We start from the raw sequence: 70,093 nt of genomic DNA, 5'->3' as shown, positions 1-70,093 counted from the left end.
CATCACATGCAATCAATATAAGTGATATGATATGGTCATCATCATCTTGTGCCTTTGATCTCCATCTCCAAAGCACCGTCATGATCACCATTGTCACCGGCGCGACACCTTGATCTCCATCGTAGCATCGTTGTCGTCTCGTCAACTATTGCTTCTATGACTATCGCTACCGCTTAGTGATAAAGTAAAGCAATTACAGGGCGATTGCATTGCATACAATAAAGCGACAACCATATGGCTCATGCCAGTTGCCGATAACTCCGTTACAAAACATGATCATCTCATACAATAAATATAGCATCATGTCTTGACCATATCACATCACAACATGCCCTGCAAAAACAAGTTAGACGTCCTCTACTTTGTTGTTGCATATTTTACGTGGCTGATACGGGCTGGGAAAGAACAGTTCTTACCTACGCATCAAAACCACAATGATAGTTCGTCAAGTTAGTGTTTTTTTAATCTTCTCAAGGACCGGGCGTAGTCACACTCGGTTCAACTAAAGTTGGAGAAACTGACACCCGCCAGCCACCTGTGTGCTAAGCACGTCGGTAGAACCAGTCTCGCGTAAGCGTACGCGTAATGTCGGTCCGGGCCGCTTCATCCAATAATACCGCCGAACCAAAGTATGACATGCTGGTAAGCAGTATGACTTGTATCGCCCACAACTCACTTGTGTTCTACTCGTGCATATAACATCTACGCATAAACCTGGCTCAGATGCCACTGTTGGGGAACGTGGTAATTTCAAAAATTTCCCACGCACACGCAAGATCATGGTGATGCGTAGCAACGAGAGGGGAGAGTGTCGTCCACATACCCTTGTAGACCGTTAAGCGGAAGCGTTATGACAACGCGGTTGATGTAGTCGTACGTCTTCACGATCGACCGATCCTCAGTACCGAACGTACGGCACCTCCGCGTTCAGCACATGTTCAGCTGGTGACGTCCCACGAACTCACGATCCAGTAGAGCTCGAGGGAGAGTTTCGTCAGCACGACGGCGTGGTGACGATTTTGATGAAGCTACCGTCGCAGGGCTTCGCCTAAGCACCACTACGATATGACCGAGGTGGATTATGGTGGAGGGGGCACCGCACACGTACGGTTGGGAGAGATCAATGATCAACTTGTGTGTCCTAGGGTGCCCCCTGCTCCTGTATATAAAGGAGTAGGGGGGAGGCCGGCCGGCCCTGTAGGGCGTGCCAGGAGGAGGAGTCCTCCTCCTAGTAGGAGTAGGACTCCCCTCTTTCCTACTCCTACTAGGAGGGGGGAAGGAAGGTGGAGAAGGAGAAGCAAAGGGGGGCGCCCCCCCCCCTTCCTAGTCCAATTCGGACCAGAGGGGGAGGGGAACGCGGCCTGCCCTGGCCGGCCCCTCTCTCTCGCTCCACTAGGGCCCAACAAGGCCCACTAACCCCCGGGGGGTTCCGGTAACCCCTCCGGCACTCCAGTAAAATCCCGATTTCACCCGGAACTCTTTCGATGTCCAAATGTAGGCTTCCAATATACCAATCTTTATGTCTCAACCATTTCGAGACTCCTCGTCATGTCTGTGATCATATCCGGGACTCCGAACTACCTTCGGTACATCAAAACATGTAAACTCATAATACCGATCGTCACAGAACTTTAAGCGTGCGGACCCTACGGGTTCGAGAACTATGTACACATGACCGAGACATGTCTCCGGTCAATAACCAATAGCGGAACCTGGATGATCATATTGGTTCCTACATATTCTACGAAGATCTATATCGGTCAAACCGCATAACAACATACGTTGTTCCCTTTGTCATCGGTATGTTACTTGCTCGAGATTCGATCGTCGGTATCTCAATACCTCGATCAATCTCGTTACCGGTAAGTCTCTTTACTCGTTCCGTAATGCATCATCCCGCAACTAACTCATTAGTCACATTTCTTGCAAGGCTTATAGTGATGTGCATTACCGAGAGGGCCCAGAGATACCTCTTCGATAATCGGAGTGACAAATCATATTCTTGATCTATGCCAACTCCACGAACACCATCGGAGACACCTGTAGAACACCTTTATAATCACCCAGTTACGTTGTGATGTTTGGTAGCACACAAAGTGTTCCTCCGGTATTTGGGAGTTGCATAATCTCATAGTCATAGGAACATGTATAAGTCATGAAGAAAGCAATAGAAGTAAACTAAACGATCAAGTGCTAAGCTAACGGAATGGGTCAAGTCAATCACATCATTCTCCTAATGATGTGATCCCGTTAATCAAATGACAACTCATGTCTATGGTTAGGAAACTCAACCATCTTTAATCAATGAGCCAGTCAAGTGGAGGCATACTAGTGACACTATGTTTGTTTATGTATTCACACATATATTATGTTTCCGGTTAATACAATTCTAACATCAATAATAAACATTTATCATGATATGAGGAAATAAATAATAACTTTATTATTGCCTCTAGGGCATATTTCCTTCAGATTGTGCAGGTAGGGTGGGGCGATGGGTTGACGCTGACCCGGCCTACCCAGCGAAGGTGAAGGTGAGGGAGCCAAAGGTAAGGCTATCCTCCGACGGGAGGCCGCTGGAGGCTGGGGAAGATCCGATCTGAGATCAGTCTCCAACTGACACGCCATGTGCCTGGCGCACCACCTTACGGTGAAGAAAAACGTCAGATCCATCAGTATGGGTCCTTGCATAGTTGGAAGTCACATATCGAAGATAGCACCATGAATTTACCCAAGTTCAGGCCTCCAAAGAGTAATACGCTATATCCTGCTCATGTTTGTTATTCATGGTATAGGGATAGATCGTGCGAGTGATATACAATTGCGTAGATGAGATAAATATTGACAATTGTCTATCTGATAAATAGATGGGAGTAGGGTGGCTCCGGCCGCGGTTGTATGCGGGGTGCAAGACCCGATCTGGTCTCTGCAGGCCCGTCGATGAGGAGGTTTGCGGGTGGCCCTACACAGCACTGGCGTGCTCGTTGTGTGGGGGTGCGCGGTCCAATGGAGGTACGAGTCGACCTCGGTCTGCTGTGTGGGAGTGGTTGCACCTGGTGAAAGCCTGGCCGATGCTGACCGGCTGGCGGCGACGGCGCCTGTGGGCGTCGCTATCCTTCTTGGAGGTGTCGTCGGGAATCTTCACAGCCTCTACTCCTGGATCAAGTCCTTCGGGTGAAAGCCTAGATCCTGCTTCGGGATCGGGCGGTGGCGTCGTCTTCAACGTCGTTCCCCTTTTTAGGGTGCCGTCTTGAAGAATTTGATCCATGTGTTGCTTCCTACGACTGGGCGTACACCGTGGCTTCTGTGGCAACGATGACGGTGGTGAGCAACGTCGGAGGCGCGGCTTTGGTCGTGGTAGTCGGCTCTTCTTCTTCGGCGTGTCCGTGGGAATGCCTCGACTGCCTGGCGGTGTGAAGTCGAAGCTGCGGTGGGGGCCCGCTGGTATACGATGACGCGTGTTAGGTGGCTCGTTCAGTGATCCCCCGTGATACCAACCTTGCCTCGTTTCTTTGTGGTTCATCGTCAGAGTCGGAGTTGCGTTGTCTAATGTGGATTGTATAGAGTGTTCTGTTGCAGCCATTAAGGCTGTTTTTTTTTCTTTTGATCTTCGGATCTTCTGGTCATAGAACCTTCACCACCTTGTTGTTTTCCGTTGCTTTCTGCTATTATCAATGAATGTCAGCGACGCTGGATCTTTTAAAAAAAAAGATGCTACTATCAATGAATGTCAGCGACGCTGGATCTTTCAAGAAAAAAGATAAATAGATGGGAATGAGAGCCCTTTAGCCTCCCTTTATATACAGATGGAGATTAGGGTTTTATCTAGATGACAGCTTGGAGGTCAAGATGATTGCGTCGCTGGGCCTTGTGAGCCCTCTGGCAGGTGTTCTACCGGGCTCCCCTCGGTGAGACACCCTGGGTATATGACATCGTCAACAAAGGCCACCAGCATGGATAGCAATTGATTTTGTGTTTTCCATCCAAACAAGGAAGTTGAACAGAAAAATAAAAGTGTGTTTGGACACCGAATCTAAGAGCCTAGACATATTCCCTCTCTATTGGCCGCCATTTGACTTGGAGTAACTCATGACCTTATAAAAATCAAACGTCGCTGTTTATCAATAAAGCTCAGCGAAGTTCTCCACAGAAAAGTTAGTCGGCGAGCTGACTTGCCAGGTTCAGGTACTCCAGATAAACTTGGACAGAAAATATGATGGTACCAAACAACTTGCACCAATGAAAACTATCCAGAGGGAATCACAACCACCACAGGTCTGTAGTTACGAACACAAAAAAAAAGTGCAAACTAGGCACCGAGCAGTGACAACACCATCTAAGTCAGTAAGCAAAGTGTATTCACAGTAAGACTCTGTTCCCCCATTTCATTTTCTTTTTGGGTAGATGGATGTAACAACCTACCAGAATTGCCACATTGCCAGGAAAATTAGCACAGCAAGCAATTTTTGTGCCCCCTAATACGACACGAGTACATGACCTTTTTGAATTAAACAACTATCAGTGTGGGATAAACCGACCGACCAACCACATCGCTGCATCTGGAGCAGACTGGGTAGCAGCTCCGATGACCGACCTAACGAGTGACTCGAAGCTAAATTACTGTACAACGCGACAAAGTTGCCAGGATACAAGGCCCGGTTTCCTCTTCTTCGCACCGGGAGAATTATTGGAGGGGCTCCCAGGGGCTTCAGCGTTCCCCGCAGCACCGTTATCTACAGAGGCTGATGGATCACTCGATCACAGGAGGACCAACCTCGAGTGACTCTGGAGGACCAACCTCAAGTGATTCCGGTGCTTCAGGTGGCGCTTCGGGAGTTTTCCCACGGCCCAGCCTCTGCAGGAGCTTGAGGTGCTTCTCTGCAGCCGCCTTGTCAGCAGCCTCTCGCTTCTGAGCCCTTCTTGCCCGCCGTCCTGCGACATCCTTGGACACTGAACCTGATCCTGAACCTGATGCTGATCCCTCTTTCTTCTTGGGAGTCCTGGATGGAACAGCATCAACAACAGGAGGGATCACTACTGGCCTGGCCTCCCTCCTGCCCCCTCTGACGTACCCATTGTCACCCCACCTCCTGTTGCCAATTCGAATGCTCGGTGACCTGCTTATGTATTCCTCATAAAGGTCATCCTCATCGCCATCATCATATTGGTAACTGCGGTAAATGTCTTCTTCCTCCTGAGCCTCCTCGTGAGCCTCTACAACCAGAGGCTTAAACCAAGTGGCTCTCAGAAGAAGACAAACGCTCTCATCGAACATGTAGTCATGAAGGCTGAAGAAAAGAAACAAACATCAAGCCAGAAGTATAAAGGAAATAAATGAGCCCACCACATACTAAAGAAACAATAAAGGGGTTACCAGCCATCAAGAGAGCGGTGCACACTGAGGAACTCAAACGGGTGCTTGCATTGCGGGCATACTGGTGTCTGCTTGTAGGATGCCCACCTCAGAATGCAAGTGACGCTGCATGCACATAACGGAAAAATAAGTGAGCATCGTTCACAAACAAAACAATTATCATAAAAGAGCAAAATTTAGTTGTGAAATATGTATCAACATCAATGTCTATTGCCAAAAAAAAGTGATTTACTAACTAATGAAATTCCCACATAAAGTGCTTAGCAAATAACAATAACATAAGTGGTTCTTCAGGTCAATGTCGATGCATACATATAGAATCTCCGTATCTCACAAGAGAATCATTTTAGCATACAAGTATCAGATAAATCCTCGACCCCATCAGGGATGTTGACAACTAAACAACTCTTGAATATGGAACGTGGTTGGTTGGAAGGAAATAGACAGCCAACTGCACATGCAAACCAAGATAAGGAACATATTATACTCCATCACCAATTACCAGAAGAATACACATTAGAACCGGTTCATCACTGATCACAACCATAAATAGTGTCAACAACCCTGGAATACGAAACATGGTTATCGGAAGACAAATAAGGAGCTGCACATGGAAACCAAGATGGGTAACGTGCTAGAATTCACCCGCAAAAAAAAAGTGTACACATGCTAGAATCCATATGGAAACCAAGATGGGTAACATGCTAGAATCCATAGCGAACACCCAAAGCCTACAAATTAGGCTCAGTTCATAAATAATGAGAAGACCTTTAATAGGGTGGGTGGGCTGGCAATGCTAAATACAGCTACTAGCAGCAAAAATAAAATAGCACCCTCCCCAAATTTTAGCGGATAAGGGCAAAAGTGTACTGGAGTGCATAAATTAGTACTTGTAATTCACGGGCATGGCCTCGGTTCATACAGCTAAGTACGAATCTAATGGGGAATATTCGATCGAAATTAGCAATTTCTATCCATCAGACCGCTACGGCGACAAAATCATCTACGAGAAAGAGACAGGGCACGTCAATCTACCACATGAATCGATTATCAAGTGTGAAATCAGGGGCGGGGAAGGGGATCGGGGGGAGAGAGGGGGGGCTCACCAGTAGGCGTGGTCGCAGCCCTTGACGAGCGCCGTCTCCTGGAGCGGGATCCTGTCGAGGCAGATCGCGCACACCCCGCAGCCCCCCGCCGCCCGGTCGCCGCCGACCCCGCCGCCCACGGCCGCCGCCTGGCACGAACAAACAAGCCAAACCAAAGCAGATCAGATCGCCGAACACCCACCGACGGAGGAGCAGATTCGATCCGGGAGACCTAGCGAGCGGGCAACCACCTTGTCGTTGAGGGAGATTGGGGCCGGGAGGGATGCGGCGGAGGAACCGGCGGCGGCGGCCATGTCGGTCGGCGGTCGGGGACCCGGCGAGGTAGGGTTCCTTTCCCCTGTGTGGATGGTTTGATTTGGTTTGGTGGGGTGGGGAGGGGAAAGGGGGGCCGTCACGAGGACGCGGGGTGGGGGGAGAATAGATGCCCTCCGTTTATTCGCTCGGCATGACAGCTGCTTGGGCGCCACGCTTGCTGGCTTCCGCGGTGGTCAATGAACGCGCGGACGGGAGCGAATGGGCGGAGCCCATGAGACCGGGCTGAGAAGAGGTGGCCATGTGTCGTTGGGCTGACAAGAGCTGGCCATGCAAGGGTTCTCGTTCCGCCACGCAGACGAGCAAGTCCCGCTTGTGTTCTTCCAGGGCTCTAGGCCTACACGAGTTTCGGCCCGGCACGCTTTCTTCTTCTTTTTTTTTTTTTTGCATCGCACGCTTTCTTCTTCGCATGCCATGACGTACGTGCCGGCACCGTATTGCGCTCACGTATTGCGTACTTTGGTTGTACCTGATGTCAGCTTTGAGATCCATAAGGAAGCCGAGCTTCAGGGTCGTTTCTCCCCTTGTGCTAGAGCCTGTTTGCCGATGTCAATCTATAAGGGACTAGACATTGATGTAGTTGTGATATTGGTGCTACAGATCATGCCTGAGCTGCAGGAGCGGTGTGGGGCTTCGTTCGGCCTTTATTCGTCGAACAACTGAAGACGCCAGCTAGCCTACCTCTCGCTGTCATGGTGCGCGGAGTTCTAGATGTTGATGTCCTTCCCTCGTCTGCAATCATCGAGCAGGTGATACCTGCGAGTAGCATGACTATTGAGCCAAGTATGGTTGCACCTACTCCAAATCGAGATCCTCTCTTTGCGAAAGAATTTCATGACTTGCTCGCTAGTGTGAAGGTTGCTAGATCTGATTTGGGCAGGTCCACTGACGAAGACATGTGGGTGCCAGCCAGGGCCCTGGCCCCCCTAACATTGCTGATTCAAGCCTAATATGAATAGTAATAGTGATAAATTCTGTTAAAATGGTGTTTTTTATGGATTGGCCCTCCCCAACAAAGTTTATCAATACCCGACCCTCCTCGTGATTTTTCCGGCTTCTCACTGGGCAGGTCAATTGCTTGCCTCCTGGCAGGACACCAATAAAAGGCAAACAAAAGAAGGTGGGTAAAGGCAAGAGTACCGACATAGGCAAGGCGTTTCTTGCTGCTTGATGGATGATCTTCAGTCTCTTGGCCCGTCCTTTTGAATTGGGTTGTCGTTGTGGGTTGGTATGTGTCTCTTCTGTCAAGGTGTTCTTATTGGGGTTCACATGGCGTAGTAGTAACGCCGAGGTTTGTGAATGTTGTGTCATCAGAGAGTTTGTAGAGGTCGTCTGTGCGGGTGTGGTTTTCTTGTCAAGTGAGTAGTTAGTCTGTGCTTCGTTTGTATTGGTTTTCGCCTGATTTTTCGTTAATTAATTGGGCAATTCTTTTCTTCTTAATTAATCAATGAAGCAAAACTTTTGCCTCCGTTTCAAATAATAAATCTGGCCCCACCGCGGACGCGTCCGTAAATAGTGGTAGGTCATCTTTTAAATTTTCATGTTCATAGCGACGTCCCTACTTTTTCCCCATACAACATCTGGTCACATGCATATTATCGATGAAGATGAAATTAGAGAAAGAAAAGAAAGAATAAATAAAGAGAAAAGGTGGTCCATATTCGGAAATCCAACTCGGTGCCCAGGCTCATTTGTTTCCGGTTAAAAAAATCAAAACAAATACTAGAAAAATTCAAAAAATCCAATTTTTTGTGTAGTAGATAATTTGATGCGTGAGATCCGCTTCAAATTTTAACTCATTTGGACACCTGAGCAGCTCTCCGCAAAAAAGACCAAGAAATACCTTGGAAAATACACTAGTAGAAAAAGGGTCTAATGTGAAGCGCATTAGTCCCGGTTTATAACTGAACCGGCACTAATGTTACCATTAGTACCGGTTCCAACGGCTAGGCGGGCGGCGCTCATTAATACCGGTTCGTTGTGAACGTTTAGTACCGGTTCATGCCACGAACCGGTAGTAAAGAGGTGATGACATGCTATTGTTAGGCTGGGGCCCCACCAGCACCTTTAGTACCGGTTCATGCCACAAACCGGTACTAGAGTTTTTAGTTGATTCTTTTTGCAGCGGTTTTTTAGTCCCTCTTGCTTGTCCCACCTCGCCAAGCGAGAGGGACTCACATCGGTTTATAAGCCCTTAGTGCAGAGACGAGGAACGATGATGAAGGAGAGGCGCAATGCTCACCTGCACGTTGCTTAACTTCAGGCCTTGAGGAAATTGTGTAGACTGCACGGAGCTATGTGTCCATTTTCAAGGCCTGAAGCTAAGCAACGTGCAGGTGAACATTGCGGCTCTCCTTCATACCCCCACTAGTGCACGTGTCACTCTTTTTCTCTGCTCCATCTCACCTACACTGGCCTATAATTTTGTGCGTTCATTATGCACCATTCAAAACCACGTCATCAACTTTCAACCCTTTCTGCCTTTATTTACTATTTTTCATGCATTTAATGATTTGTTTTGAGCTAAATGACCTTGAAATTAAAAAGCACTACAAATGAACTCTGAAAAAGTTGAAACTTGGCATGGTATCATCATTTAACCCACATAGCATGTGCTAAAAAGTTGAGAGGGTTACGGCAAAAACTGGATGCACTTCGTGTACAAAATTGGACAATCTCTTTCGAAGTATCAAGGTTTCAGACAAAAACTCATCTGTTACAAAGGCATTTTATTTTTTAAAACTTATTACAACTCCAGACTTTTTTTGCGTTCATTATGCATCATTCAAAGCCACGTCATCAACTTTCAACCCTTTCTGCCTTAATTTGCTATTTTTCATGCATTTAATAATTTGTTTTGAGCTAAATGACCCTAAAATTGAAAAGCACTACAAATGAACTCTGAAAAGGTTGAAACTTGACATGGTATCATCATTTCACCCACATAGCATGTGCAAAAAAGTAGAGAGGGTTATGGCAAAAACTGGATGCACTTCGTGTACAAACTGAACAATCTCTTTCGAAATATCAGGGTTTCGGACAAAAACTCATTTATTACAAAGGCATTCCATTTTTTTAAACTTATTACAACTTCAGACTTTTTGTGAGTTTATTATGCACCATTTGACATGGGCCTGTTTGGAGTTTATCATGATTGGTAAGTATGCAAGCCTTAATTTTTTTATGGAATTACGCATAACATCAGTGCCTTGCTTGCTCACGTGCACTCTTTTCCATTGGTGATTATGGACTACTAGGGGTAATTTCGCAACGCTCCTGTCCAACTAGGGGTTTGCTATCTTCTAAATTACATAATTGTTCAAAATAATATTCAATGTCTATCTTACTGTCTTGTGGTGATATTGCAAAAAACTAGAAAAATTCAAATTTATAGGCTGTTCATCCACCTTTCCAAGCTATTTACATATGTGTTAGCAAATTCGCATATGATGCTAGGAAATTGCTTGGGTTTGCTGCCTGCTCAAAGCATTTGTGCAAATATTTTCTTACTCTTGAGTTCATTTGAGAATTGAGATTGATGCATGCCTTTCAGCTGTAAACATGACCATATTTATATGTGATTTTGTTTTGATGAAAATAGCATGTCAGCTTGATGTTGCCTGGTCAATAGGACAAATTCGTTGTCAAATTGTGTCATTAGTTATCTTCAGGCTAGGGCCTAATTTTGATTGGCTCGGGTTTAAAGTTGAATATTGGGCTTTCGTAAGTCTGGATGGGCAGATTTATCTTATCTCCAGTGCACATTACCAAGAAGAGGACCAGGGAGCCGCGGGGATATGGCGACCCAAGTTGCCCGTGGGTGTGTGCAATATGTCGGATGGAGAACGTACCTGCATGTGTGTGTGAAGGGTACTTGAGCCCGAAGCATGTAATATTTTTCTCTCCCGTTGTAACACACGGGCATGACTACTAGTATATACATATGATCGGTTCTATGAGAAATTTTATTTATATATATGCATAACATGTACAATATGTAGTATCGTAAAATACCAGCAAATAAAAAAATTAAATAGAAAACACAAAATTAAAAAAAAAAACCAAACCCCTAAACCTTTTAGTACCGATTGATGTTACCAACCGGTACTAAGGGTCTCCCCGCCCCCGGTGCTGGCTCATGCCATGTGATGGCTCTTTAGTGGCAGTTCATGCTGAACCGGTACTAAGGGGGAGGGGGGACCTTTAGTCCCCATCCTTTTGTGCCGGCTACAGAACCGGCACTAAAGAGCCTTACAAACCGGTGCTATAGCCCGGTTCTGCACTAGTGATAGGTTGTAGTACATCGGTACAATCTGATGGTGCGAGAAGTTTCCAATCTCGCTCGGGGTCCAGGGTGGAAACCTTGTTGCCGCCGAGGTCCGGTGTCTTGAGTTGTGTTAGCTTCGTGAAGGATGGTGGTAGCTTGCCATCGAGTTTGTTTGATCAGCGAACTATTACACATTCTTTGAAGGGTGGTTTCTTCCAGGCAAACCTCCTGCCCCTCTTTACACTCCCCGTCCCCCACGCCGCCTCCTTTATCATCGAGCGGTCATTACCTTAGCTGGTGATCCAGACTATTTCTCACTCGGCGATGGTTTATTGATACGAATTGATCGTTTATTCCCATATGCTTTTTCACCCCTTTCTTAAATTATAGTTATTGCTATGGGAGGGGTAGATTTCTTCATGATATGACAAAAATTTATCTTTTTTAATATTTGTTTAAGTATCAGAAAAAAAAAGATTGGGTTGAACCTCAGAGTCATAAAGAATTTGGTAAACCCCATTTTGGAAAATATAAATTCAACTAGAGAATATTTCTAAGTCCCAGTAGACCCAATGCTAGATCGCCAAGAAACACAAGCCAAAAAACACAATATGCGTTCATGCCACACCTTCGTAACTCCAAATGCCCGGATTTGTTATAGTTCCTCCTGAAATAATCCAACCACCCCACAAATCTGTTATTCCTAAACGAGTCATGAAGAAAATTATGAACATACTTCGTCTCCACATTGAATCCAAAACAGGATCAAAGAGATCAAAAGCTGCTAATTCTTAAAAAGCCATTGAGCCAGCCTAACAAGAAACTAGAAATTTGTGCATTATATGCAGCGCAAGCAATCGACTCATGTGGCTGAAGCTGAGGCATCTACTGTCGAAGTAACAGAAAGTCAAGCAACGACTGGAGCGGGAGAGTCGAAAAGAGGATTCCCCGCGTATTTCTCTCATGCAAAACCGTGAATGCAACGTTGAACTCGCACGACTCTTAAGTGATAAAAAAAAAAGAACTCGGTAGGCCAGGAATATCAGGAGTATGTCAAGATAGTTGATGCAAGAGGGAATTTAGTCTGTGAGGTTGTTGGTGTCGAGGCCAAGCGCCCACATCGCCGAGCAGTTGACGGGGCGGTTTGGGATGCCTTCATTGAGCGTGTTGTTGGAGTGGCCGAGGAGTTGTGGGATCCCGAGGTCGTCAAACTCCGAGAGTCCGAGGGAACACCGCTTGTGAAGTCGTTCTCGCAAAGGATGAGCTACTACTAGAGCTCGCCGAGGCAGCCGAGCTGCGGTGGGGTGACAGTTGCGGTATTTGCCTTCTTTGAGCAGTGAAGTGTGATGAGTGCTTCTACAAGTCACCATTTCACGTGCAATTTTACTCCTTTTGGTCACATGTGTATATGTGATAGAATCGAATTCGCGGGTTCTTTAAGCAGCCTCGGGCCATCCCGTTGACGTCCGGTCAACTCCGCCGGAGCAGTGCTTCAACCACGGTGACAGATACCAGCTTGACCCCAAATCGCAAGCACGACACGGGAAAAAACAAAGGAGAAGTTCAAGGAGGAGCACATCGTCCACGACCACGACATGATTGAGGGCTAGATCTCTTAGGAAAGAAACACAGAGGAAAAAAGGAAGAAGAATATGACATATGGGCCCATCTAGTCAGTGAGAGTAATGTGGGATCCTGCTCGAGATCATCTTTTTTCCAGTGTGCCAAAAAAGAATTTAACAAAAATCAATTAGTATAGATCTGTTGGAAATATCAGCACCTTTTCGATTAGACTAATCCACGAGTAAATAGTAAGCATGGCAAATACGGTATGCAACTCATCCCGATACCTAAGCATGTGAGCACGTACAGTACATAGAAACAAAGCATCTATGGACGCAACGCATACGGCTAGCAGATGAACAAGTAAACGAGGGATGAACAGATCATACCCTTCGATTGGCCGGGCCAATGCTGCTGCGGCGGCAGCAACCTCGGCGTCGTCCAGGGCCTTCTTCTTGGCGGCGGTGTCGTCGACCATGGTGTCAATGCAGAGGAAGTGGTGAAAGCGGAGGAGGACGAAGAGGGGACAGATCGGAAGCAGTCGTGTGACGCTCCCCGAAAACCTTATTGCCGTTCTCCCAAGCTGGATCTTGAACGACAGGGTTCCGAAGGCACCTGCTCTCCTGACGAACCGTGCGCGCGGTCGTGGGGATGGGATCATTGGAAGCAACACCGAGAGAGGAACAGTAAATGCCGGCTAGGGTTGTGCATGAGGGAGTGAGTGAGTTAGGGTTCACTCCACTGGCCCACGCCTCCTTATATGGGCCGTCAGGTAGATGGACCTGGGCTCAGGCCCATGACGGAGTACGCGAGCAACCCACGGTCCAACGTCTTGGACAGTGGCACTACTGTAGCAACTCGTTAATTAATCCGAGATTAATTAAACAATCCTCGGCTCGGCTCATTCCCACAACCCGCGACGCGCGCGAGTCGTTACGAGGTGCGGCGGGCGGCGGCGGAGGAGGAGCACGTGTGTGCAACTCATCTTCCCAATCTTCAAATGACATGTGATAGAGGAGCCCTTATAAGAAGGTCTCACTCTCACTCCACTAGCAATATGGTACTAAACTTTCCACTACTTGCCATGCACCTAAATAGACCTTAAAGATTAACCAGGAATTATTGTCTATATGGGTCTAAGCCCAATTATAATCCAACAAGATCAAGATTAGAGAGTACGTGGTGCCAGTTTCATGGATAGGGCAAAACTCTACGGTGGATTCATCTGCCCATTGCCCGCCGCTCCAGCGGTCGGTGCATGGGAGGGGAATCCCTTTGCTCCGACTAGTAGTTTAGGTCGGGGTCTTTAGTACTCGTAGGCGTGACACTCGTATGACGACGCTTCTTCTTCGAGTTTGGCTTCCGAGCTTCGATTGTCCTCGAATTCATCGATTTGGACGGAATTCCGACGTCTATTCTTGTCATCTATTTGGGGCAGTAGGGTTAGGGTTTTGTTGGAAATATGCCCTAGAGGCAATAATAAATTGGTTATTATTATATTTCCTTGTTCATGATAATCGTTTATTATCCATGCTAGAATTGTATTGATAGGAAACTCAGATACATGTGTGGATACATAGACAACACCATGTCCCTAGTAAGCCTTTAGTTGACTAGCTCGTTGATCAATAGATGGTTACGGTTTCCTGACCATGGACATTGGATGTCGTTGATAACGGGATCACATCATTAGGAGAATGATGTGATGGACAAGACCCAATCCTAAGCCTAGCACAAAGATCGTGTAGTTCGTTCGCTAAAGCTTTTCTAATGTCAAGTATCATTTCCTTAGACCATGAGATTGTGCAACTCCCGGATACCGTAGGAATACTTTGGGTGTGCCAAACGTCACAACGTAACTGGGTGGCTATAAAGGTACACTACAGGTATCTCCGAAAGTGTCTGTTGGGTTGGCACGAATCGAGACTGAGATTTGTCACTCCGTGTGACGGAGAGGTATCTCTGGGCCCACTCGGTAGGACATCATCATAATGTGCACAATATGTGATCAAGGAGTTGATCACGGGATGATGTGTTACGGAACGAGTAAAGAGACTTGCCGGTAACGAGATTGAACAAGGTATCGGGATACCGACGATCGAATCTCGGACAAGTATCGTACCGCTAGACAAAGGGAATTGTATACGGGATTGATCGAATCCTCTACATCGTGGTTCATCCGATGAGATCATCGTGGAACATGTGGGAACCAACATGGGTATCCAGATCCCGTTGTTTGTTATTGACCGGAGAACGTCTCGGTCATGTCTGCATGGTTCCCGAACCCGTAGGGTCTACACACTTAAGGTTCGGTGACGCTACGGTTATAGAGATATTAGTATGCGGTAACCCGAAAGTTGTTCGGAGTCCCGGATGAGATTCCGGACGTCACGAGGAGTTCCGAAATGGTCCGGAGGTAAAGATTTATATATGGGAAGTCTTGTTTTGGTCGCCGGAAAAGTTTCGCGCATTATCGGTATTGTACCGGGAGTGCCGAAAGGGGTCCGGGGGTCCACCAAGGGGGTCCACCTGCCCCAGGGGCCACATGGGCTGTAGGGGTGTGCGCCTTGGCCTATATGGGCCAAGGACACCAGCCCCAAGAGGCCCATGCGCCAAGAGATAAGGAAAGAAAGAGTCCTAAAAGGGGAAGGCACCTCCTAGGTGCCTTGGGGAGGATGGACTCCTCCCTGGCCGCACCCTTCCTTGGAGGAAGGGCCAAGGCTGCGCCCCCCCCCCTCTCCCTTGGCCCTATATATAGTGGGGGGAAGGGAGGGCAGCAACACCTAAGCCCTGGCGCCTCCCTCTCCCTCCCATGACACATCTCCCTCCTCCCACAGTGCTTGGCGAAGCCCTGTTGGAATCCCGCTACTTCCACCACCACACCGTCGTGCTGCTGGATCTCCATCAACCTCTCCTCCCTCCTTGCTGGATCAAGGAGGAGACGTCGCTGCTCCGTACGTGTGTTGAACGCGGAGGTGCCGTCCGTTCGGCGCTAGGATCATCGGTGATTTGGATCACGACGAGTACGACTCCATCAACCCCGTTCTCTTGAACGCTTCCGCGCGCGATCTACAAGGGTATGTAGATCCACTCCTCCCTCGTTGCTAGATGACTCCATAGATAGATCTTGGTGACATGTAGGAAAATTTTGAATTTATGCTACGTTCCCCAACAGTGGCATCATGAGCTAGGTCTATGCGTAGTTTCTATGCACGAGTAGAACACAAAGTAGTTGTGGGCGTTGATTTTGTTCAATATGCTTACCGTTACTAGTCCAATCTTGATTCGGTGGCATTGTGGGATGAAGCGGCCCGGACCGACCTTACACGTACTCTTACGTGAGACTGGTTCCACCGACTGACATGCACTATTTGCATAAGGTGGCTAGCGGGTGTCTGTCTCTCCCACTTTAGTCGGATCGGATTCGATGAAAAGGGTCCTTATGAAGGGTAAATAGCAATTGGCATATCACGTTGTGGTTTTTGCGTAGGTAAGAAACGTTCTTGCTAGAAACCCATAGCAGCCACGTAAAACATGCAAACAACAATTAGAGGACGTCTAACTTGTTTTTGCAGGGTATGCCATGTGATGTGATATGGCCAAAAGGATGTGATGAATGATATATGTGATGTGTGAGATTGATCATGTTCTTGTAATAGGAATCACGACTTGCATGTCGATGAGTATGACAACCGGCAGGAGCCATAGGAGTTGTCTTAACTTATTTATGACCTGCGTGTCAACATAAACGTCATGTAATTACTTTACTTCATTGCTAACCGTTATCTGTAGTAGTAGAAGTAATAGTTGGCGAGACAACTTCATGAAGACACGATGATGGAGATCATGATGATGGAGATCATGGTGTCATGCCGGTGACGATGATGATCATGGAGCCCCGAAGATGGAGATCAAAAGGAGCAAAGTGATGATGGCCATATCATGTCACTATTTGATTGCATGTGATGTTTATCATGTTTTTGCATCTTATTTGCTTAGAACGACGGTAGTAAATAATATGATCCCTCATTAAAATTTCAAGAAAGTGTTCCCCCTAACTGTGCACCGTTGCGAAAGTTCATCGTTTCGAAGCACCACGTGATGATCGGGTGTGATAGATTCTTACGTTCGAATACAACGGGTGTTGACGAGCCTAGCATGTACAGACATGGCCTCGGAACACATGCAAAACACTTAGGTTGACTTGACGAGCCTAGCATGTACAGGCATGGCCTCGGAACACAAGAGACCGAAAGGTCGAGCATGAGTCGTATAGAAGATACGATCAACATGAAGATATTCACCGATGTTGACTAGTCCGTCTCACGTGATGATCGGACACGGCCTAGTTGACTCGGATCATGTAATCACTTAGATGACTAGAGAGATGTCTATCTGAGTGGGAGTTCATAAGATGAACTTAATTATCCTGAACATAGTCAAAAGGTCTTCGCAAATTATGTCGTAGCTCGCGCTTCAGTTCTACTGTTTAGATATGTTCCTAGAGAAAAAATTTAGTTGAAAGATGATAGTAGCAATTATGCGGACTAGGTCCGTAAACTGAGGATTGTCCTCATTGCTTCATAGAAGGCTTATGTCCTTAATGCACCGCTCAGTGTGCTGAACCTTGAATGTCGTCTCTTGATGTTGCGAACATCTGACATACACATTTTGATAACTACATGATAGTTCAGTGCGTAATGCTAAATGGTTTAGAATTGAGGCACCAAAGACGTTTTGAAACGTCACGAAACATATGAGATGTTTCGAGGGCTGAAATTGGGATTTCAGGCTCGTGCCCACGTCAAGAGGTATAAGACCTCCGACGATTTTCTTAGCCTGCAAACTAAGGGAGGAAAGCTCAATTGTTGAGCTTGTGCTCAGATTGTTTGAGTACAATAATCATTTGAATCGAGTGGGAGTTGATCTTCCAGATGAGATAGTGATGTTTCTCCGAAGTCATTACCACCAAGCTGCTAGAGCTTCGTGATGAACTATAATATATCAGGGACATATATGATGATCCTTGAGATATTCGCGATGTTTGACACCACAAAAGTAGAAATCAAGAAGGAGCATCAATTGTTGATGGTTGGTGAAACCACTAGTTTCAAGAAGGGCAAGGGCAAGAAGGGATACTTCATGAAATGGCAAATCAGCTGCTGCTCTAGTGAAGAAACCCAAGGTTGAACCCAAACCCGAGACTAAGTGCTTCTGTAATAAGGGGAACAACCACTAGAGCAGAATTACCCTAGATACTTGGTAGATGAGAAGGCTGGCAAGGTCGATAGAAGTATATTGGATATACATTGTGTTAATGTGTGCTTTACTAGTACTCCTAGTAGCACCATGGTATTAGATACCGGTTCGGTTGCTAAGTGTTAGTAACTCGAAATAAAAGCTACGGAATGAGCGGAGACTAGCTAAAAGGTGAGATGACGATATGTGTTGGAAGTATTTCCAAGGTTGATCAAATATCGTACGATCCCTCTACCATTGAGATTGGTATTAAAACCTAAATAATTGTTATTTGGTGTTTGCGTTGAGCATAGACATGATTGGATTATGTCTATCGCGATACGGTTATTCATTTAAGGAGAATAATGGTTACTCTGTTTATTTGAATAATACCTTCAATGGTCTTACGCCTAAAATGAATGGTTTATTGAATCTCGATCGTAGTGATACACATGTTCATGCCAAAAGATATAGGATAGTAATGATAGTACCACCTACTTGTGGCACTGCCACTTAAGTCATATCGGTATAAAACGCATGAAGAAGCTCCATGTTGATGGATCTTTGGACTCACTCATTTTTGAAAGGATTGAGACATGCGAACCATGTTTGTTGGTAGATATGCATATACAAATGGATCATTTGGACTCACTTGATTTTGAATCACTTGAGACATGCAAATCATACCCCATGGGCAAGATGACTGAAAGCATCATTTTCAGTAAAATGGAACAAGAAAGCAACTTGTTGGAAGTAATACATTTTGATGTGTGCAGTCCAATGAGTGCTGAGGCGTGTAGTGGATATCGTTATGTTCTTACTTCACAGATGATTTGAGTAGATGTTGAGTACATTTACTTGATGAATCACGAGTCTGAATTATTGAAAGGTTCAAGTAATTTCAGGATGAAGTTGAAAGATCGTCGTGACAAGAGGATAAAATATCTATGATATGATCATAGAGATGAATATCTGAATTACGAGTTTGGCACAGAATTAAGACATTGTGGAAATTGTTTCACAACTAATACAGCCTGGAACACCATAGTGTGATGGTGTGTCTGAACATCATAATTGCACCCTATTGGATATGATGCATACCATGATGTCTCTTATTGAATTACCACGATAGTTTATGGGTTAGGCATTAGAGACAACCACATTCACTTTAAATTGGGCACCACGTAATTCCGATGAGATGACACCGTATGAACTATGGTTTAGAGAAACCTAAGCTGTCATTTCTTAAAAGTTTGGGGCTGCGACGCTTATGTGAAAAAGTTTCAGGCTGGTAAGCTCGAACCCAAAGCGGATAAATGCATCTTCACAGGACACCCAAAACAGTTGGGTATACCTCCTGTCTCAGATTCGAAAGCAATAAGGGATTGTTTCTAGAATCGGGTCCTTTCTCGAGGAAAAGTTTCTCTCGAAAGAATTGAGTGGGAGGATGGTGGAGACTTGATGAGGTTATTGAACCGTCTCTTCAACTAGTGTGTGGCAGGGCACAGGAAGTTGTTCCTGTGGCACCTACACCAATTGAAGTGGAAGCTTATGATAGTGATCATGAAACTTCAGATCAAGTCACTACCAAACCTCGTAGGATGACAAGGATGTGTACTACTTCAGAGTGGTACGTAATCCTGTCTTGAAAGTCATGTTGCTAGACAACAATGAACCTACGAGCTATGGAGAAGCGTCGGTGGGCCTGGATTCCAAAATGGCTCGAGGCCATATAATCCGAGAGAGGATCCATATATGAAAACAAAGTGTAGACTTTGGAAGAACTACTTGATGGTCGTAAGGCTGTTAGGTACATATGGATTTTAAAAGGAAGACGGACAATGATGGTAAGTATCACCACTAAGAAAGCTCGACTTATCGTTAAGATGTTTTCCAACAAGTTCAAGGAGTTGACTATGATGAGACTTTCTCACTCGTAGCGATGCTAAGAGTCTGTTGGAATTATATTAGCAATTACTGCATTATTTGTGAAATCTTGCATATAGGATGCCAAAAACCATTGTTTCCTTGATGATTTTTGAGGAAAGGTTGTATGTGATACAACCGGAAGGTTTTGTCAATCCTGAAAGATGCTAACAAGTATGCCAAGCTCCAGCAATCCTTCTGAGGACTGAAGTAAGCATCTCGGAGTTGGAATGTATGCTTTGATAAGATGATCAAAGTTTTGGGTGTATACAAAGTTAGAGAAACTTGTATTTCCAAAGAAGTGAGTGGGAGCACTATAGAATTTCTGATGAGTATATGTTGTTGACATATTGTTGATCAGAAATGACGTAGAATTTCTGGAAAGCATATAGGGTTATTTGGAAAGTGTTTTTCAATGGAAAGCCTGGATTAAGCTACTTGAACATTGAGCATCAAGATCTATAAGGATAGATCAAAACGCTTAATGGTACTTTCAAATGAGCACATACCTTGACATGATCTTGAAGGTGTTCAAGATGGATCAGTCAAAGAAGGAGTTCTTGCCTGAGTTGTAAGGTATGAAGTTAAGACTTAAAGATCGACCACGGCAGAATAGAGAGAAAGGACGAAGGTCGTCCCCTATGCTTAAGACATAGGCCCTACAGTATGCTATGCTGTGTACTGCACCTGAAATGTGCCTTGCCATGAGTCAGTCAAGGGGTACAAGAGTGATCCAAGAATGGATCACAAGACAGCGGTCAAAGTTATCCTTAGTAACTAGTGGACTAAGGAATTTTCTCGATTATGGAGGTGGTAAAAGAGTTCGTCGTAAAGGGTTACGCCGATGCAAACTTTGACACTATCCAGATTATTCTGAGTAGTAAACTGGATTCGTATAGTAGAACAGTTATTTGGAATAGCTCCAAATGTAGCGTAGTAGTTGCATCTACAAGATGACGCAGAAATTTGCGAAGTACATACGGATCTGAAAGATTCAGACCCGTTGACTATAACATCTCTCACAAGCATAACATGATCAAACCCAGAACTCATCGAGTGTTAATCACATGGTAATGTGAACTAGATTATTGACTCTAGTAAACTCTTTGGGTGTTAGTCACATGGGGATGTGACCTTGAGTGTTAGTCACATAGCGATGTGAACTGGATTATTGACTCTAGTGCAAGTGGGAGACTGTTGGAAATATGCCCTAGAGGCAATAATAAATTGGTTATTATTATATTTTCTTGTTCATGATAATCGTTTATTATCCATGCTAGAATTGTATTGATAGGAAACTCAGATACATGTGTGGATACATAGACAACACCATGTCCCTAGTAAGCCTCTAGTTGACTAGCTCGTTGATCAATAGATGATTACAGTTTCCTGACCATGGACATTGGATGTCGTTGATAACGGGATCACATCATTAGGAGAATGATGTGATGGACAAGACCCAATCCTAAGCCTAGCACAAAGATCGTGTAGTTCGTTCACTAAAGCTTTTCTAATGTCAAGTATCATTTCCTTAGACCATGAGATTGTGCAACTCCCGGATACCGTAGGAATACTTTGGGTGTGCCAAACGTCACAACGTAACTGGGTGGCTATAAAGGTACACTACAGGTATCTCCGAAAGTGTCTGTTGGGTTGGCATGAATCGAGACTGGGATTTGTCACTTCGTGTGACGGAGAGGTATCTCTGGGCCCACTCGGTAGGACATCATCATAATGTGCACAATATGTGATCAAGGAGTTGATCACGGGATGATGTGTTATGGAACGAGTAAAGAGACTTGCCGGTAACAAGATTGAACAAGGTATCGGGATACCGACGATCGAATCTCGGGCAAGTATCGTACCGCTAGACAAAGGGAATTGTATACGGGATTGATCGAATCCTCGACATCGTGGTTCATCCGATGAGATCATCGTGGAACATGTGGGAACCAACATGGGTATCCAGATCCCGCTGTTTGTTATTGACCGGAGAACGTCTCGGTCATGTCTGCATGGTTCCCGAACCCGTAGGGCTACACACTTAAGGTTCGGTGACGCTAGGGTTATAGAGATATTAGTATGCGGTAATCCAAAAGTTGTTCGGAGTCCCGGATGAGATCCCGGACGTCACGAGGAGTTCCGGAATGGTCCGGAGGTAAAGATTTATATATGGGAAGTCTTGTTTTGGTCGCCGAAAAAGTTTCGCGCATTATCGGTATTGTACCGGGAGTGCCGAAAGGGGTCCGGGGTCCACCAAGGGGGTCCAGCTGCCCCAGGGGCCACATGGGCTGTAGGGGTGTGTGCCTTGGCCTATATGGGCCAAGGACACCAGCCCCAAGAGGCCCATGCGCCAAGAGATAAGGAAAGGAAGAGTCCTAAAAGGGGAAGGCACCTCCTAGGTGCCTTGAGGAGGATGGACTCCTCCCTGGCCGCACCCTTCCTTGGAGGAAGGACCAAGGCTGCGCCCTCCCTCTCCCTTGGCCCTATATATAGTGGGGGGAAGGGAGGGTAGCAACACCTAAGCCCTGGCGCCTCCCTCTCCCTCCCATGACACATCTCCCTCCTCCCACAGCGCTTGGCGAAGCCCTGTTAGAATCCCGCTACTTTCACCACCACACCGTCGTGCTGCTGGATCTCCATCAACCTCTCCTCCCCCCTTGCTGGATCAAGAAGGAGGAGACGTCGTTGCTCCGTACGTGTGTTGAACGCGGAGGTGCCGTCCGTTCGGCGCTAGGATCATCGGTGATTTGGATCACGACGAGTACGACTCCATCAACCTTGTTCTCTTGAACGCTTCCGCGTGCGATCTACAAGGGTATGTAGATCCACTCCTCCCTCGTTGCTAGATGACTCCATAGATAGATCTTGGTGACACGTAGGAAAATTTTGAATTTATGCTACGTTCTCCAACAGGTTTATCGTCGTGCGAGCACGACGATGAGATTTTTGTCAATTGCTTCAGATTTATATAAGGGTCCTTATGGGCACGTGCACGAAGATCCCCCCCCCCCCCCCCCCCCCCCAATCACAAGGTCAAGCTTGCTCCAGTAGAGAAGCGGTGATAACAATGTGTCGACGGCTTGTTCTAGCTAGCGGTCTTTCAATGGCCTAAAGCCCTTAATGTAATTTTTATTATGCTTGAGTTCCTTTGTACTTCTGATAATTTTTATAATTTGAATCTTTTTCAAAAAATATATAAAAATTTAAAGTTTACACGAGACTTTTCTCGCCACTACCGCTCACATGGGAGTGAGGCGTCGTTTCAGCATCGTTCGGCAGCGACGCAGCGTACGCACCTAGTACGGTGGTACGCCGCCGATGGATAAGGACGATGTCTGTCCGCGCCCACAAGTCGCGCCAAAATTCTGTTGGTTCCATCTTGCATGGATCCACGCGCACGCAAGGCAACGTACGCCTGACGTGCCACCACGTGCCCAAAGCCTCCGCATCGTACGGCCGATGCTCGACCAGGAACGGACCGTGCACATGCATGCCCGCTGGCAGGCCACCGTCGGTCCTGTGCGCCCTGTCCACCAAAATGCCGGTTTTCTTGGCACGCCCATGCATGGCGCCGAGAAGCGATGATGACATCTCTCTGCCCGACGTTCCTCGATGGCCACGTACGGCCCACGGGCTCTTTCTTTCCTCTTGGAGCTTTCTCCAGCCGGAGAATCCATGGAGACGCACGATGGAGTTACCGTGCACATGCACTCAGGTTTTTGTCCATGCATGCATTTTCAGACGAGCTATGGATGATTTTTGCCGGAGACTAGTCGGACCGACCGGGCGGTCCCGGGCCACAAGCCGACACTGCAGGACGTTGCGTTCGGTAACAGGATTCGCCGTCCGTGTACGATCGATCACGGGCGCACTGACGCGCGGCACCGCGATTGAGCGACCCCGGACGGGCCATGAGTTTTATTTTATCCATGAAAACCACATGCACATGCATGGTGTTTTATTTGTTGCCGAGCGCCTGCGTCTGGCCAACCCGAGGCCAGCTCCTGGCTGGCTTCTCCTCCCTTCTATAAAGGCCAGGCCCTCCGCTGTTCATCGGCACTCCACACTGCCACAGCCCACAGCAGATCAACAATCTAGCAGCTTGCAGTCGAGTTGTGAGCGCGCCACGTAGAGCTCGCCGCACATCTAGCTAGATTGCCAGCTAACAAAACCATGACGTCGCGCCACCGGCGGCAGCCGTCGCGGGCGCTGCCTCTCGACTTCGACGTCGGCGACGAGCCTGCGGCGGCCGCATCCAAGGGCGCGGCGTCGACGCATGGACCCGCTGGCGGCCGGAGCGATGCTGCCAAAGCAGGGCAGGTAGGCGAAGGCCAGGGCAAGAAGCTGCCTCCGGCCACCGGCGGCGGCCGCATGCCGGCGCCGGAGGGGGCTGGGAAGGGGCACTGCGACGGCAACGATGGCCGCTAGGTAGGTGGCCACACGTTGGCCGCACATTCCATGCGGCAGCTAGCGCACGCTAGCTGTTCGATCTGCCCGAAAAGCACGACGGCCTAGCTTGGCCGTGCTCTCTACTTCTCGGCCGGCCAGTTTCCAAATACTACTACATATGTTTGGGAGTCCAGTATGTGATCCCTAGCTACTACTCAGTGTTATCTACTCCGTATGCTCGAGGAGAGCTCCCGCCCACTGTGCCTCTGCTGACTAATCTGTATCAAGTGTACAAACATGCTAGTACTTTGTATAATGCAAAGACTAAGCAAGAAATCGTCCGTGCCTAGCCTCTGATCACTCACTAAATAAGCTCCAGAGTTCTTCCATAAGCTGTGATTTCTGATTTGAACTTTGCACGCTTTATTTTCTGCCAATGCTTTGACAAAAATGCTAAATGAATGTATCAGAACGGATCTGGAACATGCATGCAAAATGAACGTGGGTGGAGAAGGACGGACACACATTATCGCTTTCGCCGAGACAATGCGCATGCGTCTACTGCCTGCAATGCGTGCTGCCCAATTGTAAGCCACCATCAGGTGCATGCCATCGCATGGTAAACCTGACGCAGACGTGGACGAGCAACAGTACGGATAAATCTGTCGTGATCAAAGGACTACAAGAGAGGCGATTTATCTGGGGAGATCTCGAGAAATCGGACGTAAAAACGATTACGGAGTGGAAATCGAAGGTACTTGGTAGCTTAACAAGCTCTGAAATATGTCGTAGTGCTCGTTACATTGTCCACGGATCAAGGAGCCACACGGCCCTGCGAAGTTCCAGGGTACTAGTAGGAGATCCTCGGGGCTGCTCGTGCTGCTGTGAAGAGCATACCCTCGCCCATCTCCCGCTGAACGTCCGCCGTGTGAAGAAGATCCGGTTAATCACGGCCATCACACTCTTCTTCCTGCAAATTTCAGGAGTAGAATGTGTATGAATAGGAAGCTAACAATTAGTAGTACTGTGAAATAGTGTGAAAATTGTTGAATGGCTGTGTTTCTTTCGATTTTAGTTCGTACATCTGCGGATTCTTCGCCGTCAGATCCCTCGCCGTCAGAACCCTCGCCTTGATCGTACGAGAATTGCCCTGTAGGTCCTCTACCAGGGCTGGTCTCGGGGGATGGATTATCTACCTCCATTGCTCCGGAGCCGAACTGTATCCAATTCAATCGTTACTGAATCGATCGGACATGTAATCACTGTGAATGTAAGTAAATTAGTATGAGCTTCACCTGACGTTCTGGCTGTGAACCGCTGAACTGAGAGCGCTGCAAGGGAGTGCTGGCTGGCATACGCAATAGCACTGAGTCCTGGCGCGTCCCGGTCTGTCACGGTTCACAGCAGAACATATTACACACACACACACACGCATAGTACCAAGTGTTAGATACGATGAATTTGCAAATATACCTCATGATCCATTGAAGTGGTGAGGCTTGGACGCGCCCTGCCTGGTAGTGCCGACCATACAATGCCATTAATTCGAGCGCCACTGCAGAGCTCAATAAACTCCTTGACACGTTGATAAATTCGTATTAATATTGCCTTTTCGCTATGTGGGAGAGGGGGTACCATCCGAAGGCCTTCCAACACAATCTCAAGGAGCCCCTGCATGTCTCTAATCTGAGTGAAGCCGACATTGTTATGTCAACGAATTATTGGTGAAAATTGCAAGATGATCAGAAATGCTAGTACCATGGCATCATGACGGGCTATGTCACTATCCGTCCATCTCTCCGTTGAGGGCACCACGGCCCTCTGCTGAATGGCAAGAGGCTGAGAAGGATCACCTCCTTCGTCGTCGTCGCTATCATCTGATGATCCACTGGCATAATCGCCATGATCTAGCTCGTCTGACAGTACCTCCACGGATTCGTTGAGGTCAACGACTACCGACGGATATGGTCCGGGATTCACGGTTGGAACAACCACACCTTCTTCACGGACATGGTTGCCCCCCATCGGCGCCACTGATTGGGTGTGAGCGCCTCCAGTGGTAGTTAACCGGAGCACACCAGCATGAACAAACCGCACATACACCATTGGCCGTCCATACATAGAGTTACCAGGTGTGGTTGCAAACCTCATGTAACTACCCCAAGATAGGTCGCCTCTCACCTGCCTCAAGCCCCAACGGGCAGGGGTCCCATCAACCCTACCTACGACGACGCAAGCTTCGACAATCATATTCTTTCCAACCGTCTCAGGACCAAACTCGGCTTGGATGCATCTTTTAACGTCCATGAACCCACTGTTGACCATGTCTTTCACAAAAACTCTCTTGCTTGTGCACCTCGAGACATCAAGCCCATAAGGGCCCTCGCGTATGATGTCACCATAAAACATTAGCAAATTTTCCATTGTACCTACCCAGCACCATATTTATGCATACAAAGTCAGAAGAAAATAGGCTAACTCCTTAACAGCCCAAATCATTGATCTAATTGGAAAATAGTAATATCTAAACAGAACAGTTTGCACAAAAAAACACTATTACTCTACTTGCTAACATTTGCCTAAATGATTAACGGTTTTGCTAATTTACAGTCGAGTGATTTACAATTGGTTTTCATTCAAATTTTTGGCCGTTTGATCTCGTGCTGAGATCCGCGCTGGGAGCTGGCTTTTTCGGGCGTTTTTTTTTCTGTGTGTAACCAGGTGCGCTTTGGTTTCCCAGCCAGCCCGTTACAGCACATCACTTGGGCCTTGGCTCTCTGTTTGTCTTTTTTTTATTCCTATCCTTTCGCATTTCTTGGCGAGAGTTAAAGCTGAGAAAGGGAGCCGATTCTTGGCGATTTCCTCGTCATCCATGGTGATCCCGATCTCCTCCTCTTTCTCTTCAGCTTGATTTCCGCTCCAGTGCCGTGTGGTTTCAGTTGATTATCCTGGTCTTCTCCCTTTCCCCATTGAATTTCTTTTAGATCTTGTGGTTTGGTTCGATTCCCCTTGTGTTTGATGTAGATGTAGGTGTATGTGTAGTCGCATAGGTGGATTTTCCTGGCGAATCTTTTGCAGTTACAATGGTAGGAGCATGGATGTAGCGTTGGATCCGATTCCCCTGTCGATTTTCTTTCTGCTAGCCTGGGCGTTTGATTCTGCTGGCGTTTTCTGCTGTTAGATGCAGTGGTGTGCGTTCTTAGGTAGTAGCTGCATCTAAGTTACAGCAACTTCATAACTGTAATTTCATTTTAATTTCAGTGTAATTTCCTCCGAAATCACAGAGTGGTGACACTGTAATTTCCAGAGTTAACCACATTGCAATTTTTGTTGTAACTTCTGTGATTTTTAGTTTACAGTCACTGCAATTAGAATGTAATTTCAGGTTATTATAGTTCTATTTTCAGTATATTTTCAGGTTAATTACACTTCTCCCTTTCCCCTATGTTGGGTCTGCAAGCATTTTAGAACCTTTTTCTTTGTGGTTTGTCTTTGTTGGGTAGTATTTGTATCTGTTTTATAACCTTTTTTTCCTATGTTTTGGGTATTGTTGCATCTAAGTTTACAACAGCTTCAAAATTGTAATCTCATTTTAATTATAGTGTAATTTCCTCTGAAATTACAGAGTAATCGTATTGTAATCATAGTGTTGTTACAGTGTACTTGTAATCGCAATGTAATTACAGTGTAATTTTTAGGGTAAGTACACTATAAATCCCACTACTATGTTACTGTAATTACAGTGCAATTTCTCTATAATTTACAATGTTGTTACAGTGTAATTTCTATTCGTAATCACAGTGCATTTTTACTAGAATATTTACTGTATTTACAGTCAGTGCAATTACAGTGTAATTTCAGTAAAATTACAGTGGTAATTAGACTGTAAAGCTTAGTGTCTTTGTTGGGTATTGCATCTATTCACGCTGTCAATATATACTGAATCTACCTTTGTATCAAAAACTTTGTTCTGCACAGGTGCTTGTCCGGTAATTTCAGCAAATTGATAATAGTAATTTCAGTATTTTTTTTGCCACTGTAAATTTTAGTTTCCTTTGTCCTGGTGCTTTGAAACAAAACTGATCAGTTTCTTTGATTTTAACTAGTGCTATGTGCAATACACTATGTCAAATGGAAAGAATTTGTGCTCTCTGCTTTTCTTTCTTGTGAGTTTACAGGTTCTAGATCTCAAAGAAAATCACTATGCATGAGCAAAGACGTTGGAATTGAAGGATTTCCGACCTGTGGATCGTCTCTTGTATGATCTTCCATGGTTCTCCCCCACTTAGTAGTTGCGGTTTTGGTGTTTGTCTTTGCCCCAATTGGAATTGAAGGATTTCTAACTCCGTGGTTCTTTGTTGGTGTTTGTCTTTGCCCTTTCTTTTTTATTTCTCATTTCCTCCATGTAAGTACTTTAATTTCTGCCTTCTTGTTTGGTGTTTATCTTTGCCATTTCTTTTTTATTTCTCATTTCTTATATATACATTTTTCTTCATATTATCTTGTTGCAGTTGTGCTTCCCTGTAACCATCCGAAAGCATTGGTTTTCTTTCTTGGTTTGTTTGAACGGAAGAGCCTTTGCTTTCCTTGATCCAGCTTTTAATGAGCATTCTGCATTTCACTTGCAGATTAGCAATGATGGAAATTCAGAATCGATTCCAATTTCTTGTTTGATCCTTTTCTTTTCAGACTGCAAATTAACAATGATGCAGAAGAAGTCTTTTTTGCATCAGAGAGATGTTGAACTGCTTTTTTCATACTATGGATAGGGCAGTGTGTATGTTGATTCAGTGTGTAGTCATCTGTATAATAGGCAATCTGTATGTTGGTTCAGTTGTGTCTCTATAATCCATAGATGACACGAGGTACTATACTTCCAAGGTTTCCTTACTGTAATTTCAAGGTTTTTCACCTGCTTGTCATGAGTGCAAATGGGTCCAGCCCAACCCACGTACATACATACCAACTCATGACTCGGGGCTGCAAACGGGTGTATTTGAGACTCGACAAGTTCTGGTCATAATATCACTGTAATAATCACACGGTATGAGTGTAAGTTATGCATAAATATACTGTAATTTTAGAAGTTCTAGTGCTAATTTGACTAAGTTTTGTGTATCTAGACTTTAACTCTTAAGATATCACTATAAGTAGACTGCAAGTAACCAGTTAACAATCTACAGCAAAAAAAATGACAGTCTAACTATCACTGTAATTTTCTCCCAAATGGCTGTAAGTGGACCGTACATTTATGCCAGACCTACAGAGGGTACGGTGATGGATCAGTATGCTGTGGATCAAAGGGTACGTTGATGGTCCAGTTCCAACCCGATTAGGATTGACCTTTTAGCGTTGACGTACATACAGCGAAGATACACTAAAAAAGGGACACACAAATACATACAAGTGTCGTTCTATTATTGGTTGAAAAACTTGACTGATGTCCAATTGAATTTCAGTCAAACGTCAAATAGACACTCCCATGATTAAATGAGGACGCCGATAAGTGCCACACGTGTGGGCGTTAGGGAGTCCGCCCACACATTTTGTGTGGTGTATAAGAGGAACAACCCACACACCTATGTGTGGGCAAAACAACCAGCGCCTACACGCCTCTTTTTCCCCTCCCGATCCCTCTCACACGCGTGCGTGTCGGCGAAGTTGATAACGCTCACACGCCCGTATGTCAGGCCTCGTACCTCCTGGTCCCGCACGCCACGCGTGACGGTCACCGCGCGCCCGCAGTTGCCATGGTCCAGACCCTCGTCCATGTCCGTTTAACTGTAGTTGCCATGTCGCTGAACTACGGTTGCCATGTCGGACAACTGCAGTTGCCATGGTTGCTCAACTGCAGTTGCCATGTATGGTCTGATCTAATGTAGTTGCCATGATTTCATAACTTTAGGAGTTGCCACATACTAACACTAGGCAGTTGAGAGAGTTGCCATGTGCTCACAAGCATGCTAGGGCAGTTGCCATGTAAAAAGGAAGAGTTGACATCTGCTTACGTGCACATTAGGACAGTTGCCATGTACATGCACGTTAGGGCAATTGCCATGTATCATGCAAAAACATATGGCAACTCGGTAAAAGAGAGTTGCCATCTGCTTACGTGCACACTAGGCAGTTGCCGTGTACCCTGCAAAACACATGGCAAACTCGGGTAAAAAAAGAGAGTTGTCACCTGCTTATAAAGGACACTAGGGGCAGTTGCCATGTGCACTGCAAAACACATGGCAACTAGCAGCTTGGGTGTGGGAAAGAAGACGGACGTGTGGGCGAGATGACAAATGCCCACACACTAGCCCTTGTGTGTGCGTGCAAAGTGGCGCGTGGGCGAACTGCTGAACGCCCACACACCAGCCCCTCCTGTGTGATGAAACGGCCGTGTGGGCGACCGGCTGAACGCCCACACACCATAACAGTCCTACGTGGCACTAGAAATATGCTAAGATTCGTGCGCTCACAAACGGATACGGATCCACGCGTGTGGGCGAAATGCAAACGCTCACACGTGTGGGCGTTAACATTTCCGTTAAATTACTACAACACATGACATACAAGATAACAGTGTCTCTAACCCTTAACAAGTCAAATAAACAGCGGTCCCTAAACAACACATAATTAGTTAATTATTCCTAACCAAAACACTAAACAACATCTCACATGCGGGAAAAAAAACGCATTTGAAAGAGGCAACGCTGATCTATAATATCTTCAACTACTTCATGTCAAGATTCCAACTTTATCTCTAGTCCAAAACTTCTAGGGAAAAGTGGAAAACACTACTTAAAAGCTGATACGAGTCATACGACATTACGTATGTAATTACAAGTTGATGAAACAACTGAACTACACCATGAATGCAAAAAAAAAAAAAAACGGTGCGTTTCATAGGTCTTGACTTGATCTACAACTTCTTCAATTACCTCAAACAAAAAATCCAACTCCAAATGCTGCAAAATGTCTCCAAAGCAGCAATCTACTTCCTAAAACAGTAGTAGTACTGTAGTAGAACATTTAATTGAAATCACGACAGATAGCATGGATGCAGAAAAAATACCAGGCATATTGTAGCTCTCGTCTTGATCTATCTTTTCTTCAACTGCGGCAACTCCTGAATCGGCCTCTGAATACCAAAAATCGAGCTCAAAAACTGCAAAGTACTGTTCTTCTCCCGGAGAGGGAGAGGGAGAGGAAGGGAGGGAGGAGGGAGAGGAGAGAGGCGCAGCGGACAAGAGGGGAAGAAGAGATCATGTCCCTTTAAAGCGCAGCTGACGGCCTATGCCCTGCCGCCACTCCCAATGGCGGCAGGTGCCAGCAGACCTCAGGGCCTTGGGAAGTGGGAACACATCGCTGGTTGCAGTTCAGATCAGTGCAAACCTCGTAATAGATCCAGCAACAAAGTGTGTACATGGATTCGAAGCAATAAATCTCGCAGATTTGTTCGTGTGGGTATCTCATGAATCTGAAACCGATCAAGAACCTGAATACCTGATGATGAAACGAGACGAAGACGAAGACGAACCTCTCCGCTTGTTGATGAAGTGGATGTCGAGGAACACCCGGACCGGTCGGGTGTGGTACGCCGACCGCTTGCCGCCGGACTTCCCCTACGCGCTCCCCATGGTGCCGGCCCTGTCCGGCCACACATTCGGCGGCAGCGACCCCGAGTTCAACGCGTTCTTCAGAGTGCCCCTGCACACATAGTAGTAGATTTGACTTCAGAAGCGCGGAAACGTCGTGGGTTTCAGACTCTTTTCAGCAAGCAAAAAAAAAACTCCTGTCGAACAGTTGCGTCCTGCACACAGATAGATTTCACTACAGAACCGAAAACCCGGTGCGTACGTCTCAGCAAGCAGAAAACACACGAGACCCGGCAACAGTTGCGCTCGACTAGCTGTATATTTAAAATACATCACAATGCTTTTACATGGGAAATTTTGACTAGCTGTATATTTGGACAATACAAGCCTTTAATGCCTGACAACGTCAGACACATAAAAATCACTATATCATAAGACAAAGTGGCATATGAACAAATGAATATCGTAAAAAATCTAGCCGCGCCAAACACATGGGTTTATAAAAAGTCTAAAAATAGATATTAGAAATGATTTTTTTTAAATAACTAATTAGTCTAAGAAAAGCGGAAATCCAATTTGGCTCCCGGGAGCATGTGCTCCTGCGCGTGAAAAATAATTTTTGAAATGTCAAAATAATCCCAACAATTTTTTTATGTATTTATAGTCACATCCAGATGCTACCTGCAAAGTTGTAGGCAAAAAGGTTAAACATTTTGGGCTGTGAAAAAAAAAATCGAGCACCAAATGTTACCACAAAATGTCACCCCAAATTAGTCTTTTTTTCACAGATGAAACACTCACAAACATTCACGAAAAAATCAGAATTTTTTAAAAACATTTTACCACTTTTCTGCAGTACTATTCATCCAGGAGCAAATGTTGCCGGGAGCCAAAACGCTCCTCCCCTAGGAAAGTGCATACATAAACCCAAGATGCGTGGACAATATATACAATAGCAGAAAATATTATAAAACATTAATGTCAAAATGGGCTTTGCAAACACCAAAAAATAAATAAGACGCCAAAGCCAAATTAATAGAAGTAGAATTTTTATACATGAGAATTGCAAACCATAACTAAAATAGGTAGCAAATTAATAATTTGATTTTCAACCGACAATTACATATGTGAATGTAATATGCCTAGATGTTCAACACTTATGGGTTATTTAGACATGTAAGAAATGAACAGACCTAAAATAATTCATCTAAAAATGCCTTAAATCAACAAACAAAAGCAAAGCAAATAGAAGAAATAAAAATCAACATTAATGTCAAAACGGACTTTGCAAAAAAATAGAAATCCAAATTAATAAGAATATAAGATTTATGCATGCGAATTACAACAGATAACTAAAATATGTAGCAAAATAACAATTTGATTTTTTAGTTGGCGAATGACCTATGTGAATGTAACATCCCTAGATGTTCAGAATTTATGGGTTGTTTATGTTTAGATATGAAAGAAATGCATGGTAAATCAGGAAATAAATGAAACGCAAAAATGAACAAGTTAAAATGGTAAATCGGGAAATACACAGAAAAGAAGAAGTTAAAATGAACATGAATGTGAAAATGGGCCTTTGCTAACGCCAATAAGTTCAAAAAAAAAATCAAACATCGCCCACCTTGGGGCTCGAACCCAAGACCACAAGGTTAAGAGCCTTGCGCTCTACCAACTGAGCTAGACGGGCTTTTTGATAAATTTTCCAAATTTACTTTACTTGACTGGATCTTGTCAAGTGATGCGAACATAAGGTGATGCGCGTAAGTTTACCGTAGGCAAGGTTTTTGAGCAGACAACCGAAAAGTTCCACAGGAAATTAAGCTAGTTCCCTGCATGTCATTGGGTGATTGACTGATTGTTCCTATTTGCTATGTTGGACACGTCTACGGCGCCGGACAGCAGGCGGTGGCTGCTTTGAGCAAGGTGCAGAGATTCTTCGGGCCAATGTTCTGAAAATGATGTGCTTTTGTGTGAAGGGCATGACTGAAGATGTTCTAAGACGCCATCTCGATTGCATTACTACCTGGAAAAATATATCCAAATGGCACTACATATATAATGAACATGGCAGTGCATTAGCAAATGAACGCCCGATTATCAGTTAGGCCGGAAAATAATTACTCCTAGTCCCCTGATTTATAATTTGGGTCTTCACTCTGCCAATAGCAGGATGTGATCATATAATGTTGAATCTCAGGATGTCATGTAGTTCTGCCACAAATGGCCACATGATATCAATATAATATTTGGCATAGTAGTAACCAAGTACATTTATAAGAGGGGTTATTAGTCAAGTATATCAAGTGGTTTCTGAAGAGATATCTCATAGTAAAGCCAAATGTCCAGTCACCACATTAAGAGAGCGCCAAGGAGAACCAAACTGATTCTAAGTCTTACTACTTACAACTTGCAGCTGACAACATGCCATCTTTGGAGAAGTGCAAGGTATCACCACTCAATGGAACAACAGTGCTTCTAGTCCACACAAGATAGGAACCAAAGAACGGGAACTCCCTTGAGCTCGCCGCCCGCCACTTGCCACGCCGGTGCCTTTCCCTGGGACGCCTTCGCAGGAAACCCCTTCCTTCCCTTTGACGCACTCAGCGCCGAATAGGCCTGCTGGGTACGAGCCATGGAAGTTGATGTAGGAAAACATAGCGTCTGCACAGTTAGTGCTTTGATTGTTGATGTAGAGGGCAAATGGGCATGCAAATTCCTTGAAAGCATCACAGCATTCTTTAGGAGGATACTGTGGTGCTTTGCACCTGCTTGTGATGATTGTGTAGTCCTGGGACTCAAAGCTCATAGGGCAGCCTGATCAGCATGGACAAGAATTAACGGAAGCATATCAGATGAAGGTACTGTAAGTCCTGAACATGGTGAGATGTAGTACTATGTCTCCTTTTTTCTATGCAAGGACCGAAATCTTGGTTTCAACTTTCAGGTAATGTATATGGGAATTTGAATTCTAGAGTTCCAACTTTTAATAGGATAGTTGATAATTTCCATTGGTAGTCTACAGTCAAACTCTGTTTTTATAAGTCTAGAGAAACTCCACGTCAGCCTCTTCAATCCTAAGCGCATATGACCACAATCAAGAGAGTTATATTCAGTTAACAAGCATGTGGATTCAGTATCTTCAGAGTCTAGAAACTGTCATGGGATTCAACTTGGCAAGAGGAAGAAAGGAAACTACGTACCATTATTGGTCTGCAGCAAACTCCTCCCTGTAGATCCGGTGCTGGCCTGGAATACGTTATCTGCTCAAGCACCAAGGAAACAAAACAAACCCATCACAGCTCGCTCCCAGAAGCAAATACTAGTGCGCAGTAGTTGGGAGCATCGGATCACGCACGGACCAGACAGGAAGGGCGACGCGGAGGCGGAGGCGAGTCCGGCCAGGACGGCGGCGGGGAAGAGGAAGATGAACCCACGGGTCAGCGCCATCGCTTGCAAGCTGCTGGAGCTGTTTCAGCGGGTGGTTTCTGGGCGAGCACCACGAAGATGGGTTGGCACTCTGTTCGATAGTGGAGTGGTGGTGCGGAAATGGAGACCTACGGTCTCCGCTAGCACTTCAAAGGCGACGACGACCTCCATGACTTGACAGCGCAATACGTTATGTCGAGTCTAATTCTTTCCACACGACCACACAACATGATCTCACGGAGCAATTTTGCCCGCCCATACTCTGCATTTTGGTGGCGTAAATTTTTATGGCACATCATCAATCTTATAAGTAGGGCGATAGTTTCTGCCAGGAATGTGGCTTTAGATTGATCTATGTATTTATTTTGTAAGATCTTGTTGAATAATGTAATAAAGATTGGTTGTATGCATCACATGATGCAGAGGCCGGGGATAATCCTTCTTTTGGATTTTTTTATAGGTTTTGCGGCTTCAATTTCTGAACAAGTTTACCTCAGCGTGCTATTGCTCCATTAAGATTGTTTGGTTTTGTCCAGCTGGAGACTTCGAACCTTTGTACGACTGGTTGAAGTCATACAAAGATAGAAAAGTGATACAAAGGTGCAATTGTCGTACAACATGAGCCTAGCTCGTGGTTGTTTAAATTTGAAGTATTAGGCATGAGATCTTGGAAAACTGGTTTTTTGAGATATATTTTTTAGTAAAACCAACTTTTGTGAGTTTTGTTGTTATGATGAGTCTATACAATACCTTGTTTAGATGGAAAAAGATAGGAAACCACATTTGCACCTTCCACAGGGCACATGCCATTGTTGTCAACCCCATTCACCACTGCTACAAAATGGCAATCGTTCAACACGTATGCTTCACCTGATCCACTGCGAGAGCACCCTGGAATCATCAAAATACGAATGACATGATCCCCCCATCAACATCTTGGATATCGCTGCACCGAACTAGCCCAATCGGATCCAAGGTGAACAGGGGGTGCCACTAGCCTTGGATATTGCCAACAACTTCATTCCTTTTCGAAGTTTAGGTGGCGTCACCACTGCTCTTGGCGCTGTGAGCCTCTAATTGCTACGGCGGGGACTTTGTTTTCTTTTTTCTTCTTATAATCTTTCGGCTGTGTGCATTCTTAATGTCTCTTTAGATATTATGTTGTTGCAGAGGCCGGATGTAATTGATATCATCTTGGTATTAATATACCTCCTTTATCAAAAAAGGGGCACATGCCATGACTCTCGCCCGGCTCATCGCCTCATGCATGCTTTTCCCACCCCCTTTCTCTTCGGCTAGGTGGCTCAGGGTGTTGCCTTGTGAAGACAAGATTGTAGTATGTATACACGAGTACGACGGACCATAGTTGGAGCACAACATTGGCTTCCATATCGATGCTGGCCACAAGGAGCACGGAGCATAGGCCACGATGCTGGCCTGCTGGGAGCCTTGCGAGGGCCGGGCACGATGCCCACACAGCAGGCGGAAGCAGCAGCGGTAGCAACACATGTGCAGTGAGGCAAAGGCGGTGCCGACCGCTACAAAGCTGCGCTTGGTGATGCCAAGCACAGGCAAAGGAAACCTATGTTTCAACACAAGGCCTACATCATGTAAATGTTTCGCTCGACCAACCTATGCGGAACATTAATGTCAAAATGGGCTTTGCAAACACCAAAAAGTAAAGTAGGAAGCCAAAATCAAAGTCAAATTAATAAAAATAGAATACTTATACATGAGAATTATAACCCATAAATAAATAGGAAGCAAAATAACATTTTGATTTTCAACCGACGAATGACATATGTGAGTGTAACACGCCAAGATGTTGATCAACACTTATGGGTTATTTAGACATGTAAGAAATGGACGGACCTAAACTAATTCATCTAAAAATGCCTAAATAAATCAAGAAATAAATGCAACACAAAAAAGAAGAAATAAAAATCAACATTAATGTCAAAATGTTCTTTGCAAAAAAATAGAAATCCAAATTAATAAAAAAAATATAAGGCTTATACATGAGAATACAAGAGGTAACTAAAATAGGTAGCAAAATAACAATTTTTTTGTTTTTTTAGAATAGCAAAATAACAATTTGATTTTCAGTTGGCGAATAACCTACGTGAATGTAACATGCCTAGATATTCAAAATTTATGGGTTGATTATTTATGGAAGAAATGCACGGTAAATCAGGAAATAAATGCAACACCAAAAATGACGAAGTTAAAATGAACGCAAAAATGAGCTTTTGTTAAGGCCAACAAGTGCAAAAAAATAAAAATTAGACGCCCACCTTGGGGCTCGAACCCAAGACCACAAGGTTAAGAGCCTTGCGCTCTACCGACTGAGCTAGACGGGCAATTTGTTAAAGTTTCTAAATTTGCTTTCCTCGACTGGGTTTTCTCAAGTGATGTGAACATAAAGTAGTACATGCGCGTAAGCTTACCGTAGGCAAGATTTTTGAGGAGACGGCCGAAAAGTTCCACAGGAAATTAAGCTAGTTCCCTGCATGCGATTGGGTGATTGACTGATTAGCATGATGGGCACGTCTACGGCATCGGAGGGCAGGCGGTGGCTGCTATGAGCAAGGTGCAGAGATTCTTCGGCCAATGTTCTGAACATGATGTGCTTATGTGTGAAGGACTGAAGGGCACGGCTGAAGATGCTCTAAAACGCCACCTCGGTTGCAGTACTGCCTGGAAAAACATATCCAAAAGGCACCATACATATACATATAAATACATGAACATGGCAATGCAGTAACAAATGAACACACAATTTATCAGCTAGACTGGAAAATAATTAATTGATATTTGATTCCGTGATTTACAATTTGGGTGTGCACTCTCCCAATAGCAGGATGTGATCATCCATATAATGTTGAATCTTAAAATGTCATGTAGTTCTGTAACAAATGGACACATTATAGCAATGGAAGAGAGTGCCAAGGAGAAGCAAATGAATCCTAAGCCTTACAACTTATAACTGACAACACGCTATCTTTGGAGAAGTCCAAGGTATCGCCACTCAAGGGAACAACAATGCTCCTAGTCCACACAAGAGCACAACCAAAGGACGTGAAATCCCTTGAACTTGTCGCCCGCCACTGGGCACGCCGGTGTCTACCGCTGGGATGCCTTCACAAGAAACCCCTTCCTTTCCTTTTAGGCACTCGTCGGCGAACATGCCTTTTGGGTAGCCACGGAAGTCAATGTAGGTGAACATCGTGTCTGCACAGTTAGTGCTCAGGTTGTTGATATACGCGGCAAATGGGCATGCAAATTCCTTGAAAGCATCACAACATTCAGTAGGAGGGTAATGTGGCCCTTTGCACTTGTTTGTGAGGATGGTGTAGTTCTGGGTCTCGAAGCCTATAGGGCAGTCTGATAAGCATGGACAAAAAAATTTGGAAGCGCATCAGATGAAGGTACTGGGAAGTCCTGAACATGGTGAGAACTGAGGAGTACTATGTCTTGTTTTTTCTATGTAAGGACGGAAATCTTGGTTTCAAGTAATGTACGGGAATTTGAATTCTAGAGTCCCAACTTTTATTAGGATAGTTGGTAGTTTCCGGTCAAACTCTGTTTTTACAACTCCAGAAACTCTACAGTAGCCTCTCAACTCTAAGCGCATACGAGCACAATTAAGGGAGCTATATTCAGTTAACAAGCATGTGGGTTCAGTATCTGCACCATCAAATCCGCACCAAGTAAGTTAACACAGACAGAGTATCTCTTCCAAGATCTTCTGTAGTTCTGTATCACTAAAACCAGACCAAAACTTAGCAAGAGGAAGAAAGTAAACCACGTACCATTCTTGGCCTGCAGCAAGCTCCTCCCCGTAGATCCGGTGCTGCCCTGAAATGCGCTGTCTGCTCAAGCACCAAGAAAACAGAACAAACCATCACAGTTCGCTCCAAGAAGCAAAATACTAGTGCGCAGTTGTTGGGACTTGGGAGCACCCGAACACGCACTGACCAGGGAGGAAGGGCGACGCGGAGGCGGAGGCGAGTCCGGCCAGGACGGCGACCGGGAAGAGGGAGATGAACAGCCGGGTCAGCGCCATCGCTGGAGCCTCTTCAGCGGGCGGTTCCGTTCTTGGGCGAGCACCACGGGTCCACGGTCAACTTGCGCAGGCTGCCCTGGACGCGAAGATGTGGCTTGGCACACTGTTTTATTGTGGACTAGTGTGTGGTGCGGATACGGGAACCTCTGGTCTAGTGTGTGGCACTTCGAAGGCGACGACGACCGCATGACAGCGCAGTATGTGAGGTCGAGTCTAATTCTTTCCTGCCGCGGCCTATACGGTCAATAGAAAGGTTGCGAAGCTTTCCCCTATTTTCATTATGCTTGTGATTTCGTCATTGCTAGATTTGAATACTGTAATAGGGAAGCAAATAAAGTAGCTCATAAGCTTGCTAGATTAGCTAGATTTTCTTTGACTTCTAATTGGTTTGAGGAGCCTTTAAATAAAATTGTAATGATCCTCACAAACAATGTACTACTTATTACAAATGAATAAAGTCTGAGTTTTTTCAAAAAAAAAAAAGAGAAAGGTTACGAAGCTTTCCCCTGTCACTCTCTTTAGAAAACAAACGCTTTAGTGTCATGTAAAAGTTATTTTTTTGCGAGAAATTATGTAAAAGGAATAACACTATAGTGCTCAATATAAACTTCCATGATTTAATTGTAACAAAATAAATAACGAGAGTGTACGAAAAAATAAAGCAAGTGGAAATACTAGTGGGTTGAGCATCTCCGCCAGATTAAAAAAAAACAGCTTTTCTATAAGTGCCTATAACTTAAGGACTCTCCCAATAAATTAATTGAGCTTCACGAGTGTACTCGTGTAGGAGATCACCAATAAAGTCATCCCAAATATTCAACCTAACAAAATGGGCCACACTTGTCAGCCAGCCATTTTGTTTTGTTTTTATTTTTCCTTCTCGTCTCCCTCACTTGCATCTCTCTCCACTGAAGCCACCGTTTGTCATCGTAGTTTTTCGTATGCATTCATAGTCTAGTTTGTGATTTTTTTGTGCAAAATAAATTCATTTGTGACAAGTTGAAAGATCGAGGTGCAAAAGGTAAGTGCAGAGATCTTGACTCCAAAAAACGTTGAAGCAACTTTCACTTTTATTATAGATATTTATCATTTGTATTTTTTTCTAACTTATTCCATCTAGTTAATGGTATCACGCAGGTGCAATACCATCGTGTGCATCATTGGCTCACCGCGACGGTTGAAGCTTTCTCTGTCATTGTTGAAGTTTTTTCTGTCGATGTGTGCAACTTTGTTGGTTGCTAAGTGGCCGGTTGAAGCTTTCTGTATCATCGTTTGAAACTTTTTCTCTCGCTAGTTGAAGCCTTTTTCGGTCGATGGTTGCAACTTTTCCCGTTGTGCAATGGTCGGTTGAAGCTTTGTCTATTGCCGCTTGAAGCTTTTTCTATTGATGGTTGCAGCTTCGCCGCCGGTCGCAACACTGGTACGTGGTGGTTCCAGTATCGCTTCCGCTGGTTGCATGCCATCGCCCGCCACTAGTCGCCACACCAAGAGCCTTCAAAATCAGTATACCAAGTCTCCGGTAGTAGCAAGTCACATATAGAATTCCAGCATCACCTCCGTTGGTTCCAGACGAGGCAAGCATGGTAGCGACATCCCACTAGCCGGTTCCAGCATGCGGCGGCCGCAGTTGCAGCGCGCGATCACCGCCGTCGTAGCGTCCCGCCACCACCATTCCAGCACCCAGCCATTCACCATTGCAGCATGTGGTAGGCATGAACGTAGCACCCGAATGTCATTGCATGTCATGTGTGACAAAGGTGAGAGTGCTGGAGAACGGTGAGCGTGCAGATTTGAGAGGGAGAGGAAGAAGGAGGTGTTGGTTTTGGCCGTCTTCTTTGCTCGTTGTGGTTGGTTTGCAGTAGTTGTGTCGCCCCCTGCGCCTAATGGGTCATGATGGTGAGGAAAGGGACGGTGAGTTTTGGTGGAGATCGAGCAGGAGAGCGGTTGCAGCGACAATGAGCAGTGCATCGTGGAGGTAGAAGGAAGGAGTGGTGGCTTTATGGATAAGAAAATGAGAGATGGAGAAGGATTCTCGAGAAGAGGATAAGGTAGGATGGGGAGCACATGATCTCGTAGGATCGAACGTCACTTGTGACACTAGTAGAAAAAGGGTCAAATGTGAAGCACATTAGTGCTGTTTGAATTTGAGCCAACACTAATGTGACCATTAGTGCCGGTTCCAACGGCTAGGCGGGCGGACATCATTAGTACCGGTTTGTGGGCAACCTTTAGTACCGGTTCATGCCACAAACCGGTACTAATGAGGCCAGTGCGGCTGTGGTCAGCCTGGGGCCCCCATGAAGACCTTCAGTACCGGTTCATGGCATGAATCGGTACTAGAGTTTCTTAGTAAGCTGATTTTTAGTCCCACCTCGCCAAGGGAGAGGCAGTATGAGCGGTTTATAAGCCGTGAGTGCAGAGACAATGACGAAGAGGCGCAATGCTCACCTGCACGTTGATTAGCTTCAAGCCTTTCGGAATAGCATAGATTGCACTGAGCTATGTGCAGTGCAGTCTACTCTATTCCGAAAGGCTTGAAGCAAATTAAACATCATTGCACCTCTTTTTTATTTTTAATAACTTATTTGAACTCCGGACTTCTTATGTGTTCAATATGCAGCATTCAAAGCGACGTCATCAATTTCCAACATGTTCTGACATCATTTGCCGTTTTTCAGTCATTTACCTAATTGTTTAGAGACCTAAATGACTGTGAAATTGAAAATCACTACAAAATGAACCATGAAAATGTTGAAACTTGGCATGGTATCATCATTTCACCCGCATAGCATGTGCGAAAGAGTAGAGAGGGTCACGGAAAAAACTGGACGCACTTCGTGTACAAACTGGACAATCTCTTTCGGAGTATCAGGGTTTCGGACGAGAACTCATCTGTTACATGGGCACCTCAATGTTTTTTAAACTTATTTGAACTCCCGACTTCTTTTGCGTTCAGTATGCAGCATTGAAAGCGACGTCATCAATTTCCAACATGTTCTGACTACATTTGCTGCTTTTCAGTCATTTACCTAATTGTTTAGAGAGCTAAATGACCGTGAAATTGAAAATCACTACAAAACGAATTGTGAAAATGTTGAAACTTGGCATGGTATCATCATTTCACCCGCATAGCATGTGCGAAAGAGTAGAGAGGGTCACGGCAAAAACTGGACGCACTTCGTGTACAAACTGGACAATCTCTTTCGGAGTATCAGGGTTTCAGATGAGAACTCATCTGTTACATGGGCACCTCTATGTTTTTTAAACTTATTTGAACTCCGGATTTGTTGTGTGTTCAGTATGTAGCATTCAAATCGACGTCATCAATTTCCAACATGTTCTGACATTATTTGCTGTTTTTCAGTCATTTACCTAATTGTTTAGAGAGCTAAATGACCGTGAAATTGAAATTCACTACAAAATGAACTGTGAAAATGTTGAAACTTGGCATGGTATCATCATTTCACCCGCATAGCATGTGCGAAAGAGTAGAATGGTCACGACAAAAACTGGACGCACTTCGTGTACAAACTGGACAATCTCTTTCGGAGTCTCAGGGTTTCGGACGAGAACTCATCTGTTACATGGACACTTCAGTGTTTTTTAAACTTATTTGAACTCCGGACTTCTTGTGTGTTCAGTATGCAGCATTCAAAGCGACGTCATCAATTTCCAACATGTTCTGACATCATTTGCTGTTTTTCAGTCATTTACCTAATTGTTTAGAGAGCTAAATGACCGTGAAATTGAAAATCACTACAAAATGAACTGGGAAAATGTTGAAACTTGGCATGGTATCATCATTTCACCCGCATAGCATGTGCGAAAGAGTAGAGAGGGTCACAGCAAAAACTGGACGCACTTCGTGTACAAATTGGACAATCTCTTTCGGAGTATCAGGGTTTCGGACGAGAACTCATCTGTTACACGGGCACTTCAATGTTTTTCAAACTTATTTGAACTCCGGACTTCTTTTGCATTCAGTATGCAGCATTCAAAGCGACGTCATCAATTTCCAAATGTTCTGACATCATTTGCTGTTTTTCAATCATTTACCTAATTGTTTAGAGAGCTAAATGACCGTGAAATTGAAAATCACTACAAAATGAACTGTGAAAATGTTGAAACTTGGCATGGTATCATGATTTTACCCGCATAGCATGTGCGAAAGAGTAGAGAGGGTCACGGCAAAAACTGGACGCACTTCGTGTACAAACTGGACAATCTCTTTCGGAGTATTAGGGTTTCGGACGAAAACTCATCTGTTACACGGGCACTTCAATGTTTTTTAAACTTATTTGTACTCCGGACTTCTTTTGCATTCCGTATGCAGCATTCAAAGCGGCGTCATCAATTTCCAACATGTTCTGACATCGTGTGCTGTTTTTCAGTTATTTACCTAATTTTTTAGAGAGCTAAATGACCGTGAAATTGAAAATCACTACAAAATGAACTGTGAAAATGTTGAAACTTGGCATGGTATCATTATTTCACCCGCATAGCATGTGCGAAAGAGTAGAGAGGGTCACGGTAAAAACTGGACGCACTTCGTGTACAAACTGGACAATCTCTTTCGGAGTCTCAGGGTTTCGGACGAGAACTCATCTGTTACATGGGCACTTCAATGTTTTTTAAACATATTTGAACTCCGGACTTCTTGTGTGTTCAGTATGCAGCATTCAAAGCGACATCATCAATTTCCAACATGTTCTGACATCATTTGCTGTTTTTCAGTCATTTAACTAATTGTTTAGAGAGCTAAATGACCGTGAAATTGAAAATCACTACAAAATGAACTGTGAAAATGTTGAAACTTGGCATGGTATCATCATTTCACCCGCATAGCATGTGCGAAAGAGTAGACAGGGTCACGGCAAAAACTGGACGCACTTTGTGTACAAACTGGATAATCTCTTTCAGAGTATCAGGGTTTCGGACGAGAACTCATCTGTTACACGGGCACTTCAATGTTTTTAAAGCTTATTTGAACTCCGGACTTCTTTTGCATTCAGTATGCAGTATTCAAAGTGATGCCATCAATTTCCAACATGTTCTGACATCATTTGTTATTTTTCAGTCATTTACCTAATTGTTTAGAGAGCTAAATGACCGTGAAATTGAAAATCACTACAAAATGAACTGTGAAAATGTTAAAACTTGCCATGGTATCATCATTTCACCCGCATAGCATGTGCGAAAGAGTAGAGAGGGTCACGGCAAAAACTGGACGCACTTCCACTACTAGGGAAAACCCTAGCAGTAGCGCTGGTTTTGTGCTCACTAGTAGCGCGGGTAGGCGCGCTACTAATAAGGCGCTACAGCTATTGCTTAGCAGTAACGCGTGCCGCACGCGCTACTGCTAGGACAAATAGCTGCAGCGCTGTTCACTCCCACGCTGCTGCTAATGTAACTACTGGCAGCGTGTTTTCTTTCCATCGCTACTAGTATTGTTTTTTTAGTGTATTTATGCGCCATCGTAGAAATATTGGTACAATACCAGTTATGAGGTTTACATCATTATGTCTATAACAGTGTGTCAAATGAAGGTGGATTAGGTTCAAGTGGAGGCAATATGTGGTGCATGTCAAAAGTATACTACTAATCCAAACTTGATCTAGTTTAGACTAGTAGTACTTTCGATGTGCACCACATGTTGCCTCCACTTGAATCTAATCCGCCAACACAAGCTATTTAATCATCATCATAATCATTAGCACCAATAATATTTATTTAATCACCACTAACACTAGCTAATAATAATCATCAGTCATTACCACCAACACTAGCTATTTTATCATCATAGTAATAGTGTAGCACATCATCATCCTCAAACTCATTTCTAGCTAATCACTCCTGCTGCTCTCTCTTAGGTAAAACAACATAAAACATGTGTAGCTCTCCTCCTTGATCAAGTTGGAGCATGCATATGAACCTGTCTCCTAATTTTGGGTAGCACATCTGTTTGCTGCCCCCTAGTACTTGTCTGCGCTCCCCCATCACATATCTGGTCCAGTCTTGCACTATTAAGCATTCATCGCTGATCTTGAATGCACTAAAGTAACATGTAGGATATCTTGGCCGTAAGCTAATAATACTCATGGTACCTTTAGTCTCGATCCCATAAGGCACAACATTCATCGGGAGTCCCTGTTGAAGAACATCGTATGGTCACATACTTAGCAATGAAGTTTAGCTTCACAAATAATGTATGGAAAAGATGTACTGAGGACAAATAGTAAAAATCTTACCATCCTTCCTAAATAGATGTGACCATAGTTTATGACGAACACTATTAGTCGCACGTTTTCAATACTAAGATTTCTAAGTCCAGGAAGAAAATTTGTCTTGACGGTATCAAGATCCTCAAGCCATGAAACATAATGACTTAGCTCCTCGCAGTTTAGTTCAGCCCCGGGACAGTAGTAGGTCCTGTCTACCAAGCGCTGGACATGTTTGCTTGCACCAAAATAAGCTGACAATACAAATTAGTTGTCAACTATTTTTGAATAAACAATATCAAAGACATAAATATGGTTGAGAAACTTACATTTTGGTGTAACTGGAGGCGTCTGCACATCGACCCAGATGTCGGTATTACCTTCAATATCATCTTCCGGACGAATATCAAAGGTGATAACCATATCAGGCTGAAATGCATAAGTCTTGCATAGTGCTCGCCATGTTTTGCATCCAAAATAGGTGTAGTCGTCTGAATTGTATAATTTTGCGTGGAAAATATAACCATGCTCGGTCTTCAAATAAACTTTCTTTACCTCCATAGTATGACTGAAACCTATCTTATCCAATACAAAAACTCTTGCATGGCAGGGGATACGCTAGTAGAATAGTAAAAAAAATATAAGTTGAAGCAAATGAAGCAGATGTCATGCTTAATTACGAAAAAAGACTTGTCGTTGTGACTTACTGTATCCACTTCGAAGTTCTCGTCCAGCTTGATGCTGAAGCGCCTATCATCATCTAGGAAGATTCCGTCGCACAGGCCGCACTCGTCTTTGCAGTATTTGCAAATACCGAAATCCTTTTTGTCGTCAGACATTTCCTATGTTCATAGTTAAAACATTAATTGAAAATCGATAGAAGACAACTACCAGGATACTCAACACACAAATCCGGGGCACTCGATATTTCCTACATATTCTGGCAAAAGTCATGCCAAAATTCACGGAAAAATCCGGCATGACCTTTGCTAAAATAGGATATATCGAGCGCCTGAAATTTGCCGGAACGGAAATGAATCAACACTCTGGCAAAACATAGGCCACTTGAAGGTGTAACCTGCAAACATGACCGGCCACTTGGATATTGATCAACACAAGATATACATTTCAAAATATCTTATAAGACTCAAATTAGCATGCATTCAATAAGCAAAAGTAAATCATCTCATGCGTCCGTACATCGTCGAATATTATCACTAATACATCCCGAATAGTGTCATACATATAACATCACTAGTACAACTAAAACCCTAGCACACGACGGGTATCGGCGCGGGCGGTGGACACCCACAGAGAAGGAACCATCACGGGATCATAGCTCCAGTGAGATCCCTGGAGAACCTGCCAGGTATTGGAGAACCTGTGCTCCAACGCAAACAAGTAGCGACGGACGTGCGCGTCCTCCTCACTGACACGGTGACGCACCACCTCCGCGGAGTCCTCGAGCCTCTGGACCGTCACTGGCCCACGCGACCGCCACCAAAGAAGGTTCGGGTCAACGACGGGCTGGCTCCTCACCAACCTGCGCCCCCGGTAGGTAGCGCCTCCCAGTACCACCCCGGCGGAGCCCAGTCCCGGACATGGCCCATCTGGTCAAGCAGGTGTCGTCCTCCGCCGACTCAACGACGAGGTTGCGGGATAGGCATCGTCCACGTCGATGCGAGAAAATTGCTTTAACTAAAAAAATAGCAACAAGTTCTTACTAACTAGTTCTATTAATTTAACTAGTTCTTACTAAAAATAAACTTACTATAAATAAAAATATTCTAGTACCTAATTACTACCTAGTTCTTACTAACTAATTAGTACCTAAGAACTACCGTCCTAATTACCATCTAATTTGATGAACCTATAGGGGTGGAAAGTGGTAGCGGATATTCCAATTATCCAACTATAAAGTGAAATAAATGGTAAAATTTTACTCGTTTTATGATTCATCTTAGAAATTTGATTCGTTTCCACCCTTACATGAACCCTAACTCATTTGAGCCGCATCCGCATCCGATTCGTTTTCACCCTAACTAATTTGATGGAGGTAGAAACCCTAGGCAGAGGTAGGGGGGAGGGAGGAGCAGGCGTGCTCACCTCGGGTGCCTGCGACGAGGGAGGGGCAGGCGGCGTCGAGGTCGTGGTCGGGGCTCCGGGGCGGCGTTGAGGTCGGGGGGGGGGGGGGCGTCCGGGGCGGCGTTGAGGTCGGGGTCGGGGGCGGCGTCCCGGGCGGCGTTGAGGTCGAGGGCGGGGCCGGCGTTGAATCTGCGGTCGGGGGCGGCGTGGGGAAAGCGCCTGACGGCCGAGGGGCGACGGCGGCGGCGAGAGTGGAGTTGATTTGGGGGATGAAGTGGCCGTGGGGAAGAACGAACCGCGTGGTTAAGTCAGAAGTACCAGTAGCGCGTTTCAGAAAGGGCGCTACTGCTACGTTAGCTACAGCGCGTTCTGGAATACACGCTGCAGCAATAGCGATTTTCTGCAGAACCCGCTACTGCTATTCCTTTCTCCTTTTTTCCCTTTTTACTTTTATTTTTCTTTACATTTATTTTTTCCCTTTCTCCTTTTTCTATTTCTTTCATTTTCATTTACTTTTCTACTTGTTTTCACTTTATTTTATTTCCGTTAGCAGCAGCGCTTTACACGTAAGCGCGATGCAGCTAAGGAGATTAGCAGTAGCGTTGGGCCATTATACGCGCTACTGCTAGGTTGGGCTAGCCATGTGCGTCCAGTTCAAACGTAGCAGCAGCGATTTTCGCTAGTATGCGCTACTGCTAAACTTATAGCAGTAGCGCGGTTTATTTACACGCGCTGCTACTAAGTAGCAGCAGCGCTTGACTTTGTACATCGCTACTGGTAAAATTCTGTGTATAGGCTTTTCCCTAGTAGTGTTCGTGTACAAACTGAACAATCTCTTTTGGAATATCAGGGTTTCGGACGAGAACTCATCTGTTACATGGACACTTCAATGTTTTTTAAACATATTTGAACTCCGGACTTCTTTTGCGTTCAGTATGCAGCATTCAAAGCGACGTCATCAATTTCCAACATGTTCTGACATCATTTGCTGTTTTTCAGTCATTTACCTAATTGTTTAGAGAGCTAAATGACCATGAAATTGAAAATCACTACAAAATGAACTGTGAAAATGTTAAAACTTGGCATGGTATCATCATTTCACCCGCATAGCATGTGCGAAAGAGTAGAGAGGGTCACGGCAAAAACGGGACGCACTTCGTGTACAAACTGGACAATCTCTTTCGGACTATCAGAGTTTCGAACGAGAACTCATCTATTACATGGGCACTTCAATGTTTCTTAAACTTATTTGAACTCTGGACTTCTTTTGCGTTCAGTATGCAGCATTCAAAGCGACGTCATCAATTTCCAACATGTTCTGACATCATTTGCTGTTTTTCAGTCATTTACCTAATTGTTTAGAGAGCTAAATGACCGTGAAATTGAAAATCACTACAAAATGAACTGGGAAAATGTTGAAACTTGGCATGGTATCATCATTTCACCCGCATAGCATGTGCGAAAGAGTAGAGAGGGTCACGGCAAAAACTGGACGCACTTCGTGTACAAACTGGACAATCTCTTTCGGAGTATCACGGTTTCGGACGAGAACTCATCTGTTACATGGGCACTTCAATGTTTTTTTAAACTTATTTGAACTCCGGACTTCTTGTGTGTTCAGTATGCAGCACTCAAAGCGATGTCATCAATTTCCAACATGTTCTGACATCATTTGCTGCTTTTCAGTCATTTACCTAATTGTTTAGAGAGCTAAATGACCATGAAATTGAAAATCACTACAAAATGAACTGTGAAAATGTTGAAACTTGGCATGGTATCATCATTTCACCCGCATAGCATGTGCGAAAGAGTAGAGAGGGTCACGGCAAAAACTGGACGCACTTCGTGTACAAACTGGACAATCTCTTTCGGAGTATCAGGGTTTCGGACGAGAACTCATCTGTTACATGGGCACTTCAATGTTTTTTAAACTTATTTGAACTCCGGACTTTTTGTGTGTTCAGTATGCAGCATTCAAAGTGACGTCATCAATTTCCAACATGTTCTGACATCATTTGCTGTTTTTCAGTCATTTACCTAATTGTTTAGAGAGCTAAATGACTGTGAAATTGAAAATCACTACAAAATGAACTGTGAAAATGTTGAAACTTGGCATGGTATCATCATTTCACCTGCATAGCATGTGCGAAAGAGTAGAGAGGGTCACGGCAAAAAATGGACGCACTTCGTGTACAAACTGGACAATCTCTTTCGGAGTATCAGAGTTTCGGACGAGAACCCATCTGTTACAGTGGCACTTCATTTTTTAAAACTTACTATAACTCCAAACTTTTTGTGCATTCAGTATGCACCATTCAAAGCCACGCCATCAACTTTCAACCATCAACTTGGCATGGTATATAAAATAAATGAATAGAAGAAAATAAATAAAGCAGAAAAGAAAAAAAGCAGAAAAGAAAAAATAGCAGAAAAGAAAAAAACTATAGGAGAAAATAAAAAAACTATATAAAAAACTACTCAGAAATAAATAGAAGAAAATAAATATAGCAGAAAAGAAAAAAACTACTCAGAAATAAATAGAAGGAAAAATAAAGCAAAAAAGAAAAAAATATATAAAAAAATTTGGGGCGCTGCGCTGTGGGCCTGCTAGACCAGGGCGTGCAATTTCAGGCCCAGAAGTCCCAGCAGACTCACAAGGCAGCGCGCCGTAGTTAGGCCCAGAAGCCTGCTTTATAGAGGAGTTCGAAAGGGCAGCTGCGGCTGGGTTTATAAACCAGTGCGGTTGCCCTTCGCCCGACGAGGTGGGACTAAACTTTGTGCACCGCGGGTGGCAGCACACAACCTTTAGTACCGGTTGGTGGCTCCAACCGGTACTAAAGGGTGGTCTTTAGTACTGGTTGGTGGCTCCAACTGGTACTAAAGGGTGCTCTTCCACCTCTTGGCCTGGCCAAAGTTGGCCTTTAGTACCAGTTGGTGGCTTCAACCGGTACTAAAGGCCCATCCTATATAAGAAAACACTTCAAAAAATTCAGTTTCTCATCTGCTTCTTCTCCTTTGTCCTGTCGCCCGCCGCCTCCGTCGCTGCCCCCTTCGATGCCCCCATCGCCACCCCTCGTCGACGCCCCGTCACCGCCCCGACCGCCCCCGTTGAAGGAAATATGCCCTAGAGGCAATAATAAAGTTATTATTTATTTCCTTATTTCATGATAAATATTTATTATTCATGCTATAATTGTATTAACTGGAAACATAATACTTGTGTGAATACATAGACAAACTAAACATCACTAGTATGCCTCTACTTGACTAGCTTGTTAATCGAAGATGGTTATGTTTCCTAACCATGAACAAAAGAGTTGTTATTTGATTAACGGGATCACATCATTAGAAGAATGATGTGATTGACTTGACCCATTCCGTTAGCTTAGCCCTCGATCGTTTAGTATGTTGCTATTTGCTTTCTTCATGACTTATACATGTTCCTATGACTATGAGATTATGCAACTCACGTTTACCGGAGGAACACTTTGTGTGCTACCAAACATCACAACGTAACTGGGTGATTATGAAGGAGCTCTACAGATGTCTCCAAAGGTACATGTTGGGTTGGCGTATTTCAAGATTAGGATTTGTCACTCCGATTGTCGGAGAGGTATCTCTGGGCCCTCTCGGTAATACACATCACATAAGCCTTGCAAGCATTGCAACTAATGAGTTAGTTGCGAGATGATGTATTACGAAATGAGTAAAGACTTGCCGGTAACGAGATTGAACTAGGTATTGAGATACCGACGATCGAATCTCGGGCAAGTAACATACCGATGACAAAGGGAACAACGTATGTTGTTATGCGGTCTGACCGATAAAGATCTTCATAGAATATGTAGGAGCCAATATGAGCATCCAGGTTCCGCTATTGGTTATTGACCGGAGACGTGTCTCGGTCATGTCTACATTGTTCTCGAACCCATAGGGTCCGCACGCTTAAGGTTTCGATGACAGTTATATTATGAGTTTATGAGTTTTGATGTACCGAAGGAGTTCGGAGTCCCGGATGAGATCGGGGACATGACGAGGAGTCTCGAAATGGTCGAGACGTAAAGATCGATATATTGGACGACTATATTCGGACATCGGAAAGGTTCCGAGTGGTTCGGGTATTTTTCGGAGTACTGGGAAGTTACGGGAATACGGGAGAAGAAGTATATGGGCCTTATTGGGCTTTAGGGGAGAGGGAGAGGCAGGCCGCGCGCCCCTCCAAGGCCTAGTCCGAATTGGACTAGGGGGAGGGGCTGCGCCCCCTCCTTCCTTCTCTTCCCTCTTCCCTTTCCTTGTCTCCTACTCCTACTACATGGAAGGACTCCTAGTTGGACTAGGAAAGGGGGAATCCTACTCCCGGTGGGAGTAGGACTCCCCTAGGGCGCGACATAGAGAGGGCCGGCCCTCCCCTCCTCCACTCCTTTATATACGGGGGCAGGGGGCACCCATAGACATAAGTTGATCCACGTGATCATATTCTTAGCCGTGTGCGGTGCCCCCTTCCACCATAATCCTCGATAATATTGTAGCGGTGCTTAGGCGAAGCCCTGCGACGGTAGAACATCAAGATCGTCACCACGCCATCGTGCTGACGGAACTCTTCCCCGACACTTTGCTGGATCGGAGTCCGGGGATCGTCATCGAGTTGAACGTGTGCTAGAACTCGGAGGTGCCGTAGTTTCGGTGCTTGATCGGTCGGGCCGTGAAGACGTACGACTACATCAACCGCGTTGTGCTAACGCTTCCGCTGTCGGTCTACAAGGGTACGTAGATCACACTCTCCCCTCTCGTTGCTATGCATCACCATGATCTTGCGTGTGCGTAGGAAATTTTTGAAATTACTATGTTCCCCAACACCCGTCCCCGTCGCCGCGTCCCGCCCCGTCGTCCCCGCCCGGCCCGTCCCCGTTCCCGTTGTCGCGGCCCCGCCCCCATTCCCGTCGTCGCCATCCCCGTCGGCGCCGCCCGTCGCCGTCCCCGTCGCCGCCCCCGTCGCCTCGCCTCGCCGGTGAGATGCTGCCCCGGCCACCATGTCCACACACACGCACATTGTCTTTTAGTTTTTTAGTTATAAATTTTAGTTATAGAATTTTTTATGTTTAGTTGAACTAGTTGAATTAATACAACTAGTTTATTTTTAGTAAATGCTTAGTTGAACTAGCTAGTTGAATTAGTACTAGTTTATTTTTAGTACGAAAATTTAGGTATATGAGATTTGATGATCTAATTAAAATATTACTATATATAGCTACTTTATATATTTTAGTAAGAAAATTAATAGAACTATTTATTTTTAGTAAATTCTTAGTTGAATTAGTTGAATTAATAGAACTAGTTATTTTTAGTAAGAAAATTTAGGTATATGATTTTTGATGATCTAATCAAAATATTACTATATAGAACTACCTACTTTATTTTAGTAAGAAATTAATAGAACTAGTTTATTTTTAGTAAATGCTTAGTTGAATTAATAGAACTAGTTTATTTAGTTGAATTAATAGAACTAGTAAGTGTTTAATGTTTCACCTATATATGAACATATGTTAGATATTAATGTCAAATGTTAGATGAATTAGATATAAATTATATGTTAGATATATATTTAATTGAGTTATATGAGATTTGATTATCTAATTAACATTTTATTATATATAACTAGCTACCTTATTTTTAGTAAGAAAATTAATAGAACTAGTTTAGTTGAATTAGTTGAACTAGTTAGTTGAATTAGTTGAGCTACTTTATTTAGGTATATTTTTCGTAAGTGCTTAGTTGAATTAGTTCAATTAATTAGTTGAACTAGTTGAATTAATAGAATTAGTTGAATTAATAGAACTAATAAGTGTTTAATGTTTCACCTATGAATATAGGAATGTCGTCTGACGACGAACACGATTTCATTATGTGCGAATACTGCGAAGACCAGCGCGACCTGTGCGGCAGAAATTTTCTAGTTGATAATAGACGTTTCAGCATCAAGCTGGATGAGAACTTCGAAGTGGATATAGTAAGTCACAACGACAAGTCTTTTTTCGTAATTAAGCATGACTTATGCTTCATTTGCTTCAACTTTTAATTTTAATTTTTCACTATTCTATTAGCATATCCCCTGCCATGCAAGAATTTTTGTCTTGGATAAGATAGGTTTCAGTCCTATCGAAACTATGGAGATAAAAGGAGTTTACTTGAAGACCGAACATGGTTATACCTTCAACGTCAAATTATACAATGCAGACACATACACCTATTTTGAATGCAAAACTTGTCAAGCACTATGCAAGGCTTATGCATTTGAGCCTGATATGGTTATCACCTTTGATATTCGTCCGGAAGATGATATTATAGGTAATAGAGACATCTGGGTCGATGTGCAGACGCCTCCAATTCTACCATTATGTGAGTTTCTCAACCATATTTATGTCTTCGATATGAGATTATTTAAACCAGTTGAATAATTAATAGATCTCAATTTATATTGACAGCTTATTTCTAATCAAGCAAACATGTCCGGCGCTTGGTAGACAGGATCGTCCACTGTCCCGGAGCTGAACTAAACTGCGAGGAGACAAGTCATTATGTTTCATGACTTGAGGATCTTGATGCTGTCAAGACAAATTTTTTTCTTGCACTTAGAAATGTTAGTACTCAAAACGTGCGACCAATAGTGTTCGTACTGAACTACAGTCACATATATTTAGGAAAGATGGTAAGATTTCTACTATTTCTCCTCAGTGCATCTTTTGCATACATTATTTTTTTAAGCTAAACTTCATTGCTAAGTATGTTACTATATGATGTTCTTCAACAGGGACTCCCGATGAATGTTGTGCCTAATTGGATCGAGACTAAAGGTACCATGAATATTGCTAGCTTACGGCCAAGATATCCTACAATGCACTTTAGTGCATTCAGGATTTCTAATAGCGAGGAATGCTTAATAGTAAAAAACTGGAGCAAAATTGTGAACGATCGCAGAGAAATACTAGGGGGCAGCAATTAGAAGCGCAACCCACGATTAGGAGACATGTTCATCTGCATGCTCCAATATGATGAATCAGGAAATCTATACATGTTCTATGCTATTTTACCTGAGAGAGAGCAGCAGGAGTGATTAATTAGCTAGTTCATGCTCTTACTACTTGTCCTCTCATGTCCGTGTTCTTCGTCCTGAACTTAATCTCAAAGAGTGATTTGTTTTTATGGTGTTATGAACGCTTGTAATATCATTACCATGTTGAACTCGATGATATCTTTGCTTCTGGTACAAGTGAATGTTTCTTCTTTAAGCTAGTGTTGGTGGTGATTAAATAGCGGTAATGACTATATGATGATTAAGCAGTGGTAATGAGACGACTATTATATGATGATTTTTAGCTAGTTATGAAAACTGTTGTTGGTGATGATATATATGATGCAAGAGTTTTTATATTAATATGATGATGATGATGAGTTATTACATCATTTATGAAAGAAACCGCAGATTAGTTTCAACTGGATGGATTCTAGCTAAGTGATCAAGTATATGTCATATCCATATTACCTCGATCACTTAATTAGGTGATCAAGTATATATAATATGGATATGACATATACTTGATGACTTAGCACGATCCAGTTAAATTAATCCGCGGTACATTCACCTATGATTTAACAACTCATTATAATGTAAAACAATCACTAAATTAAATTGAAAACACAAAATTAAACTAAAAATAAAAAATAAAACCAAAACACACCCAAACATTTAGTACCGGTTGGTGTTACCAATCGGTACTAATGTCCTACGCGCCCACGGAGCTGACTCGTGCCACGTGGTTGCCCTTTAGCACAAGTTCGTGCTGAACCGGTACTAGGGGGGGGGGGGCTTTAGTGCCGATTACCGAATCGGCACTCAAGGGCCTTACGAACCGGTGCTATTGTCCGGTTCTGCACTAGTGTGAAACCGATGCGAGTTGAGATTGGTTGCCTGGTTAGGAAGACTTACCAAAAAAAAAACTTTGCCCAAATGTTTTTTTTAATAGGATGCACGAATGCTTTGGATCCCAACAGGATCACGGCTCACGGACTCTCTAGCTTGGAGATTTAGTGCCGCAAAGAATAGTTGCAAAGCTATACAACCAAAGTTGGGTTGGCAGGTACAAAGGAATGCCTACTCAATTTTCCGATGGCTCAATTTACTCGTAATACCACACTATGTTTTCTATAGGTTGGTTGACCGTGGCCCATTTTCTAACATGTAGCTTCGCCCGTGTCGGAGAATTCATGGCAAATACTCCATATAAGTGCTTCTTACAGCCAAGAGAAGGTTTTGTTGGCAAGGTGGTTCTACACAGGGACTGACTTTCAAAGCACGAAGGGTTCGCAAATACATAACGCATTAAGAGGAAGTCTGACAAACTCACCCTCTTTAATCCTTTATCTAAAAGATTGAACTCCTCAAAAATTTGAAAAGAAGTTATCCTCATTGTTCAGATTTGAGCACCCGAAGTAATTTTTCCCATATCTTCTGCCCGCTCGCCAGCAAATATAACGAGGGGCGCGGGAGAGGCCGGTGGGTCGGTATAGGGACTCAATGTCGGCGGCCGTTGGCGTAGTAGGTCAAACCCTATCATGAGGGTAAATTTCACGCCATACTGCATATCCGATGGTATGAAGCTGATTTTAATGGAGCGAAGCAGTCTCAAACAAGCCCTAAACCAGCCATTGGTCAGCTCGGCAACCAATTAACCTGTCTGGGCCGGCCTGGAGATGGGTTGAGTCGGGCCTTTGTGGTTCCATCCACTTGCTCATGGGCCTGAAGATACTGGATCAGCTACACAGCGTTCTCCCCAACCGCCCACGTCTCGTTAGGTTTCCCGTGCGTTCAACTCCGACCCCACGTTTTTTTTAACTCCAATTCCCAGCGCCGCCGCCGCCATTCCCCGTCTCGCTCCGCCGCTGGAGCCACAACCCTCCTCCTCGACCGGCTCTTCCCCGCACAACTCCTCCCTCACCCCTCTCTGTGAAGACCTGGACCGAAGCCACCGCCGGTCACCGGATCTGCTCCCTGCCGCTGCCGCCGGCCCATAGAGGATCCCGTCCTCGTCCGGCCAGCAGGCGGCGATGGCAGCGAGGGCCCTCGGGCTCGCCGGCCGAGCACTCTTGCGACCGCTCGCCTCACCAGGCGCCCCGCGCCTGCTGTCAACTGACAAGGTACGTTTACCAGCTCCCTGGTCTAACTGTTCGACATTGCTCACTTCCGTTGCATTTCCAGCTAATTAGGCCCATCTAGCCGGCAACACGTTAGTAGAGTGAATCTCATGAACTGAAACAGATAGATAAATTCACAATGCTCGGTGCCAATTCAACCAGTGATGTAATTTCATTTCGTGGGGATTAGAAGAAGAAAAGAAGAAAACAGAGGAGTTCTTGTAATCATTTCTTTGTTTCTTTGCTACTGTACTTGCACCTCCTTTGCCATTTCCAGCTAACCTAACGAATTAACCGTGTCCGGTGCCTGTTGGTGACCGCAAATGCTTGCTGCTATAGCCTTAAATCTTGTTAGCTGATACATTGCTATAAGTACACGCACTTTTTCTGCATTTTTTTTCCCAAGTTTTGCCGAGACATCAACAGAGTGGTCGGTCTTGTTATCCGGTGCTTGATACAATTTGAATCTTGATTTGTGCTTTTGCAGGGTCCATTGCAGGGCCTCACGAACGCCGGTGATCCGATGAGTCGCCTCATCATGCAAGCACGGAACCAGACTGATGGCGGTTTCCCTCGTCACTTTGCTGAGAATGGATTCACAGCTGGTGGTGGCAGGATGGGTGGAAACGGATTGACAGCCGGTGATGGCAGGATGGGTGGAAACGGATTTACAGCCGGTGATGGCAGGGTGGGTGGAAACGGATTCACAGCCGGTGATGGCAGGATGGGTGGAAACGGATTCACAGCCGGTGGTGGCAGGATGGGTGTAACCGGATTCACAGCCGGTGGTGGTAGGTCGGGCCGGTTTAACATGGAAATGCTGCGGCCAGCAGGGGCTCCGCGAGTAAAGAGGGACGTTCTCCACGTCACGCTCAAGGGGAAGAAGACCTTTGTGACTGTGACGGACGTCAAGGGGAACAGGAAGGCTGGGGCTTCCGCTGGCTGTTTGGAGGATCGAAAGGGGCGGTCTCGTCTTGCTCGGTATGCTGGTGAAGCAACAGGGGAACACATGGGTCGAGTTGCCAGCAAGATTGGCCTCAAATCGGTCGTTGTGAAGGTGAAAGGATACTCCTTTTTCAGGAAGAAGAAGAAGGTGATCATGGGCTTTGCGGATGGTTTCCGGGGCGAAAGAGTGAGGACCCCGTCTCCTATCATGTATGTCCACGACGTGACCCAGCTCGCTCATAATGGATGCCGGCTGCCCAAAAAGGTAAGGAAGTAAGACTGATAAGAAGCCCCGGCAAGAAGTGTGGAGACCAGTATCCTGCCTCCAAGGAGAAGCAAAGAACGATATGTATGTATCGACTGGTTTCGTAATAATATCATCAGGCTGGAAGTATTTATAAATACTTATTAGACAGTCTTAGATCGGCTTTTGTAACTCAAAACCATTTTGTCATTTCCTGTAATGTTGCTGAGGTGATGGATTTGTTTTGATATGACATGGTTGCATGCAGTTCCCTCTCCTTTTCTGGGTTTCCTATATTACGTGCTGAGATGCTACAAATTTCTTGACTTGCAAGAAGTGAAAAAGTATGAAGTTGCAAGTAATTTAGACGGGTTTCACACTAAAATAATGTTCTGTTTTAATGGTTGGCTCTATCCCCTCATTTTTCTTTTTTTAACCGGCGAGAAAATATTCTGAGATTTTGTAAAATTAATCATTGTCTGTGATTCTTTTATTATTAAGCAGGGCAAAATTCAACTCTTTAGGCCAAAATATGCAGAACTCCCTTCATATTCCCTCTTCCCCTCTCACTCAAACTTCTCTGTTGAAGCATTGGAGTGGTTACAGGGGTGAATCTCCTGTGCAATTAATTAGAAGGGTGGAATTAGTGGGTGATTATTTAGAACTTAACTAGAATCTCTAGTGTGGTCAGGAGTGGCTTCTCTGCTATTATTTTGTCTGCATTAGTTGGAAGGACGTAGTATTGCAAAGGAACTTTTAACCAGAATCTTGCTGCAAGATTAGTTGCAGCAAGGAAAACACTGAATCTTGACAGCATCATACACGGACCATGCATGGAATGAGATCAATGATTCCATGATTTCATTAATGACAGTGTTCCACATATATATCACTTGAAATTGCTACCAACTGCTTATGTTCATAATAGCAAAGCCAAAAAAGTAGAAATCATAGTTAACCCAGATTACAACCAAAATGCAGACAACACTGAATTTTGGTGCACACACTACTGTATCAAATCATTCTGCTTGTACATGAATGCTTTGCTTCAGAGTATTATTATAAATCTTCGTAAAGCTCCCGATCGATCCTTTTTCCACCACGCCCATATCCATCAATCGTCGGCATATATAAATAGCATCTCCAGCCCCAGCATTGTAGTACTTCACAAGATGGGGACGATATGATGGAACTCCTCACTGCCAAGGATTTGTTCTGCAAACATCCTATTCTGATCGACGTGGTCATGACCCCCCTCGATACTACCAGCCATGCTGACTGACTAGATATCATCGGTGTGAAGACTGCGGGCATACGCCACTAGATCTACTTCTTCGTTCCAAATTACTCGTCATAGAAATGGATATATCTAAAACTAAAATACAACTAGATACATCCATACCCGCGACAAGTAATTCGGAACGGAGGGAGTACCTCCATACTTGATGTATGGTAGCATTCCCAAGGATGTAGAGCGCCAGCTTGGCCAGCCCCAACACATCACAAAATCCAGACACGTGGACACTCTTGAGGTGACGATGAAGGGGCCCTTGCACAGCCGTCACCATCCTCATAGTAGGAGGGCAAAATCTATCACGACCCAACTGCACACATATATCCGTTAATTTCACTATACATATTCTTCAGGGGGGGAGGGGGTCAAACAGACGCAACACACAACTATCCTAATTGATGTGTTAAAAAAGTTCATAATCAACCGTTAAATTACTTACATGCATTTCCAGTTCTTCTAAGACAGGTGCTAATCATATGGATCCCACATGAGCTCAAGGTTCATGTTTAGATGCCTCAAATTGATGAAGCTAGGCTGGTTTTCACTGAACCTTAGCACCTGGAAGAGAAACAGTGCAAACACAAAATTAATAATTAAACTGAGATCCAATATTGTGATAGCAAAGTTTAAATAAAGTAAAACGAAGCACTTCTTTCTAGAGAAAACCTTGTCAAAATTCAAAAGTAGAAATACTTTTTTGCACATGTGGAAGAGCAAGCTCGGTGAAGGTGAATGTCAAATCGTCGAAATCATAATCATGGAACTCTTGAGTCCTCATGTTTGACACAAAGGTCGCCTCTGACAACCTCAAACAATCACTGAGCAGAATTTGCATGAGATCTTCCTCGAACTCAAATTTGGTAAGATTAGGAGCATGCAACTCTATCATTTCCAGTTCACAATGGTGCACAAGCAGGTACTGCAACCTGCACAGCTCCTGCCCTATGTGTAAACTTGACAAGGAGGGGCACCACTCTATGTTTAGACACTCGAGAAGAGCACAACTTAAGAACAGGCACTGGAGATCACCTCAGAACAGGACCTTTTTTACTGTGAGTTTCATAAGGTTGCACAAAGAGATGAGATGTGACACAAGAGCCCTTTGGGCCACTGAGCTTGCACAAAGGGAAAGCTTACTTGTACTGGTCACATGTAGCGCTAGCGCAATTAACATCAAACGTGAAGTCAAAAGCAAAATGTACTTGGCCCTTGACGCGGTGGAAAAGTTAACCCATCTATCGATGTGATACGTCGGCTTTCTGCGAAGGCCAAATTCAACAACAAACTTGTCCAACATAGTCATAGTTGCAGTAGAAGTAGACCACAGTGGGAGCAATACACTGTCCACATTGGCGATGAATTCCGCAGTCCAGGATGCCCGTTTAGTATTTCTCATAGTCAAATCCGGAAAATCTCAGGTTGGAATCCCGATCTGGTAGTCTTGGCTAGATTGTAACAAAGACACAAGGGACACGCGGTTTACCCAGGTTCAGGCCTTCTGAGATAAAACCCTACGTCATGCTTTGTTGTATTGATTGTGGATGGGGCACATGGTACAGGTGATCTACAGCGAGATCGGATATGCGGCCCTAGCACCATGACTTATATGGATACTGGGGGCACCTAGGGTTTACACATGGTTAGCCGTATCTAAGGGGCAAACGTGTCAAGGACTATCTCTACGCCTTGGAGTATGCGTCAAGTCTTCGTGTCATTCCTTCTTGATGCTTCTGGTCCAGACGAACGAGGCCCACCAGTGATAGGCTTAGGGGGTCCTCGGCCAACCCAAAGGATGGGCAACCGACATGCCGAGCACCACCTAATCCAGGACTCCGTCAGTAGCGCTTTAACCGGTCTTCAAGCCGAGGACTCTCCTTAGTCTTCCCGAGCTGCTCTTCATCTTCAGTCTTCGGTCTTGTAAGCTGGTTTAATCCCGTAGGTCATTTTTTCCGAAGAGTCATATACTGATTATTACTTCTACATGAATTGGTAAAGAGAACCCACCAGTTATCGGATGAGTTGGCGCTGGTCAAGGCTGAGCTGGAAAAATCGAGAAAAGAGGTCGAGCTTGCGAAAAAAGGCCATGCCGAGGGCAGTGAGCTACAAGAAGCATATGCGAAGTTAGCCGAGGAGAAGAAGCAACAAGCGCTCGAGATAGAACAACTCAAGTCTCAACTGGTTGCATCCGATCATGAGACTAAGAAGGCTATCAAGTTGTTGGCTGGTAAGTGTTTATCACTTCCTGTTATGTATTATACATAGCGCATTCTGAGTGTACCAACTAATGTGGTTACGTGCAATGCATTATCCTTAAAGGATGGCTTAACGCGGCTTGGTGCTCTGCACCAGCTTGCCGGGTCGTCCACGGGGATCATTTCCCAAGCTCTATGGCCACAGGAAAAGCTACCCGATGACCAAGCTGAACTCGTTGGACGTCTTTAAGAAGCTCGTCAGCGCATCAGGACTTCGAAGATCTTGGCCTGTCAAGAAGGTACTCGACAAACATGGGCCATGCTCTTGACGCATTCCCCAACATTGGAGCTCAAGGATATTTCCTACGTGGGGCCAAAAGGCGATGACGGTGAGGAGATAAAACAAGACCCTATGTCAAGAAGGTCATGCCATTTGCTCAAGAAATAGAGCAGGACCGTCGTTTGAAAAAACTTCTTGATGGTGTGGAGAATCCTCCAATGTAATTTATGTTCCGAACACAAATTTGGATTTTCTCAACTTGTGTATGCTGATATTTATGTTAACCAGCCGCCGGCTTCTACCCCCTCAGCGAGGAGTGCATGTAGTATCGGCCTGGTTTATGGGGGATTCTTTTGTTGGTGTAAGGAAACCCAACATGTAGGTCTAATCTAAACATAATTCAACCACGATGCGAATAGTTTTGGTGCAGGAGACCCTCCAACGGTTCCTACAACCATGTTACTATCTTTACGATCATGAACTTGACCCTAACCTCGTCTATTCCGAGGAGAATATTTTCATGCTTCGAATCGCATGTAACCTCAAGGGTATTTTTATTTTTCACTTCTTTTGTGCCGACCTATTATGTGCGTTGTGACTACTAGCTTTTGGCTTCTCCCACCTAAGATACTTGACCAGGTTAAGCCTAGAAGTAACGATCACAGAGGTGCTCCCGTTACACCCTTGGCCGAACGTGAGGGAACGTAAGGGGTAGGAGCCAGGCAGGCCAGGTTGCCAAAAAGTCACAAGTCAAAATTGGTGCATATAATGGCTTAGAACGAATTGTAGAAGGGTTATGTACACTATGCACACGTCATAAAACCGTCAAATAGAGTACCCTAATAGAGCTCAGATTTTGAATTCCGACGTGCTTTAACATTCCCCAGTGAGGAGGGGCAGGTGTTGTATGGTTATGAATCATACGACACTTGGCACTTTAGAATAAGGATTTAAGAAAGAACAATGGTTAACAACTAGAATAGTAACAGCCAAACTTTGTCTATATAAAGCCTAACTTAGATCTAATCATAAAAATCAAATAAATTAACAAAGAATATAAGTTGGCCATTAAAAGTAAAAATGTCACGGGAAGACCGCATTCCTGAAGGCGTTGCTGTTGAAGATCCTCATCCTCCATGTGATGTCAATGTTTGGTGTGCGGATATGGTCTTAGTTGTAGTTTGTCAATGGTAGATCTGATCGCTTTGGGGCTTTTTTCTTTTTCTTTTTTCCACGCCTACACATAGCTTTTGGTCTTGTGACCTTGCTAGTTGTTGGTGTGTTTTTGCGTGAGTGTGTGTAAGGTTGGTTGTGTGTATCCTAATTATGCAAAGGCCGGGTGTGTGGTCATATTGTATCCTCTCAATGCTTCATTTGAGCCAATAAAATCCACCCTTTATCTGAAAAAGTTCCATGGGTTTGGCTCCAGTCGCCTATCTCTTGAAGCGACCTCACATATGACAATGTAGAGGTCGGTGGGGGAGGATGGAGTTTCCAGGAGGGTGGTGCTCAGCAACGGACGCGATGCTGGTGTGGCGCTGGCCTGACTAACGTGAATATAACTCAAAACTGTACGGAAATAGACCCTAAGATTAAGACTATCAACTCAATATCATTATGCAGACATAAACTCAAGGATGCAATGCACTAAAAATAAAAATTCGGACATCTCATATTTTGTTGGCTTTTTCTTGGGCTCAAGATATGACAATATATACAACCTAGACCATGGAAAACTAGAAAGTCTCATGAAGAAACCTTGCCTAGCTCATACAACGGAATAGGTAAAAAGATGTCCTAGTGTTTCGATGAGATGAAATTGAATCATGTTGGAGGATACTTTGATGACCCGGCTGCACTGAACACTCGATAGTGTGCTGAAAAATCGCTACACCAACTCTGGTATGGTTGTTCCCACTGTTGGAAACACGGTCAACTATATCACAAAGGTCAACCTCTCCATGTAAAAGAAGAACAAGTAAGAGTTTAAGATATGCAATCTGTATCGCGGATAAAACATGAAGTACTTGATTGACAACATGAGGTTTTGGTGATGTGTAGTATAGGGGGTCCGGTCGGCTCTCATGTGTAGGACTAAGAGTAGAAAAGACTAAAACTCAATCAAACAAAACATAAACCCTAACTCTACGCCCTAGAGGGCAATGTAGGGAGATACATATACAGGTGAGGCGGGGGCGTCGGCCAGACCAAGGACCGGGGGGGGGGGGGGGTGGTCTAACCTTAAGCCGATTTCCTCCTACATAAATACTCTAAAAAATAACATCCACCGTATAGATCATGTGTCCCAAGACTAAGCTACCACATCACCTATAGAATAGCTATGGATGAAATTACAATTTGTCATGCTGTATATTCTTCCCATGTCCTCACATGTCATCACAGTGGCTTAAACTCCAGAAATATTCACTTTTAACTTCAGCTTTGCTCCTGTATGTTCGCTGACATATGCATGCTTGATCATACTTAGTATTTGTCCCAATTGTCCATGGTAGATCATTTTTTTCACAATAAAAATAAATATACCTGATTTAAGCATCATCATATTAACATAAGCACTTGGAAGAGCTCTTAGAAATGGAATTACCTGATATTTGAGTTGGCGTGTAAGAGCCTAGTCATTGGCCCTTGTGCTTCTGGAACTTGAAATAAGATGGTAATGTAGCTGGGGGTATCATTCCCAAAAGTTTATGTCCCAAGGGTAGTATTTAGCACGAAAAAAAATCACACACAGAGGTTGCACGAGAACCCAAACAATAATCATTCTTACTCAATGGGCACATACAACGGAAGTCAAGCGCACCTTATACTTTTGGGAGAATGAGCTTATACTATGTGATTCATGATACCGTATGTTTTCCCTAGTTTCCACACCTAAAGAAATACCTCCATGTCATATATTTAATGTCAGAATATGGAGTTCATGACATTGTTTAATAGAGAACTCTACCTAGTTCCGGCAGCGACCGATCTACGAAGAAGACAAAATCCCAAATCATAGATAATAATTGTAGCACCAATTTTTTTGAAAGATCTAGGGATTCCTGACTTTTCATTGATTTAGCAAGGAGCAATGGAAAATGCAAACAAGGCGAGGGTGACCCATAGGTCAAGGAATGAAGAGAAGAGAAATCAGAGAAAAAAATTATGAAAACTAGAGGTCTCAAAGTTACATATCTCCCAACATGTCCCCGAACGGGGTCTCAAGGCATGAAGCGCCCGCGACGCGCCACAGGTCGATCGCTCTTCTGATCGATGCAACGACCTCAGAGACGGAGGCCACCTTGTCCCTGAAAGTGCAGCTGTTTCTTTCCCTCCAGATTTCCCACAGCGCTAGGAGGATGAGGGAGTTGACCCCTTTTCTAAAAGATGGGGTGGTGTGGTCGATCATCTTGGTGACGATCAAAGTGGAGTTGGGTAGCAGCAGCCATCTGGCCGGGTCAACGGCGCCACATCTGGTCCATGCCGCAAGCCTCTGCCAGACCGCCCTAGCAAAGTCACACTGCCAGAAGAAGTGTGTCGCCATTTCCAGGTTTCCGTGACACAATTGACAGAAGTATCCGTTTAGCCATCCTCTTCTTTTGAGTCTGTCGTTGCACCAGATTCTTTGCTTGAACAATAACCAGCAGAAGATCTTTATTTTTCCAGGAGCCCACGTGTTCCAAACAAGTTTGTTCAGAGGAGATCTGATCATGCCAGAGAGTTGCATGTTGTAGGCTGAGGCAGCAGTGTAGTTTCCTGAAGCTGAAAATTTCCAAGTGATTTCGTCCGGGATCTCTGGCTGCAGCTGCACGGCGGCAAGTCGGAAGCATCTGGCCAACAGAATTAAATCATGGAGCAGAGCGTCGGTGTTTCCATGGGCAAGGTCGCGGATCCAGGTGTCAGCAGAGAGGGCCTCCTTAACCGATCTATTTTTTCTCCTTGCATGAGCGTACAGAGCCGGGATGGAGGATCTTAGGGTCATTGATCCCAGCCAGGTACAGTTCCAGAACGAGGCAGTTTCCTCGTTGCCGATGATCACCTTTGTTCCTGCAGCGAAGAGCTTCTTGTTTGTGTCGTCGCAGGGCAGGTCCGAGCCCGCCCAAGGCCGATCGGGGTTGCGACAACGGAACCAGAGCTACCCGAGCAGCTGCAGATCAAGAACGTCAAGGCCACCGTAGTCCGTCGGGGAACAGACGGTGGACCAGTTGACCTTGCATTTGCCACCGGAGAGCTCCTCATTGTGAGCCCAAAGGAAGCGTCGCCTGCACTTGTCGATGTCTTTGAGCAGCTTCTTTGGAGCGCGCAGCACCGTCAGAGCAAAGATTGGCAGCGCCGTTAGGATGGAACGGACAAGAACCCTACGACCTGCTATCAACATGAGGCGTCCTTTCAAGCCGCCAGTCTGGCTCTTATGCGATCAAGAATGAATTGGAGATGAACCAGGCGGACGTGGGAGATGGTAATGGGGAGGCCCAAGTAGCGTAGCGGGAAGCCGACCACCGGACCGCCAAAGCCATGTAGCACGTCCTGAAGATCGATGTCGATGCAACTAATTGGTGCTACTGAAGGTTTTCCAAGGTTGACGCGGAGTCCTGTGGCCTTCCCAAAGTTATCAAGCAGCAGAAGCAGGTTGTCGATCTCTTGGCGAGAGGGGTTGGCAAAGATCATGGTGTCGTTGGCGTAGAGGCAGGTTCTAAGTGGCCCTATCCTACCTGGTGGGGGGGGGTGAGCAAGCCCCGCTCCTCTGCTCTCTCTAGGAGACGATGTAGGGGGTCAATGGCGAGGATGAAAAGCAAGGGCGAGAGCGGGTCTCCCTGCCGTAACCCTCTACGGTGGTCGATATCACGTCTAGAGCAGCCATTTAGAATGAAAGCCGAAGACGAACTAACTAGAAGCGTCGAGATCCAGTCCCTCCATCTAGCACTAAAGCCTAACTTATCTAGGAGTTGGAGCAGATATCCCAGGAGACGTTGTCGAAAGCCTTGGCTATGTCTAGTTTGATGAGCAAGGCGGGTGTTTTGCGACGGTGCAGCGATCGGACAACATTTTGAACATATAGGAAGCTATCATGGATGCATTTAGATTTCATGAAGGCTGACTGGGCTGGTGAGATTAGCTACTCGATCACCTGCGACAGTCGGAGCTGCAACACCTTTGCGATGAGCTTGGCCACTGAGTGAATTAAACTTATTCGGCGGTAATCTGCAATTTTTTAGCGCCATCTTTCTTTGGCAGAAGAGCAACAAAAACCTTCTTTAGAGGTTTGAAGTCATCCGATAGGTGGTGGAACTGATGGAATACCGCAAGTATGTCGTGTTTGATCATTGACCAACAAGATTTGAAGAAAACACCGTTGAAATCGTCAGGGCCTGGTGCTTTTTCCGGGGGCATGGCTTTTACAGCATTCCAAATGTCCTCTTTAGTGAATGGGTTATCCAGCCCCCACCCTGGATTGACGATAGTTGGAGCTCATTCCAATTGATCATTTTTGTAAATTCCTGCTTGGAGCCCGGTAGGCTGTTGAAGTTAACAAAAATGCAGTCCTCCTTGTTATCATGAGCAGTGACCACTCCATCATCAGTTTTCGGAGCAGCGATGAAGTTTTTGCGGCGCCTTGAGCTGATCTTTGCATTGAATTTTTTTGTATTTGCATCACCCGCGCGCAACCAGGTAATTCTGATGCCTGCCTCTTTCTGACGCGTTTGATAGCCGCCAGCCCAAGCAGTCTTGTTTTCAGCTTCTTTCTCAAGGTGAGTTCGAGAGGGGTCAGCAGCCGAGTCTCTTGAGCGACATCGAGGCATAGGATTATCTCAGGGGCGATGTGGAATTGCAGTCTTGCATCACTCAAAAGGGACTTGCTCCAAATTTTCAGATCTTTTGCTATCCTCAATAGCTTCAGCTTCAGCCTTATGAAAGCGCAGGAGTGATTTACAGGTCTGTTCCAAGCTCTGTCTACCGTCTCATGGAAGTGGGGAAATTTTGGCCAGAAGGATTCAAACTGAAACTTAGCTTTTTCCTTGGGGAAGTGGCATCCGCTAGGAGGAGAGGGCAGTGGTCTGAGCATGTAGTAGAGGAGGCCATCAGGATGACTGAGGGAAAGAGAGCTTCCCAACTGATATTACAGAAAAATTTGTCAATGCTTTCAAGGGTTGGCCTCTCCCTTTCATTGCTCCAACTAAATCTTCTGTTTTTGCACTTGATTTCTCTGAGCTCAGCCGAGTCAATGGCACTTCTGAATCTGCCCATGATACTGCGGTTTATACGTTCATTGTTTTCGTCTCTGGCTTCATAGCTTATGTTGAAATCTCCATTAATCAGCCAAGGTTGTCCAAGTGGAGGTGCAGTACTTCTTATCTCTATCAGAAAATCCTCTTTCCTCTCATCATCTGCCGGCCCATAGAAAGTAGTTAACTAGAAAGATTTGCCCGACGCTTTGAGGCTGACCTGAGCAGTTATAAAAAACTGCCCGATCGCTTCGGAGTTGATCTCCACTACATCAGGGTCCTAGAAGATGGTAGCACCTCCTCAGGTGTCGAAAGCAGGCAGAAATACACAGTCTCTAAGTTTTGCGCCTCCAACCCCTCTGGCCAAATCAACAGTTGTGGTGGGTTTGTCACGGCAGATGTCCTTGTGAAAGGACTTAGTCGTGGAGCCATCGCTACGGTTTAGCTTTAAGGGGTTAAACCGGACAAGGGGACACGGGGAATTTTATACTAGTTCGGCCCCTTCGAGGAAGGTAAAGGCCTACGTCTAGTTGTGATTGGTATTGCTAGGGTTTCGAAGGCCAGGGAGCGAATCCGCTTTGTCTGGCTCTCGAGTTGTTGTCTGTCTCTAAACCGCTGCCGGGTCGTCCCTTTATATACATAGGTTGACGCCCGCCGGTTTACAGAGCCCCGAAGCCGGATCATAAACATATCCAGTTCGGTCTCTATCCTTCCTATCTTACAAATTACATGACTAAGCCGGTTTATATTTACAGGCTTTAACCTGCCTTCGGGCCTTGGGCCTCCATGAAGCGCCATCATCCTTGCATCTTTATAGGCTTCTAATCTTCAAGGAGTCAACCCGGCTACACAAGGCCAGTTTACCTCCAGTAGTAATATCCCCAACATTAGGCCCCAGATTGGTTTGAACTCGTTCATGTCAATCTTCTATAATTAGAAAAATTCTTCCCTTATATCTTCACCTCGATCTTGTAAACCGCCGTGACGTCATACTTCAAGATTATGATAAACCATCCTGACGTCATCCATCCGTTGATGTCGAAGATTACCTTCATTTAATATGTCTTCAGCCATCGAGGCGACACCCTTATTAACTTATCCATTTTTGGGCTCCTCGATTCCCACACTTGCCGTTTCATCTCTTCGCCTTATAAATAGGGACAGCGGACCCCTTTTCTTTTCTTTCCACTACCCATTCATCTCTTCTTCTTCCTCTCGACGACCTCGCACCCGAGCGCCGCCGTCATCTTCGAACTCCGCCTCTGCTTTGCCGTTGGCCGCTGCATCAACCTGTTCGCACCAGAGTTCCACAGCGCCCTTCCGCTGCTTCCGCCATCGCAGTAAGTCTTTTCCCCTTTCTTTCTTAGATCCATTAGGGTTTCCTTGTTCTTCGCTGTTCTTGAGGTTCATCGGAGCTTTCAGTGTTGCTCTTTCATGGCCTTTAGGTGAATACTTCATATCTGATGTACTCCTTGCCGTAGCTAACCTTCCCTTGTCACCACAAACCCTTATGCGCAAAGAACTGATCTAGTCCTTCATAAGTTGCTTCGGTTCTGCACCCCTTCTAGATCCAATTATTTTTACTTTTCTGTCTTATCTTATATCCGAAAATTTCATATGTCACTTTGAGATCTGTTTCTATGTCCCTGTGAGATCTGTTTCTCCTTGCACCAACATAGGTGGTTTAACCTTGTATAAGCAGTCCATGCCATTAGCCCTCTGATAAACCGGAGGAGCATTTTACCTTCATAATTATGCTTCGGTTTAACAGTGTCTGAGTAATCTTGTGCTAGTATTACCTTTTTCCCTTATTGCATTAGTCTCCGGTTTACACCATTTCACATATCAGTATGTTTCTTACTCCCTTGTCTCTTGCATATAATCATGCGTAATTTATAAACCGGTCTTTTATTTTTAGTCTGTTTGTTTCATAATGGCCAAACAATTCACTGCCTGCAACTGGGCTCGTTCCCGGGTTACTGAGACTCAGTTGAATGAGATGGTTAGCATCGGCTCCCTGCCTAAGAAAACTAAAATCAAATGGCGAGTTCCAGGAACAGAAAATCCTCCAACCCCAAGGCAGGGCAAGGTGGTGGTCTTTGTTGACCATATAGGCCGTGGCTTCAAACCGCCAGGGTCAAAGTTTTATCGAGATGTGCT

The 70,093-nt window shown here is 44.8% G+C and overlaps 6 protein-coding genes, 2 non-coding genes and 1 pseudogene across 12 annotated transcripts; 2 read left to right on the top strand and 7 right to left on the bottom strand.

Annotated features, from left to right (window-relative positions):
• Positions 1-4,358: 4,358 nt before the first annotated feature.
• On the bottom strand, positions 4,359-6,902 carry LOC147981924 (uncharacterized). Its single transcript, XM_087514168.1, has 4 exons — positions 6,711-6,902; positions 6,481-6,608; positions 5,375-5,479; positions 4,359-5,288 (listed from the first exon to the last, which is right to left on the bottom strand). Exons 1-4 carry the CDS (start codon positions 6,771-6,773, stop codon positions 4,751-4,753), a joined length of 834 nt encoding a protein of 277 aa, XP_087370294.1. The 5' UTR covers positions 6,774-6,902; the 3' UTR covers positions 4,359-4,750.
• A 16,907-nt stretch (positions 6,903-23,809) lies between these two features.
• LOC147981923 (uncharacterized) lies at positions 23,810-24,514 on the top strand. The gene has a single exon (XM_087514167.1). The coding sequence runs from the start codon at positions 23,963-23,965 to the stop codon at positions 24,215-24,217; it is 255 nt and encodes an 84-aa protein (XP_087370293.1). The 5' UTR covers positions 23,810-23,962; the 3' UTR covers positions 24,218-24,514.
• A 380-nt stretch (positions 24,515-24,894) lies between these two features.
• Positions 24,895-31,953, bottom strand: LOC125528945 (uncharacterized). Of its 5 annotated transcripts, none has more exons than XM_087514162.1 (7): positions 31,673-31,953; positions 31,242-31,307; positions 25,937-26,607; positions 25,652-25,849; positions 25,474-25,566; positions 25,261-25,395; positions 24,895-25,148 (listed from the first exon to the last, which is right to left on the bottom strand). In XM_087514162.1, exons 1-7 carry the CDS (start codon positions 31,830-31,832, stop codon positions 25,122-25,124), a joined length of 1,350 nt encoding a protein of 449 aa, XP_087370288.1. In that variant the 5' UTR covers positions 31,833-31,953; the 3' UTR covers positions 24,895-25,121. The 5 variants fall into 5 exon arrangements, with proteins under 5 accessions (XP_087370288.1, XP_087370287.1, XP_087370290.1 ...); XM_087514161.1 differs by having other exon boundaries at positions 25,652-25,864; positions 31,673-31,951; XM_087514164.1 differs by having other exon boundaries at positions 25,652-25,864; positions 31,707-31,951.
• Positions 31,954-33,384: 1,431 nt separating this feature from the next.
• Positions 33,385-33,457, bottom strand: TRNAK-CUU (transfer RNA lysine (anticodon CUU)). Its single transcript has one exon. It is a non-coding gene; the product is annotated as a tRNA-Lys (tRNA).
• A 542-nt stretch (positions 33,458-33,999) lies between these two features.
• LOC147981922 (GPI-anchored protein LLG1-like) lies at positions 34,000-37,892 on the bottom strand. Its single transcript, XM_087514160.1, has 3 exons — positions 35,130-37,892; positions 34,971-35,030; positions 34,000-34,584 (listed from the first exon to the last, which is right to left on the bottom strand). The coding sequence occupies exons 1-3, from the start codon at positions 35,215-35,217 to the stop codon at positions 34,226-34,228; spliced, it is 507 nt and encodes a 168-aa protein (XP_087370286.1). The 5' UTR covers positions 35,218-37,892; the 3' UTR covers positions 34,000-34,225.
• Positions 37,484-37,556, bottom strand: TRNAK-CUU (transfer RNA lysine (anticodon CUU)). Its single transcript has one exon. It is a non-coding gene; the product is annotated as a tRNA-Lys (tRNA).
• A 64-nt stretch (positions 37,893-37,956) lies between the features above and the next one.
• On the bottom strand, positions 37,957-39,378 carry LOC125528944 (GPI-anchored protein LLG1). The gene is made up of 3 exons (XM_048693362.2): positions 39,175-39,378; positions 39,009-39,068; positions 37,957-38,580 (listed from the first exon to the last, which is right to left on the bottom strand). The coding sequence occupies exons 1-3, from the start codon at positions 39,260-39,262 to the stop codon at positions 38,225-38,227; spliced, it is 504 nt and encodes a 167-aa protein (XP_048549319.1). The 5' UTR covers positions 39,263-39,378; the 3' UTR covers positions 37,957-38,224.
• A 17,033-nt stretch (positions 39,379-56,411) lies between these two features.
• LOC125528948 (uncharacterized) lies at positions 56,412-58,221 on the top strand. Its single transcript, XM_048693364.2, has 2 exons — positions 56,412-56,757; positions 57,242-58,221. The coding sequence occupies exons 1-2, from the start codon at positions 56,668-56,670 to the stop codon at positions 57,974-57,976; spliced, it is 825 nt and encodes a 274-aa protein (XP_048549321.2). The 5' UTR covers positions 56,412-56,667; the 3' UTR covers positions 57,977-58,221.
• Positions 58,222-58,699: 478 nt separating this feature from the next.
• Positions 58,700-60,633, bottom strand: LOC147981921 (uncharacterized; annotated as a pseudogene).
• Positions 60,634-70,093: the final 9,460 nt, after the last annotated feature.

The sequence above is a fragment of the Triticum urartu genome, chromosome 3A, assembly GCF_056163025.1.
Source record: "Triticum urartu cultivar PI428250 chromosome 3A, HENAU_Tu73, whole genome shotgun sequence".
Taxonomy (NCBI): domain Eukaryota; kingdom Viridiplantae; phylum Streptophyta; class Magnoliopsida; order Poales; family Poaceae; genus Triticum; species Triticum urartu.
This window is presented reverse-complemented; position numbering and strand designations above follow the sequence as displayed.

What these genes read in the sequence shown, in the direction of transcription:
- LOC147981923 (XM_087514167.1), top strand. Translation starts at nt 23,963, where the DNA reads ATGACGTCGCGCCACCGGCGGCAGCCGTCGCGGGCGCTGCCTCTCGAC.
- LOC147981924 (XM_087514168.1), bottom strand. Translation starts at nt 6,773, where the DNA reads ATGGCCGCCGCCGCCGGTTCCTCCGCCGCATCCCTCCCGGCCCCAATC. An exon ending in GGCTGCGACCACGCCTACTG is followed by an intron (nt 5,480 to 6,480) that starts GTGAGCCCCCCC and finishes ATGTGCATGCAG; the next exon opens with CGTCACTTGCATTCTGAGGT. An exon ending in CACCGCTCTCTTGATGGCTG is followed by an intron (nt 5,289 to 5,374) that starts GTAACCCCTTTA and finishes TCTTTTCTTCAG; the next exon opens with CCTTCATGACTACATGTTCG.
- LOC125528945 (XM_087514161.1), bottom strand. Translation starts at nt 31,832, where the DNA reads ATGTGTGGCCGGACAGGGCCGGCACCATGGGGAGCGCGTAGGGGAAGT. An exon ending in CCACTTCAATGGATCATGAG is followed by an intron (nt 25,567 to 25,651) that starts GTATATTTGCAA and finishes GAACCGTGACAG; the next exon opens with ACCGGGACGCGCCAGGACTC. An exon ending in GTTCACAGCCAGAACGTCAG is followed by an intron (nt 25,396 to 25,473) that starts GTGAAGCTCATA and finishes AATTGGATACAG; the next exon opens with TTCGGCTCCGGAGCAATGGA.
- LOC147981922 (XM_087514160.1), bottom strand. Translation starts at nt 35,217, where the DNA reads ATGGCGCTGACCCGTGGGTTCATCTTCCTCTTCCCCGCCGCCGTCCTG. An exon ending in CGCGTCGCCCTTCCTGTCTG is followed by an intron (nt 35,031 to 35,129) that starts GTCCGTGCGTGA and finishes GTGCTTGAGCAG; the next exon opens with ATAACGTATTCCAGGCCAGC. An exon ending in TTTGCTGCAGACCAATAATG is followed by an intron (nt 34,585 to 34,970) that starts GTACGTAGTTTC and finishes CATGCTGATCAG; the next exon opens with GCTGCCCTATGAGCTTTGAG.
- LOC125528944 (XM_048693362.2), bottom strand. Translation starts at nt 39,262, where the DNA reads ATGGCGCTGACCCGGCTGTTCATCTCCCTCTTCCCGGTCGCCGTCCTG. An exon ending in CGCGTCGCCCTTCCTCCCTG is followed by an intron (nt 39,069 to 39,174) that starts GTCAGTGCGTGT and finishes GTGCTTGAGCAG; the next exon opens with ACAGCGCATTTCAGGGCAGC. An exon ending in CTTGCTGCAGGCCAAGAATG is followed by an intron (nt 38,581 to 39,008) that starts GTACGTGGTTTA and finishes CATGCTTATCAG; the next exon opens with ACTGCCCTATAGGCTTCGAG.
- LOC125528948 (XM_048693364.2), top strand. Translation starts at nt 56,668, where the DNA reads ATGGCAGCGAGGGCCCTCGGGCTCGCCGGCCGAGCACTCTTGCGACCG. An exon ending in GCCTGCTGTCAACTGACAAG is followed by an intron (nt 56,758 to 57,241) that starts GTACGTTTACCA and finishes GTGCTTTTGCAG; the next exon opens with GGTCCATTGCAGGGCCTCAC.